At 38.6% G+C, this 72,089-nt stretch overlaps 1 protein-coding gene across 1 annotated transcript; it reads right to left on the bottom strand.

Moving 5' to 3' along the window:
* Positions 1-32,213: 32,213 nt before the first annotated feature.
* LOC137594934 (contactin-4) lies at positions 32,214-64,164 on the bottom strand. The gene is made up of 21 exons (XM_068314635.1): positions 64,115-64,164; positions 60,542-60,711; positions 58,265-58,360; positions 55,447-55,650; positions 54,746-54,848; positions 54,421-54,605; positions 50,993-51,135; positions 50,659-50,788; positions 50,176-50,326; positions 47,628-47,755; positions 46,873-47,045; positions 45,795-45,912; positions 44,183-44,341; positions 43,182-43,331; positions 42,524-42,594; positions 41,955-42,189; positions 41,744-41,859; positions 37,460-37,640; positions 36,359-36,471; positions 35,371-35,539; positions 32,214-34,711 (listed from the first exon to the last, which is right to left on the bottom strand). Exons 1-21 carry the CDS (start codon positions 64,156-64,158, stop codon positions 34,623-34,625), a joined length of 2,928 nt encoding a protein of 975 aa, XP_068170736.1. The 5' UTR covers positions 64,159-64,164; the 3' UTR covers positions 32,214-34,622.
* Between the last annotated feature and the right edge of the window lie 7,925 nt (positions 64,165-72,089).

Genomic DNA, 72,089 nt, shown 5'->3' with positions numbered 1-72,089 from the left:
TTCCACTTGGGTCCCTCTCATTCACACACATGTACTCTGTCTTACTGCGGCTAACCTTCATTCCTCTCCTTTCCAGGACAAACCTCCACCTCTCTAGCTTCTCCTCCACCTGTTCCCTGCTCTCACTGCAGATCACAATGTCATCTGCAAACATCATAGTCCATGGAGATTCCTGTCTAACCTCGTCTGTCAGCCTGTCCATCACCATAGCAACAAGAAGGGGCTCAGAGCTGATCCTGATGCAGTCCCACCTCCACCTTGAACTCCTCAGTCACACCTACAGCACACCTCACCACTGTCTTACAGTCTTCATACATGTCCTGCACCGTTCTAACATACTTCTCTGCCACTCCAGACTTCCTCATACAATACCACAGTTCCTCTCTGGGCACCCTGTCATAAGCTTTCTCCAGATCTACAAAAACACAATGCAGCTCCCTCTGGCCTTCTCTCTACTTCTCTATCAACATCCTCAAAGCAAATACTGCATCTGTAGTACTCTATTTTGGCATGAAACCATACTGCTACTCACAGATGCTCACTTCTGCTCTTAGTCTAGCTTCCACTACTCTTTCCCATAACTTCATTGTATGGCTCATCAGCTTTATTCCTCTGTAGTTGCCACAACTGTGCACATCTCCCTTGTTCTTAAAAATGGGCACCAGCACACTTCTCCTCCATCCCTCAGGCATCTTCTCACTGTCTAAGATCCTGTTGAACAACCCAGTCAGAAACTCTACTGCCACCTCTCCTAGACACTTCCATACCTCTACAGGTATATCATCAGGACCGACTGCCTTTCCACTCTTCATCCTCTTTAATGCCCTCCTCACTTCATCCTGACTGATCTTTGCTACTTCCTGGTCCACAACAGTCCTTCCTGGTCCACAATTCTCCAAATAGTTAAATAGGTCAAACTTTCATCACAGTATTCCTTTTTCAGAATCATGAAATATTGAGCAAAGCGTGGCGTTGGATGTTTGTGCTTTGTTGCCAGGTTGCAACTCATTTGTGTAATTTACAATAGAGCAGCGTCACCAATATTAACAAGAGAAAACGATGATACTCATTTATTGTAATATTTATATTGTATATTGAACAAGAATTTCTGTAACTTTGTTGACAATGCTAACTTCTAATAAATGTATAAAAATTCAGATGGAATTTTAATCAGTATCACAGCTGCACAATGCAATACATAATATTCACAATGGGGAGCACAGACCAGAGGAAACGTCTGCTTTTATTGCACCATATTTTCTCCCCTGCTGGATTCTTTGTTATTTTTTATTTATTTATTTTTATATATAGTGAAGTAGTGGTTAATATTACACATTTTTATTTACTCAACATGTATCATGGCTGCACATAAATCATTAAAAAAAATGTTTAAAACTATTTTTTCAGGAGGCGTACCAGCAAAGTACCACCACTGAGTCCATAAGAGATTCACTAATTGTTTTATACTCACTCTTTCAGTGATCTTCATTAGTTCAGTTGAAGCATGAGGAGTTATATTTTGGTTGATCACACATGGATAGCACAGAGGGATTGCTGAGGTCACACACCCATTATATTGGAATAAGGGTGAAAATTAATGTGAAACTTCTTCATGAGTGATGCTGGGGGTAGCGCCGCTGTTACGAATGTCATATTATGCCATCATCCCACACCATTTACAAGAAGAACTATCTCTTGTGATGCAGAGTAGACGGTCCCTTTAAATGTTCCTTATAACCAACCACCTTCCTTAACCATAATCTTAACTGGTGTCCATAAAAGATGGCAGTTGATTCAAGAATGTTGAATTATTGGTGCATTCCTGGTCTATGGTGCTATTTATGTCTTGTGTTTCCTGTCACAGACACAGCAGTAGCTTCCTACAATTTCTGCGACCACATCTATGATTTTTAATCGACATCAGAGAACTCTTGTTTTGCTCATTACTTGTTATATTTGGTTTTTGCCGTCCTCTGAAGTCTAGGCTCATGTACAACACACAACACTGAATGGATCTGCATGGCTTTGCCAGATCAAGTGACTTTGTTCTCCCAACAATGTACGTTTGTATGCTATACAATATGAACACCATCAATATCGGTTGTAATTAGGCAGCTTGCATTACATCCAAGGGAAATGTAAAAGCAATTGTTTCAAAAATGTCTGTCTCGCTCTAACATTTTATTATTTATATATTCCCAATGCTCTCTCTGGTCTCTGTAGAACAAAGTCGGTCTAGATCTGCTTTTCTTGGAAGCAGCCCTGAGAAAACTTCAATAATTTGGCACCATAAAATAAAACTGACTTGACAACACTGAATATATGCAATTATCTGGGATATTTTCAAAAACAATACATTTACCTTAATCTTCACGTTTTAAATCTTGACTTAACCACATGGAGGACATGGGATATAAAACCTGATCTCTTAGCAAGCAGAATAATGCCACTGGAGAGCTAAACCATTGCTGCAATTACTTTTTCTTCACACTACATTTGCCTGAAATATTTAATAGTAGATTAGAGTAAGAGGGTTGCTATGTCAAAAGGTTCTGAATGCATTCAGCGTAAGAAATTCTGGGTAATTTCATGCATATTGGGAAGCGGTCACAGGTTTTAAAGCAGTAGGCAATTGTGCCACACAATTCACAAACTGGACTCATTCCTCCGTACCTTTCACTTCTGTCAAAGTCTGCAGGAACCTCTTGGACACGTCGCTGCCTGCAAGGGCAAATGCTCAGTTGGTGGCGCACAATTTTATTGACCACTGGAACAATATGGTTCTGAATTTGTTTTTTTTCCAATGACTTTCTATGCTAGTGGTTCATTTGTATCACAAGTCTTGATTGTGACTTGTGTAGGAACAAGCTTAGATGATGATGGATTTTATTTAAGAGACCCTTTCGTCTTGTAATAAGTATGAAAAACTTTATACTTGTGATCAATCTAAATAGGCAACGTTCACACATACACACAACTTGGCAAGAGGTTCAGTCATTTATTTGTGCCTACAATACTCACAGTGTGAGACAAATTTGTACTTGGCACTGCCTTGTCCTTTATTGTCCTGCTGTTTCCATTGTTTTCCTGGAGAGACATTGTATAATCTCATTGTGTACCAGTGTATTGTCGACTATAGACTATGACTCATGTGCAGGGACAAGATCGCAAGCAGCACTCTGATATGAAGCAGTGTCAAAATCCATGAAGACATCAGAAAAAATTTCCACTGTTCAAAAGCTACATTTTAAAATGTCTATTTTAGTTTAAATTCTTATTGCAATTGGATGAAGTTCCATGGGCCGCACACGTTTACAACCAACAGGGTTGTAAAGATCAGAAGTAAAAGTAAGCAAATTTATGCAAAGATTAAAAAAAAAAAAACTGAGGAAAAGGTGGAGGAATTTACATTTGATTGGTCAACTGTATCCTAAAACTAGACTTTCTTCACACCTTTCATGGTTTTGTGCTTCCTTAGCTCCGCGGCAGAGATAAGAGGCGAAAAGCCCTTTTTGAACCTCAGCACAAAACAGCCCTAATGGTCTTAGATCATGTTCCCTCTCTGACACACCATTAAGTGCTAAATGTTAGGAATTGCATTACTGCAGCTCCTAAGATTAAGAGTGATAAGGAAAAGCTGTTATTCCTATCCTCTGTGTTCACCAGTACAGGCCATAGCTTTCTGCTGATGAATAATTCACACAACCAAATCATCCACTGAAAAAGATAAAGGCTCTCCAACCACTCCTCGAGTGTATTGATTTTCATTCTCTTTGTATATTGGACTGAAGAGTGTCAAATGGATGGTGGAAGCACAAACTAAAACAAAGTCCAGCGTTTAGCTGCTTCAAAAATTGCACGTGTTTTTCCCCAATACCATATATGTCAAGATTTGATAATAAAGTCATAAATTTTCCTTTACATTAAATATTTACTTTAAACAGTAGAAAATTAAAATTTTCTAAGAATCTTAAACAAGTCAGGGTTTTCATTTTTATTTTTTTGAGTGTTTTCCTTTTTTAAAAATTGGACATTTTAGCATATTTGAAAATTCAGGCTCATATTTTGACACCCAAGTATGCAGTGAATATATCTCTGTTGGTCTCTACTGCTAATTCATCACACTGGACATGAAACTTCAAAAGATAAGCACAAAAGTTACATTTTTATTACTATTAAAAAGGTTAAAGATAATAAATTGACATAATTACAATGTAGATCTACTTCTTGACCGCTAAGGGTGAACCACAGAGTGAAATGGTACTCAAGGTGACCAAATCACACGTAAACATGACTGAACAAACTCCTGGTACCTGTTAAAATGTTCATGGCTTGTTAATGTTATTTTATTTGAATAATGTCATCATTTTATTTCCATTTTAATTTATTTGTTGCTCTGTATTAGTCGCCATTTGTGTTAAATTGGATTTTACAGCAATGCACTCATGGTCTAAAAATACAGATCCAACTACCTGCAAAAAAGTAATTAATGAGACACAAACACAGTCACAAACTGCAGTGTAGAATAAACAGAGGGAATAATGATTATATGCCCCATTTCTAATAAAAGGCTGTTTGCAGTTGAGGTAAATAAAGAATTGTAAATTTTGTGAATCTGCTCTGACATCTGGTTCTTTCAATTTCAATAAATTACTTATTACATGTAATTATTGTCTACGCCTGACACTTCATTCAAACTGCTGTAGACATACCCCTGCAGGCCTGAGCGAGGAAATCCCTTTAGGACCAGTGTTAATGAGAAACGTCATGCCACATATTTCTCTGTCTTATGGGAACTAAGCAGGAAGGAAAACTTTTAGAACTTCATCCTTTCAACTTCACCATGAGTTTGCACAAGTCTGTAGAGGAATACATTTAGAAATGCTTCGATATTACAATAAAAAGAGGAATCCAATTTGCCGGCCTTTGAAAGAGACAGACATTATCGTTGAAGTGCAGGTCTCTTTGATTCATATCCTGACGCGCAAAAGAAGAGACTTCTAGCAGGCATTTATAATAAGAGGTACTTTCACATTGTAGCTTTGCTAATTCAGATGGTATTGCATAATACCACCTTTGTGACAAGATAAGCACTTTGCACTTGTATTTTATTTGTTTTGTGTTTACATATATTCTATAATTTGCTCAACTAGAAACAGGACTCAAAGCTATAATTTTCTCTGCAAGTGCTTACTTTCAACTCCGCTGAACACACACATTTAAGTCTGCTTACATGTTGAGGTGAAGGGTGTATAAAAGGTTGGAAAGAGATGGGTTTCCATTTGATTAATGGGAACCTGCAGGCGTATGTGAACTAAGCAGAAGCTCTTGAGCAAATAATGCCAAAATAGGCTGAATTCGGTTATATCCCCACCCCCCACCCCCGTTCGTCAGTCAAACTAAGCTCTTTAAAGCTCAAAATTTCCCTCAACCAAAAAGAAAAAAAGAGCAAAGAAATCTCAACAGGGCAGAGTTTACCTCTCTCCAGGGTCTGTGTTGGCCACTAAGACAATGCATCAAACTACTTTGAATAATTAGTTAAGAGCCAGTTTTGCATACTGAGAACATGTAATCTGGATATCAATGGAGAAAGATTTTGACATCAAGCTGAACTGATTAAAGAGGAAAAACAAAATCAAATAATGGAACCGCTGAAATAAGGTGCAAACATTCAATATTCAATTCTTGGATCTGTTGAACTGTTGTGGATAAGCAATAGCCTTCACGAAATGTGTGGGTGTTAAAGTGCATGAGGGGATAGCCTAGTGTGGTCACCAGGCCCACTTAGGAGACAGGAAATGTAGACCATTTAATTTCACTGGTGCAGCCTGTGATGCTTTTTCCTCCAGAGCAACGTTATCCAAATCTTTGACTGCACCGTCAGCAGTCGAGTTCCATTGTCAAAATGCAGATACCATATATTTACAATGAAGATAATTCATGTAATACATGTAATAGAAGATATCAAAATCATTTGAAGTATCCTTCTGTTTTTTTCTTCAAAGCTAGAGGTCTTCAAATGCTACCGTTTTGGTGCATTCTTCGCTGTTTGTAAGTTCTGCATCTGAATGAGGTTTTAAATTTAATTTCAATGGAAACATCTGCTTTGAAATAAGCCAATAAACCGAACTGTGGTGCACAAGATATTTCAAGAGTGAAGAAGTACAAAAAAGGTGGATGTTGGAGTTGAGTAATGGGTCACACACAAGTCTCTGACACAGCAGACTGGAGTATGGACCCCATGGGACGTCGAACACATATCACAGGATTTATCCTAAACCAAGCCCTTCTGTGCTTGCGCTTAAACACAACCAAAGTGCTGTTTCATGTTATGCACTTATTGGTTAGAGACTTATTGGGCACAAATAGTAAAAGGTACCTGCGGTGTGCTTCGGCTGCTGCCGTTAAAGGGAAGGCTTTGAGTCTCGGCCACAGACACCAAAGGGTACTTTCTTTGTGTGTCAGCCATAGAAGCCACAGGGAAGGCTTTGTGTGTCGGCCACAGACTCCAGATGGAGACTTTGTCACATACTGATGCTTTGTCTCACATACTGTTAGTTCAACAATGTTTAGGGTTCCCAACCAAGATAACTAAATATTTAAAAAAGTACATTTGTCGGTGACTCTGAAACCAAGTGAAGTCGCAGCAATTTCACACATTTAATGAGTCACTACAACAGGCACAGATGACTGAAAAAGCTTGTAACCACCTCACCACTAAAGGTGACCATGATTTTTCAAAGCATATTATATTACCACAATTTGCTGTCCTAGAACTGCACAGTCTATAGGAACGGTGTTTTGTAATCTCAATGAAATGCCGACTCAGAGGAGACACAAACTCCTGATCACTGGATTCCTATTTTAAGTATATCACAAGTGTCTGCTGAGGATGATAAGTGGCTATCATCTCAGTCCATTAAGCACACACCAGTGAATGTTCCACAGAGACAATTTAGAGTACAAATCATCCATACACACTCACGGTCGACCATATCGGAGGCATTACTGTTGTTGAAGAGCAAATGGAATAGACTTTTGCCCCGGCCACATCCTAATCAATCCTTTTCCAAATGAAGTGCATAATTTGGAAATGCATACACAGGAAGAGGAAAGAGGAAGTGGAGACGATAAAAGAGGCGCACGTAAATGACTGAATTGGAAAGGCCAGACAAATAGTGCTGCCTCATTAGGCATTGTTTGCAGAGGTCTTCATTTTCTAAACTGATATGAAGCTTGCCCTCCTCTTCATATCAGAGATTTTTCTTCTGCTGCAAAGTAACATTAATTGTAGTGAAGCAGAGGCCTGGAAACACAGCCATGTTTGATCGGTGAAGGATGCCTTTAACTATAAAGTAGAAGAGGAGCAAGACTATTAGTCTTGTATGAATCAGACCCCTTCATGCTGTTTTTCCATTCTTGCTGTGTCCGGTTGTTGATACACTCAGTGTGAACAGTGAGTTCAAACAAGAGAGACTAGACACATTAGTCATACATTTATTATGAACAGAAGCTGGTCTCTAATGCTTAGACCTCGGCAAGATGGGAAGTCATCAGATCAGTAGTAGTACTCCTTTTGGGAGAATTTGGTTAGAGGTGGTTAAGTTTGGGGGTAGATGTGTGTTGCAACTGAAAACTGAATGATGGCAGAGATCGAGCACATTTAAAGTTGAATTGCTTGCAAAGATTGGCTAACAGGAGAACGTGACATGAGATATTATAGCTTAGAATATCGGGAACGTGCTGAGGGTGGTGAGGACATTCTTGTCTGAACATTTTCCAAGTTCCATTTGAAGACAAGATTGTCAATAATACAGTTTCTACTCAAAGGGGAACTTTCTGTTACAAAGTAAACCTGCACTGCCTGTTGGAAAAACACTAAAATTTGTTTCCTGCAGAAGAAAAAAAAACAACGTTTGTCTGCAAAATACAGAAAGTCTATCTTCAAATATACAGTGAATGTGTCTCTGACCTAGAGCCACACCACAGGATATTGGTTTCTGACAGGCTGTCTTTGTGTAGAGAATGTCATGTCAAAGTCTAAATCCTTTTAAGTTTAACTGTCCTGCTTTAACTTTGGTCAAACTGTGGAATTTAATGCATGATCCTAGTTCACACGCTGTGTTTTAAAAAATTGTGTCTGGCAATTATAGCTCCATATTTTCACTATATGGAGACTATCAAATCCCCACACGGACCTTAACGCTTTCACTAGTCAGCAGTGAACGTTTATGGCCGCATATAATGTATCATGACTTGCCAAATAGCATTTAGAAGAAGCTATTTGGCCACACGTACCCCTAGGTGGTGTACTTAACAACGCACTGACCACAAAACCAAACACACACTTAGCGTCCATGTGTTTCTTTCTCTGCTACATAACAGATTTATGGGAAGCAATTAAAGGCAGAACAGTCATGGTTAATTCCAAGAAAGTATGCAAAACAGCCATAAGTATTGTACAAATCTATGATAAATAGCAGTTTACAATGTGTTCATTCACTTTCTAAGATAAAAACCTCATGTGCACTTAGTGAATAAGTTCTGCAGGATCTGTCAGAGTCAGACTTTCATTTTTACAAAGAGCACAACTGATCGCCAAACGGTTTCAGGACAACACCTATATTTGAATTTCATGCTGTAAACCAAGAAGCATGCAGATCCAGTATGTTGCCAAGTGTGGGCAAATGTGCAATAAATCTCACCAGAACTTCCAAAGCATTTGAATTTGATATGTGTCAATGAGGAATTCAGGAAAAGACGCTTCGCCAAGGTTAACAGCCCGTTTTAGTGTGGATCGTAAAACCAAATCTTTCATTTGGGCATCCTTCATAACAAGTCCGTCATTACCACAATGCCAGCATGAGCCATTTGGCCACTTCCTGTAGAGATTTTGTCTCTCACCTATTTTATTGTTGCATGTGATCCTCAACAGAAATAGACACTGAAATGATGTCGATGGCCGTGTGCTCATCATGCCAGCATTTCACTTTGGTTTCGATCTTTGTAGGACACAGTAAATCACTGCCATGAGAAATGTAAAGGATCAGGTGAAGGGTCATATACTGTATCTCCAATGCTTTATTTTTATCTTTCTCTCCCTCTACCCTTGATCGGAGAATGAGAGAAACCGAAAATACACCATCTAACCAAAGTAAGTCCATTTGTTTCAGAGGTGCAGCAAGAAGAGGTTTTGTGTGTGACAACATCACACTAGTTTATTTCTGTTTCCCTGAATATATTTTTATAGATGTTATAGATGCACAAAACAACAAGTGCGTTGGACGTTGGTTGTGTGTCCACAAGAGCTCAAAGAATCGAGGTGATCAAGACATTAATAACATTATACGCAAATGTCTAACTGAGTTAAAGCTGAGTGCATTCCTTCATTCAATTGTTCCTGGTGTCTTGACAGTCCCCTGGAGTTTGCATCACTTTAAAGTTTCATATCATAATGAACTGCTGTCTTGCTGTCTAACCTATTTGGCTCTGGGTGGCGTCATCTCTCTCCCAAGCATCCCTGGGGAAATAATACATTACTTGATTTTGGTCAGTGTTGTTTTTCTAGTCTAATCCAGTTAGTCTGATGTCATCTAACAATAAGCAGATGATTTATTCCCTTTTTTTCTGCCACATAATGTCCGGATGTCCGCAAAATCACAACCAAACATTGGTATGAAAGCTCATCGGCCATCAGGCGGCACCACATATGATTACTTTAAGGGTGAAAAATGTAAAAATTTCTGACCTGAAAGAGTGTGTCACTGATTAAAACAATGACATATTCCAGTCTTCAAGGCCAACCTTTAAAAAAAGTCTTCCAAAGGAGTTTAAATACCCCAGGAACTGCCACAGTCCTGTGTTTGTGTCAGGTTGCTCTGCAGTGCTAGGCTGTGGCAGGAGGCGTGGCCCAACTTGTGGGCAGGGCCTCGTCTCCACACCTGTGCCTCATCTCCACAACTGTGCTTCATCAAGCTGATGCCACAATATATCAATATAGTAAATTATAGGGAAATAATAACTATCTCTTCACATAGCTGAAGTTTTGCTGAACATTAACATACCAATAATGGCTATGTTAAATCATTTTTAATGTGGTATATAGAGACAAATATCAAAGGTACCAAAAAACGGCCAAAATAGGTCAGGAGTGTAAGAGTTAAGTTGGATTCTTCTATTGTTCTGTGACAAATAATTTTCTCACGCTTCTAGTTTGTTGTACTTTTCTCTTGTATTTCATAGATTTTGATTGTTCTCTTGAATTTTGCTTGTTGATTTGTTCCTTTTTTTTAAAAAAACCCCAAAAAAACCTGTTATATGTTTTTTTTCCGTTAAATTAAATCATGAATGAGAACTGCTCATCTTGTGTTCTGCATAGGGTTCCTAACCCCACACACACACACGACAAAAACAACTTTAATATTCATAGGAAAGCGAGATTGTCTTCTCAATGAAAAGTAACAGCATGGCAAAAAGAAAGGAGGTAAAAAGTAAGAAATGTTCCAGGCCACAATTTATGCATAGTAGATAAGTGACATGTTTACAGCGATACCTGTGGATTTCTAAATTGTTTTTTACAATCAGGCTTCTCCCAGTCTAGTCACACACGGACCCATTTGGGAAATAATCACAATGATTGGCACGCAATCAACGCAGGCTTAAAAAATCATAACGTGCCAACTAAAACAATTAACAGAGAACATTCATCAGGACAAAAGCTAATCTCAACATGAACAGCTAATATGGGTAGATGTTGTGTGCAATAAAATCCGTGAAAGCTTCCATCAGCTACACCTGCTTATCCTTTCAGAAAGAGGTGTCGGGGAGAGGAGACAATCCCAGTTGATTTTGGCCAACAGCTTCGGCTACACCTTGGACAGGTGCTATAAAATAATGCATCATAGATTAATCTTAGATGGTCTCGAGTCAGTCATTCAAGACATCAAACAATCAAGATCAGACTTAAAAAACATAGAAACTTGCTCACCTGGTTCTGTCCATGAAACATGCTTTTATTGTGAGCATTGATTGTTTTTGCATAGGTTAAACATTGCCTAATGCAGCAAACCAAATTGATTTGGCAGATAGGGAAACCCTAAAATCATCTTCATCATCATCATCATCTTCAGAGATGTACGAAGTCACCTTAAGACAACCTTGTAGTAGGTACAAACTAGATGTGAAAGCCTCATGAGTGTTGCACTAGATAGATAGCAACTAGATAGAGACAAATTGGCTTTCTGAGTCTTTTGACCCGACACAATAGTTCCACGAATCCTCAGAGAGACGTATAGAGGTGGATCGAGTCCTCTTTCATTCATTTCAAATGTATTTGTGCATTTTCTGATGGATACCTGTGAGACAGAGCAAAATGGAAATGTTTGGGGGCAGTGTACATACAATTCCAGTAAAGCATGATAAATGCGTGACATAACAGAAAAGAAAAAAAATGAAGACAAAAAAACGACAACTCTTCCTCCTCATGCCTCAAGGTGCCTAATGACTCACAGCCCACCCAGGTGCATTTTAACCTACGGCTACCATCACAACAGTTGTAGTTGTCAAGATTGATCTCAAACGGTTGTCTGTGACTTTAGCAATCCCCCAAAATTACAAAAAATATATTAATGCACATTTCTTCACAAATTTGCTGTAGTATAATAACAACTGTTCCACTCATGTGTGGAAAGACAGGAGAAGTTTTGCACTTCAAAGATGGTCCCTGCATATTTGTCACATTAAAGCTCCAAGGGTTAAATGCTGATCTTATTTACACAAAGAGATGTTAGAAAGATTAAAATATAGCTCAGCTTAAAGGGGGAACGTAACAATGAAAAATATATCCAAATCAATAAAACAGCAGCGCTGCTGTCTGGTTTGAAGACTGGGTACTAAACACTATGAATGAAAACAGATGTCTCACTTTGCGCAAAATCAAGACAACATAAATTCACAAAAATCTCAAAAGGAAAAGGATTTTTTTCCCACTAGGTAAAAAACAGAGCTGCATTTGTAGCCTGCTCACAGCAAAAGCATGACCACTGATTTCCGAACCAAATCTATTTATTTATTGAAGGTGGAGCAGCAGCATCTGAGACCATTCCGGCCCATTTTAACCTCCGCCTCCGCTAAACCTTCTGATAACCTTGAGATAGCGACATTGCTAAGTAAAAGCCCGCAAGAGCTGACACCACCTGGTGCCCAGCTTGTGTTTGCTCATGGTCACTCCTGGAAAGTCGAGACACAATCCCTCCACATGTCTCCCTCCTTCCTGTACAATTGTGACTAAATTAATTCCCAACACAAAATATCAAACACACATGAGGTAATGTCGTAAGAACATTATAAAGCTTTCCTTTATATTATGTTCTCTATTAATATTTATTGCCATTTAAGGTGCTCTCACACTATCTCAATAAAAATATTACTAAATCTTCACAACTTTGCTCGCAACCAGATCAGCTCCAATAAGTTGTGTTGTTTTGGATATCACAAGTGTTTTTAATGAGTGAAGTAGCACCATAGAATAGCTGTAAAATTAAAACTTATGCAGGACTAAAAATAAGAAGAATTGCCTAATTCAGCAGCTCCCTTACTCATGTGTTAAGAACAATCTGACGCCTCCATTGTTGTGGAGCTGATGATTCCAGTACTCACAGAATGACTCCTTTTCCTGTCATCTCTCCTGCGGGTTGGACATGAGGTAGCACTGACCGGGCACTTGGTAAAAAATTGGTCACTTAGATTAGGTACACAGATTTTTTTAAAATTATAATGGAAATGGGTTTATTTGGGTGGCAAAGAGGATGTGGGCGGAAATTCTCACTTTAAATGCCGTAGCAAAAATTCATTCCTCAATTTTTTTTTGAGTCCAGTATATTTTATATCTTTCAGTTTAGTTGAATCATTTATATTAGCTTCTTTTCTCTCTTACCTCAGCATCCTTGTGCTCTCTCCTGCTCTCTCTCTAAACAGACCATAGTGAACATAAAAGAAAATCTTTATTCAGTGGTTTCAGCTTTGTCAGACAGCACGTACCTTCACTAAGGATAATAGCCAATTTTTCTATGATATGTTAATCTGCAAGTGCAACCACCATATATACGAATGAAAATTTCAAATTATGGTTTGTCAGCATCACCTTTCAGTCATTGTTTATGACCCACTTGCGTTGGTATCTGGAAAGAACTTGTATGCGCTGGGATTTTTTCTTTTACCACATCGTTATTAATATTTTGCTGTGATGGGGGTGCTTCTGAGCCTCTGTCTTTGTACTGGTTTATAGCCCCCAGTGCAGGGTTTGAGATTTTACGACGAAATACAATGTGGAGGTTTGGGTATATGTAATCACCGTTACACAATTAAAATGGAGCTTTTAAGTTCTCTCAGTCACAATTCACTTGTTGCTAATGCCATCCAATCTCTTCATTCATTATCTGCTTTGTTTGCCCACCGCTGCCCTCTGGAGTCAGGGAGGAGGGACAAAACAAACAAAGTTCTTCTCGCTGAAATTGAAAAATTATTTGTTTATTTGCTCTGCGATTCAGATCCCCCACCGAGATGTAATGAGTTCTCCTGTCGTCCGGGCAACACCCATTGTGTATTGTGGAAAATTTTTTATTAGATTTTGTGTAATGCTCTTCATAAACTGGCAAACAAACCACACTTGGGAGGAAACATTTCCTCTTTGGTCCAGGTAAAAGCATGTAAACAAATGGAAACTAGCAGCAACAACAAATAACCCCCCCCCCCCAAGTGTCCAGATGTTGATACAGGTCTTAGTTGTTAATATTCAGGTCTTAGTCATCAATATTTGCTTATTTTCTCACTTACATCTGTCATATAAGTAAGTGGTAGAGCTACACTGCATATATACACAGGTAGTCCTCAACTTACGAACATTCGATTTATGCACGTTCGGAGATACAAACCATATCTGACTATTGTCCTGCAGTTCCCCTTTCCTTCTTTTTCTTCAAAATAAAAGTGTACGCTTCCTCTACCCAAAACTTCAAAATGCACACTGTGCCATTGATACATAGATGTGCATGTGAAAGAAAGCATCTAGAAAGAAGCATAGGAGGAGCAAAAAGAGGAGGCTCAGGTTCTCCTGTTATATGAAAATACATTTGAACACAAGTAAAATAGTATAAGCTACATTGTCAGACAAGAACCAGCAGGTAGCATTATGTTTACATTTTTCTATTACTATAAGATGAGGTTTAGAGCATATTTAAAAATGAGAGGGGGATGCAGGTCACCCGCTACATTGTTCCTCTAATGCCACATTGAGTTCATACCTTCACATGTACAAAAGGGTACATACAATACATTGTTGAAAATGCAGGAGAGATGATGGTGATGTGAAACTCTGAGAGCCACTGAATAGCCTTTCATGGTTTTACCGGATTCATTGTTTCCCGTATGTTCTTATTCTTGCAATTCTAAATGCAATGAGCAGTCATTGAGTGAATGCAGATCCCAAGGTCACGCAGGGGCTACACAGCACAAACCTGGCTAATGGATGCTTTAGATCTAACTCTGTTGACCTATTTTAAGATATGTACAACATGTCCACCTTGAAAACCTGTGATTCTCGACAAACAAACACAGAATCCACAATTTTCAGACCTCAATGATGAAATAAACAAGAAATCTCTTTCACTTCTTTGCTGACTAAATCGTCTATGTGACTGCTATATGGAGGCTCTTTTCTGAGACAGTTGATGGAGAGCAGCATGGTCTACGAGGTGGATCTAGTTGGCATATGGTGCAGGGGGATCTGATGGTTTCTCATGCTACCCAGTGACACCAGTCCAGCTATTAGACAGTACTTGTTTTACTGTGAAAACAGTATTGTTTTCATCACTGCTGAACATCAGTTATTGGCTTTGCCTTTGTTAGGCGTCAATGTACCACTTACTGTAATTCAATGTAGAACTTCAAGACCTGTATTTGTAGAATTTTATTACAATTTACTTTTAGCAGGGGTAATCTCGGTAAGAAGCTTATTCAAGGTTATAAAAATGAAATGATTCTTTGAATCAGCAGATTATCCACTTATGAAATAAAAAAAATAAAAATTGATCGGTATATTCCATTTCTGCTTTGAATCCCACAAATCCTACCTTTTTAACCTTCAAAAGCTAGTTTGAAATTTCCATGAGAGTAGGTGCTGTTCTGTTTTGAGAGAGGCCAATAAAATAAATGAGTCTTAAAGTACTGTTATAGTTGGAATCTGTTCAAACCAGTTGCAGATCAACCAAAGAAAATCAAAACGCTTTCACTTAATTTGATAAAGTTGTGGCATTTTACGGAGACAGACTCGCATTTTATTTAGATAATGTCCAGCCTTCAATCCCAAGCAGTTTAGATGTTAAAGTATCTTTGAACAGGACATCCTGATGGCTTAAAAAGCGCTGAAATGAAACAAAAGTGTGCATATAAATACTGTAAATTCTGTACGGGAGAGACCGACAGATAATTACTATATATCTCGCGTTAATTCAAGCATTCATTTGTCATCAGTCAAGTATTAGTTAATCTATTATTTATTTTACATGATTTACACACCTTTAACTACTCACACATTCCTTTGATTTGAAAACCACATATTTAATCAGAGGCAGAATGAACAAAAAAGGTAGAAAAAGATAACTGTCTAAATGAAAGTTAGGTTATTTTAGATTTTCGTTTTGCAGTTAATTTGCGATTTGAGTCACAGGTACATTGAAGGACCTCCTCTGCACTGTGAGTGCCAGGTAGTGTTGCTTTACAAGCTGTCCCACATTTAACTGCATTTGCTGTTGTGCAAATGTGTGAAGACGCTGGTGTTAAAATGGAGGTGATATGATACAAATTCATGCCAACACTACATTTTTACAGCAGTGGTTGATGACACTAAGAGATGCAGCGATGAACATGTAAAAGCAGAGAGGAGGATGTATTGACAGACTGTCAGGAAGAGATGGCGATGGTGGTTGTGAGGTACCTTGGTCAGCTCGCTGTCAAGTGATGGGTGATTGTGTTGAAAACCATAAATGAAACTGGTTAGCACCTACTGCAAAGAAAAAGTTTTTTTCAACAAATACAAAGTTTTAAAATAGAAAAAACATTTGCAATAAATCAGTAGAAATATAAAGACTTGAGTCTAAGAGGCATCATGAAAACTCCACATTTAGGGTACAAGTGGAGGAAGCCGTCGGGTAAATTTACAGATCGCAAAAAAGATGTTAAATTATTGGCCTATCACTTAATATTTGGTATGATGTGAAAACATCTTATCACTAGAGGATTCAGACAACTTGTTGCTTGCGGCTGCTGTTAGGGCATGGTGACACATGTCACCGAAGCTGTATTTTGACAGCCAAGTGTGAATTAAACCGCATCAGTTTGAACATGTTCTACGTGTGAGAGTGGAAGATAGATGAACCAATGGAGGCTGATCCAAGAGCCATAGCAATGGGCTGTCAAGAAAGGAAAAGAGTGTAAATAGGTGCAAAAGGGTCTAAAAAAACCCAACTTAAAACAAAAAAAAGACCCCATTTAAAAATTGCATTTAAAAAGTGAATTCCACTTTCTCCTAATGTGTGTTTATAAAGCAGCCGAAATCACCAAATCAGACAACACTTGAAGAAAAAAAGAAATGGGAAACACTTTTTAAAAAAATAGATGCTAGTTTGTCATTACTTTTTAAGAAATAGCCACATCAGATACAACATTCATTATTTTCAAAGCATGTTTTTTGGTCCTTGCAAGGTTTTCCTGGAGACACTCAGGTCATACATCACACTGCCTCCACCAGAATTGGCAAAAAAAAAGAAGAAGAAAAAAGTACAATAACAGACTAGGGCAGACATGATGGACTTTTTTCCAGACAGTGAAAAAATGAAATAACTTCACACTCGTACAGCTTCATCTATATCACTTCCTGAGTCGACTGCTGGGCCTGCTCAAGCTTCTTTTAATGCATCTATTCCCCACGAACATGTCTTTATAACTTGACTCAATATAATCCTCAGGTATGGATTGAGAAGCAGCTGCATATATGCATGTATTATTGCACCTACCTGGGAAAAGAAAAAATTCTAGCCATCAAGTTGTCATATTGTTAACGGTCCTTCCTACACTCTATAGGAGTAGAAAGGCCATTAACAGGTCAATTCTGCAAGGTGACATGGACTAAAAAGTCAACTGGCTGAGAGATTGGCCTCAGGTGACAGGGCTATATTCTTCCTGGAGGCGGGGGGCTGAACTCTATAATGGAGGACTTGTCAGGGCTAAAAAGATTATTCTTAATGATATCTTTGACAATAAACTGCCTGCCTGCCAATAAGCTGCTACTTGGCAGGGGAGGAAAAAATCCATTAAAATATTGTGGCAAACATCTGTAAAGTAACATAAATGTGAAATTTTAGGTTTAAATCATGATTATGAGCTCATTTAAAGTTCTCCACAGGAGACAACGTTAAATACAAAGTGGTGTGTGTTGACTGTTTCCAGAAATTGCAGCACTTAACACGACTTCCTTGGCAGTAAAATAGTCTTCGGTTTCCTTGCTCATTCTTTTTGTTTTACCCCCGAGATGCAAAAAAAGAAGGAAAAAAAAAAAGCCCTCCTCTGCCTTCCTTATGATAACACACCCCAAGTTCATAACTCTCCGCTGATATTATTATTACACGGTGCCAAATTGGAAGGGTCTCAGGAGGTGGAGATGACATTCAAATGTCCCGTCCGGCTCTATTTATTATGGCCGGGCTGGCGGTGAATCAGGTGCACGCCGTTCTCTCAACTCTCACCTTATCATCTCTCCCAAGACTTCAGGTTTCCCTGAGACGATGCTGTTGCACGGATGACTTTTTTAAATTTTTTTTATTGAGGTCACTGATGTCAACTCCTCTCAGTAAACCGACTGCTAGTAATGGGCTGTACAGTCTCCTGATTAATAAGAAACAGTCAGCTCTAAACGGATATGCGTTATTAGATGTTTTAAGTATTTTCAATGATACTCATATTGTACTTTCAATAGAAATAGGAGCATTTGACAGCTTTTCGATAAGAACGCACTTATGTTTTTTCAGCTGGTGTGATATTACGTTAAGGTGCCGTAGCAGTTGTGAAAGCTATTGACTTAACATAAGTGCTTTCTACCACCACTTATGTTCCCTAAAAATATAGTTTCTAATTTCATTTTCAATGAAAGAGCACACTTTGCAGTACACTTTGTCATTCGATTGCGTCAATCAAAAAAATGACCTGAGATTGCAGATCTATTTTCAAACTTTCAGTCGTCTTGGACCAGAAAATCCCCAAGTGGATGCACTCAGCAACATATTCTCAAGTTATTGTGTGTTTTTGTAAACCCAAAGAGGCAAACTAAACAGAAAAGCTGAGGTGGTTGGAGTTCATCCATTTTCTCATGAGAAATTACTGGAGCATATCCCTCGGGCTTGTATTATAATAAGTAGCCTGAGATATGCACTAATCAGTGGGAACAATGGGAAATAAAAAGAATTTACGTTTCAAAAAGAAGACGTTTGACCTCTGCTATCTGCGGAGAGGGGTTGCGCGAAGGTTCTTTTATGAGTAGTACTACTTTGGCACGGAATAAATAGCTCTATTATTTTTCTGCAACCTTCACTTAAAGGCATCTCAAACAATGTCAAGAGGAAAAGGTAAATACTGTACTACACGCTGCACAAGTGTTTATCGCTTTGTGACTCCCGTGTTTCATATAGCTGATTATATTATCTGTTATTAAAATAAATCCCTTGTGATTCAAAATTAAATTAAAACAGAGATTCAGCTCAATGACTTCTGGTGCACACATGATCATCACAAATTCCTCCAGGAGGATTAATGACTATACCCAATGGTTCAGGTGGATCCTTGACTTTCCTCTAGTCCCATCATACCATGTTTGACTGGTAAAAAAAACCAAAATTGCTGAATGGCTTTTCATCCAATAATATCATCATTTTCAACAGATGTCGTCTGAAGCTGAAGATACATAAAAATGAAATGTGACTATGAGGAAATTGTCTAAATTAGTTTTTTTTAAAAATGAGATTTTAATAAAAGTATTGCTGCAACAAAGGGTCCAATACAAAGAAAGCCAGCTCACCACAATTGACAAAGATAAAACAGATCAAAATTGTAGTAACGCAAATCAACACATTTGATATTTGTTCTAACTTGTGGTAGGAATCAGTTTCCTTGTTTTTTACATAATCAGATATAAAATTGAAAAATGTTAACTCGCATCTATTTGGTTCCACACCAAAATTTAAATGGCTCTTGACTGGTTGTATTCCTCTTCCTTCCACCAAAGTTTCATGGAAATCTGCCCTGCACTGTTTGTATAAACCTGCCAACAACCCAACCATCCAGCTAACAAATGGACAGACTGAAAACACAATATTTCGGTACTGTTTCGCTGTCAGCAATTTTTAAAAAAAAAAACTTTTCTGGGTTACTCTCACCCTTCTTGTAGCATAATTTTTGGCTGCAGGATAGAGAACACATTTTCAGATATCTAAACTCTCCGCTTCAAACCAAACGCTGCCTGTCACAGCAGACAGACAGAGTTAGAGACTAGTCGCTGAACATAGTGGAGTACTCAGTTGCTCAAGAGCTGAATATTTCCAGCAGGAGTTGGAGGAGACTAAAAAAAGCTGACATAGTGTGAATATCAAATCTACCTTCACAAAGACACCAGTAACAGATTGTGACAGGTATTAAAGTGTTGTTCTGCTGGATGTGTAAATAAGCAGCTATTTGCTATTTTAAAAAGTGAATTTTGTGACCTTTTTTTATATACAGTACACTCAATTTCTGACAAATCTGTGGAGATTTATGTAATGTGTCTGAATACATCAACACATATTCTATACCTTTAATTGATTTTAAAAAAAGAAAAAAAAAAAAGAAGCCAATTTATCCCAGACTAATTTCAATCAATCTCAGGGGGGAGTACAGCCCCGAAGGGAGGGGATTTCATCGCTTAGCAGATGTCAACGCAATGCAGGAAATAGTGTGTTCAAATTACAAAAATAGGGTGTAAAAATTCTCAGGGTAATCTTAGAAACCTTCAGCGGGATTTTTGCTCTGACGCGACGGTTTGCTTTCGCTATCCGGGTGACCTCAGGCATTGTTGCTGATGAAAAGAAGCAAAGCTGATCTGTCTTCCAAATATAATTCCTGCGTGGAAAGGTGCCTGAGCAGCAGATTCACTCTGCATTTAATGAAACACACACATAAATACACACACACACACACACACACACACACACATACACACACAAACATTTCATAGTGGGGTCTCAAGGTGATAACAGAATTTTATAAGTATTGATTGAAACCAGTAATACGAGACCCACCTACATACGCTGCGTTAAAGGTCTTTGACATCACCGTTATTTGTCTGAGATAAGGCTGTATTTCCAGAGAAAAATGAAAGCTGAAGACAGTTGAGGAAAAAAAACAAAAGAAAAGATTCATTATGCTTTCATTCCTATGCAAACCCCCCCCCCCCGCTCCCCTTACAGTCTCAGTCTTCGTTAAAGTTTCCTTTCCCATCCCTCTTCTCCTGCAGTCGAGTTACAGTTTGAGCTGAGGTAATTGATCCTCAAAAAAAAAAAAAAAAAATCAGCACATCCTCAACAATAACGCCCGCCTATGCACACATTCCCTCCTTTCCTCGACAGCCGCCAAACCTCTGACACAAACTATAACAACATGCTGTAATTCCATAGAGTGCCTCTCCAAGGGGAACGGCCTATTTCATATTTATGCCTATAGTGGGGGTGGGGGGGGGATAGTGTACTTTGTTGCGCTTTTGAGTGAGAGATTTCCCTAGCCTCTCACACAAAAAAAAAAAAAACCTGCTTCCCTTTAAACATTCAAGTCATGGTTCAGTAAGGTGCCTGCTGTCAATTTTTATTTATAAACCTCCACCGGTCTGTTCTTTCATTTAGACAGGCGCTCCCACCACTCCTTCTTCCACCCCATCGTTTATTGCCCTGAGAGATGCAGACACCACCTAGAAGGCATCCTCAAAGGCAAAGGGTAAACATGGCTCACAACAGCACTTAATGCAATCACTGGGCTAAAGAAACACATGCCTCAGCAACATCGGACTACAACCCTCTGCGAGGCGTTAAGGTGAATAAAAAATGCTTGACTACATCACATGGTGTTGGAGATTTCTTCTGAGAGTCACATCCTGGGAAATACACCTTGCATCCGCTGCCCGGCGTTCACCCCCTCATACAGCGAGTTGTAAGGCTGTGAAGGCATGATGACTCCCCAGTTGTGAGTCTGACAATATGCTGTGATGCTCACAAACCAAAGTGATGGTTCCCCTGTATGGGAACTACTAAGAGTGAAGCCACGATAAAACAAGATAGATGCTCTGGAGAGTGACAGAGGAGCACTCAGACTGTGTGACTATAATAGCATAATGAGGCCATTTGCATGCATTTTCGATCAATTTGTAGTTTCATTTTTATGTAATAAGGATAATATTATTCCTGTGAGTGTGCGACACTGAAGTGAAGACATGCTGCACGGAGGCGGGGAATCATAGCGGATCTTGTTTCACTAATTTGCTCTTCTACAAGTTTTCATCTCTACTGTTCCCTGTTGCACCTTTTCACCTGTGCAGCCGCTCGCACTCCTATTTAAAAAAAAAAAAAAAAGAGATGAAATATTCTTATCGTGCCTTTTCTGAAAACTAGCTGGGAGGAGGATGCTTTATTTCTCGTCGTTTGAAATCTAATGGACGGATCTGTCTTGCAGCATAATATGCACATATTTAACCAATTCACCATCTGCCTGCGTTGTAATAACTGTTTGCAAGCTTTACAGTTTGTTCCAGTCCCTTCTTGTATGTTTAGAAAATAAATTCATAAAGTTCCAGCATAGGAGTAGTTTTGTTGTTCAGACTGAAGCTCAGCATTGGCAGACAGATATGACTTCAACTGGGAGCGAGGCTCTAAAAATAAGTAAACTTTAAAAGTTTAAAACTTTCTCAGACAGGAAAAGGTAGTAATTGACATTTATATATTTGATTCAATACCCCCCCCCCTTTTTTTTATTACACATTTAAATTAAAATCATTATAATAAAACTCCAGTGGAACCCATTCACAGAGTTGACTCAGCAACTCCTTAAAACAACTATAATAAATTTAAAATATCACAAAGTACATGGAGTCTAAAAAGGTTTTAGTGATACAGACATTTTTCCTGACCTGAACATCCAAAAAATTAGAGTAGCCTATCTACCCTTCCAATCCCCACATAGGAATATAGGAAGGAAATGCTACCTATATTAACTGGAGGGAACATAGAAGCCTTTGCTTTCAGTACCGGGTCACTGGGGTTTACAGACTTAGTGCAAAAGGAAGAATAGTGCATAAATATTGCTCATCCAGCCTCAGCCTTCAGCGAGAAAATGGATGGGAAGTTATCGAAGGGACCTCGAGATCTTTTTTCAGGTTTATGAAAGTTCAAGAGCAGAGGAAGACACCCGGATGATGACACAGGTAGCCTTTACATCACTTGAGCTATCTACACTGTTATACAGGAAATTCTGTATGTAATTCCATTTGGGCACCAGACTTACTTTTAGGCTGTGAGTGCATACAAACGACGCTACCATCAAATAACAACACAACCTTTGCTGTGTTCCTAGCAAAACGGCAAAACACAAATTTTCGTATGTTAGATGTGTGATGATATAGATCAAGGACAGAACAATTTGATTTTTGTCAGAGCTCTGTATATTAGTTTCGGCTCTCCCATCATCTTCGGATCTCAACTTCCTCCTCTTAGAGATGATGATAGTGATCTCTCGGTACCCATTTACTCGAATGAAATTCAGGGGTTAGCTGAAGAAATGTGTTTCAGTGACTGTTTTCAGAAATGTCTGCCTGGCTATACTTGGTGGTGTCTTCATACCAGAGGTGTTTCAAGCCAATTTTTTCCAGTCATGTGTCTCCCATGCATCTGACAAAACACACGGATGTGACAAGGAGGCTGTCGGGTTTTTTTTTAACAAACACAGCTCACTTTTCAATCATTATGATGTTCATAACTTACACAGCATTTCTTCAGGATTCAACTCTATTTTTGTCCACCTTGTGGTAATTACGTCTTGGGTTGTGGGATGCTGCCAAAACACGAATGACATACATTCAAAACTGTGCCTGAATGCATCTTTGTGGGGACACAGGAAAAGCTCTGTTCATGCTGCTCGGCTTATGATATATACAATTTCTAATGGGTTCCCTCAGTGTAGGAGTCAATTTCAGTGGAGATACAGAAGGCATGCATGTTTAACTATCTTCATGGTAATAATCACCACCAATACCAATCCAGTAATGTGATTATTTGCATCTTTTCAGTTATAGTTTGGGGTAAAAAAAAAAAAAGACAAAAAGAAATGTCACAGATCAGGTGACTGCAAAGCTATAATTGGCTTCCTTTTCTGTGCAAACAGCAATAACAGCATGGATGCAGAACACAGAACACTTTGTTGCTATTCGTTTATGATTTTTCACAGATCCACCATGTATATTGTTGGATTGTCAGCGAGGCATAGACTTTATTTCCTTAAATAAAATAGCCCCGACTTGGATGCCTCTGCTCGGTGATGCCTCACTAGCATTTACTACCCTCACAGATGGCTGCTCTCCTATAGCCTAGAGGAACATAGTAGAGGCTGAGCTCCTTTTAACTGCAACCAAGTGAGTTTGGCTCCAGTTATGTTAGTATTACAAATGTCTCAGGGAGAGGAGTATATTTACTTCCAGAACACGGACAGATATAAACAGGAGGGGATATGAACTCATGGAAGTTTATGCATAAAAGTAACCGCATGTAAATTTCAAAATAACAGCCTGCAAATGTTGAAATGTAATGAGATGTGATCAGTTATATTCAGCATTTTGCCTCCCCGCATCTCTGCTTTTAAACTGCTACTTCTAGAAGTCATGAAGCCCAGTCATGCGGATGCTCTCCAGCTTCCCCACCCCACCCCCCACCCCCATGAGAGAGATGATGAGACTAATCCAGGAGCGTTTGATCAAATGAAACTTTTCAGTCAAGCTATTTTTCAACGTCACATTTCTTTATGTCTGATCCAATGAAGTAGGCCTGTCCCATCGGCATCATCTATCATCATCAACCAGAGCTACCGGGCTCTCCTGACCAATGAGCAGTAGATCTCTGGAGACGGATGCCTCGGAGGAACATCTGTCAATCAAAGACCCGTGGAGGCCATGCTTGCATTTTCATCTCCAATCAAGCACAAAGAAACTCATGAATCTTGTATGCGGGGGATCCAGCAGCTGATGGGATGTGTGGATATGCAACTGCACTGATAGCTAAATGCAGACTCACATGTGTACGCAAACTTTTGCACATATTGCTGCACCCTGATTGAGTCTTTCATTTGATATTCCAGCTATGCTTACAGGAATTTTCACTTCCTGTCACAGATGTGAGTTCTATTTCCGCTTTGTTAAAAAAGCTTAAGATGAAAAACGTGCCTGTTGGATGAGAATGCCTTTAAGCCTGGAATGTAAACATTAATTCTAGTTAGTACTGGCATCTGTGTGTGTGTGTGTGTCCTTGATGAGGTGACTGGAGCGCTATAAAATTTACAAACAACCACCATCAATCTGCATTCAAAACATTTGCAAGAAGCAATAATTGCTCAAATGCAAAGTAAGACTTTCTCAAGCCTTCAGGGTTTGGAGGAAAAGCAGTCTGTTCCTGTCATTCAACAATAAATTTTCAGATTTCTTAGAAAGGTAATCAATGATACCTGACATCTAACTTCAATGACCCCTGATTTAAGCAGTCTAGTTAGGAGAAATGGTATAAATATGTCAGCGCCCCCTCACCCGAAGGGATTGTGTCCTTTAAATGTCGGACAGCTACTGACGAAGGACTTCGACGGGGTAAATCAGGGAGTACAACGGTTTTCCTGAATAAAGGAAATGACTGGACAGGAGACAGATTTTAGGATGTTTGAAGTCACCAAAGGTTGAGCACTTGTCCCACAAAGAAGATGACAATGTTAATTGGGATCAGCATCCATGTAATTTTTCTTTGGCGGTTGATTTGCCCACAGCGGAGGTGAAAATTATACAAATGAGCCCCAATTTTTCTTTAGAACGTTTTGCAGCGAAGCAGAAAAAACCTTGGGTCACATCACCAGATCATACCAGTGTTTAAACACAATATGTTGTCTTCTTCCTTTGCCAGTAATAAGTACAAGTTACCAAAAAAAAACAACAACCCCCAACCCAAAACAACATGCCATTAATCTGCTTGTGTGCTGTACTTGAATACTTCCTTTCTCAAAGGAGTGGGATGCAGTCGGTGGTGTTAACTGTTCTCTGCAAGTATAATTAGAAAAGCAATTATTCAATTACAAGATAGTCATGGCTGCAATACTGTAACACACAAATCACATCCTGTAAACAGCTGCAGTGTCTTACTCTCACCTTCAAAGTTCATTCAGGGCTAATGAACACGGCTCATAAGCGCTTCACGCTCCCAAATGAGTTGGGAAGATATTTCACTTGTTTATGTTCACCATATGGTTGGTGCAACTTTTCAGTGGCAGCCTGGGAATAGGGTTACCTTCAAGAGAGGTCTCTACACACACACACACACACACACACACACACACACACACACACACACACACACACACACACACGTCCTGTTTCATATTAATTGTGTGCAAGATGTCTAGAACAGGGTGTTATATATATATATATATATATATATATATATATATATATATATATATATATATATATATATATATATATATATATATATATGATGGCATTCGACCAAAAAAGAAAGTTCCAAAAAGGAAAAAGTGAAGAAAAGAATGAAATAGACATTCAAAGAAAGTGAGAAAGCACCCAACCAAACCAAAGTCCGTTCATCTTGCTTTTCACCTTATCATGCATAACAGAAGTGTCTGCTGTCGGATCATCGGACTATGAAGCTTCTTAAGTCATTCTGTAGGCGGGGGCTTGAATTAATTGTCCATGCTCACAATTAAAAGCGACAGTGAACAACTTTTGCGGAACAAAAAAATAGAAAACTACCTTATTTTTATGTAACCTTGTATTGCAAAGTGATAGAAATGGACATCAGATCTTTTACTTTTTCCTCTTAAATAATTATGTGCAGATTAGGTGATACACTGATGATGCAAACATTTACCCTGCTCAGGAGACTATTGGTGAATTGCACTTAACAGATCTTGGCTCCAATTTAAGGAACACACTAATCTCAAATTAAGCAAATGACTTCCTAAGACCTTTCACCAAATCATGTTTATGACAGCAGGTTACTGTCAAATTGCAGATGCACTGTTCAAGACAGATTGAGGTCTGAGCAGCTAAAACAAGAAATGGAAAACAGGAATTTATCTGCCTTCGTTAAATTTATCTGAATTTTAACATATGCCTTGAAGGCTTTGGGTTGCACGCCGAGAGAAACCAAAACAGAAATCATAGATGATGATTATGTAGCTAAATTAAATAAATACCACTTAAACAAATAAGAAAACCATTCACTGGAAGAACCAAAGAAAGAAAGGTAAATTCAATTTGAGATTTAGGTATGCTGGCAATTATTATGCCAATGCTATGGATACATTATGTTACCTGTCACAGACATTTATTTCCATTGTAGAATGACAGTAAATTTTGTTGCATCTCAATGGTCTATTTCCTCTCCCACTCATGGTGTCGGTTGATGGGGCAGAGATTGTACAGAATTAGTTTGAACTTCAGTGCCATTATGCTGTAATTTCCGCTTGTGCTTAAAGGTGGCTATTGTTCAGTCAAAATTGCGTGATCCTCTGCAGAGGCATGCATTCAGCCATCATAAGTTTTGTCGCCACGGCTATTAGGGGAAATTGGTTTCTGTGTTTACTTTCAAACCAAATCAGACACGAGCTTTTGAAATGATTGATGTAAAAAAACAACAACTAAAAAAAACAACGTGTTTATTCGAAGAACTGGGAATAGATGCCCATAAAAATGCTTGTTTCTTATTTTCAGAGGGCAACATAAAATACAGAAGAATGCTAAAAGCCGTTGCATAATCGTTCAAGGTAAAACAGATAAAGCTGCATGTGCAATTTTATTCTTCTGTCAGTCTGTTTTGTTCTACTGTGTTGTTCTGTGCTGTGCAGTGTTGGAAGCTCCTACACATATATGATGACATACAGGCAACAAATGATGACAAATAATTCATGTTTCATTGATCAATAATTTACAAAAGGGTGACTGACAGCTTCCAGATCCTGGGGGGATTCCCAAGGTTAATGGCGTACATGCATTAATGGGATGACATGATGGAGGTCGCCCGGCAGGTTACGACAGATAAGAAGGCATCGTTGTTCGACACCGTATGCAACACACTAAAGGCATCAAAAGGGACATGGGTCAACTGAAAAAGCCAAATCCAAAACATGTAAAATAAAAAAATAAAAATATAGATAAAATGTCTAATTCTGGATTCTGGGGATGATGCTTGCTATTAGCGCTACAGCTACTAATCAATAATGGAACACTGACACACTAGGTACAGGCTACTTACCAGGAATGTAGACAATGCTGCGATGTGCTGTACTCAACAGACGATCAGACGTACAGCACATTTAAAGCTAAAGGCTAAAGTGCCGTTAAAAGCTATGTTCACTGATGGGTAAAGGCCACAGTGCTCAGGCCAAACTTTTTGTTCAGTTCGGAATTGTCCAACTTTTCTTCTTTTAATCTTTGTAACTATTCAAAAATAAAACCAGTATCTCATGGTGAAAAGACTTGTGGGAAGCCTTCACATTTATCCAGCTTATTTTGAACATGTTGTGGTTTTGATGCTTGTCCCCTAGTTTTGACTTTATGAATTTGGGGAGAATCCTTAATTAAAGTTATAACTTCCACTCGCTTTCCGGTGTTGTCTTCAGTAAATCAAAATTCCACAGTATGAATATTGATGAATTATGTAAGACGTGTAATTGTGACCTCTTATTTTTACTGCATAAAAAAAACAACAACAAATAAATAAAAATCAGCAGTCACGGTTTTGACCACTTTACCAGCTGAATGTCAGTCTGTCTCTCCACTTCATAGCCTGGACTAAAATATTGCATTGCATGTATTGCAGAAGACTTTGTCACCCAAGGATAACAGCCGCCTTTCCTGATCCTGATATTTCAACTGTCTTGAAAACCATTGGATGGATTACCATTAAACTGACCTGCTTTGCTCCTTCCTCATTCCTTCTTTTCCTGCTGTTTACTCCGTTGTTGCTTCAGCTCCGTATCCTCCTGTGATCTCTGTCAGCCTCGCCCATTTGTGCCGGTCTGTCTTTTGCCCAACAGCCGGTCTTTCTCCATTCACCCTTCTTCACCATCTGGACTCAAAATCCTTATCTCAGCCTCTTTTCATTATAACTACACTGAAGTCTTGCAACCCTGTCTGAGATCTGCTCAGACACTCCATGAAAGCCATACATTCACACGCCCTTAAGGCCGAAGCAACTGGTGAAGCGCTCTCTTTTCATCCAGCAACATCAGCAGTTAAAACGTTTAATTTCGTCCAATACTTTGGTTTACGAGATGCTACCTGTAAAAAGACAAGGACAGTCCCATTGGTTTCAGCTGTCTTTGGTGACACATGGAAAATGGTTGGCCTGGGTCTGAAGGTTTTTGAACAGAATGTTCCCAAAGTTTTATTTATGGAAGCCCTTTCTGTCAGAGAGTACACAGCTGATGAATCACACCGTCAGCCCGATGCAGTGGGTTTAGTGGGTGGTACACAGGACATTCAGTCAAGTGACCAAGGTTGGCATCTCATGATTAGCAGAAATATTATTGTTTAATTATTAAGATGAATTAAAAATCATTTTCTGTCAGAAGTTGCAGAGCCTACATCCAGAGCGACCATAGGATTCCATAAAAATGCTGGCATCCACAGAGGGTAGTAAAGAATGAGTTATTAGTGCAGTGTTTGTCAGTCTCAGGCTTTACTGGTTGTCTTCCATGCAGAGCCTTTCCCCCCCCATGAAACTGGGAGGGGTTGCTATACAGGCTGCTTGTCAGCTGTCCCATGGTGCTTGGAGAGGGCTCATGGTCTTTTTAATTCCCAGCCAATCTTCTGTCCATCACAACACTTTATCCCTGCTTTAGAGCTCAGCTCAGGTCCACACACTGTCACTTTCTGACATATCTCGCAGCCTCCACCTCGGCAACACTAGAAAATATTGTCAGATTCTCCCCACCCCCAACTCACTTTCAATATGAAAACAAATCATATTCTCCAACTGGATGTAGGAACAGAGTCTCCTGCCTACCTCTCCACAGCAAACCATTCCTTATTTGACTTTTTTTTTTTTCAGTGCAAGTTTATAGAGGATGAAACCAAGTGCAGCGTAAATAAAAAGGGTTGCACCAAGTTTAGGTCATGATAGAACACCCCATCCTCATCGGATTGTCCTATATGAGGCATTGAATGTTGATAAGAAAGCGGTACAACGTGCACAAAGCGGCGAAGGTAAAGGAGCCATTCTCTGAATGCTGCCATTCTCAGGAGATTTCCATGAATAAAGGATTAGCTACAAACCGTGAGTCAGGCTGTGTTTTTTTTCTCCACTTGCTTTACATATTTAAGGCCGAATTTCGTGCCAGCAGTACAGCAGCTCAAAGTCAAACGCCTTGAAAGAACGTTTCAGTGTCAGACTCTGACAATTTTTTAACATTAATTCCTTGTTGGGTCTCCAATTGAAATTATTCTAGAGGTTAGCTACATATAAAGTACATATTACTCTAATAAAATTGTTCATACATTGTCATTTGCATTTCAAAACCAAAGACTATCCATTGTGTGGGATATATTTGCCTTAAATCAATTTCTCTATGACACAGAGATTACAAGCTGACACCTAAAAGCTTCCACTGAGCTCAGAGAAAAGTCATTTCCTTGCCGATTTTTATCTTTCAGGGCTAATTCGAGGGGATAAACTGCCTAATCCATCATAATTTTAATTGCCTCAACCAGGATCTTTGCTACTGATATTCACTTTTTGAATGTATCTACACTCCTGGGCAATAAACGGAGAAAACATTTATACCTTATTTCTCCTCAAAATCAGTGTCAATCACTGTAAGGGCTTTAAAAAGTTCCCCATCGATGGTGATCCAGTCATCTTTGACGGCTTCCCAATAAGTGGTTGGTGTCACCAAATTGTCTGCCAACCAATCTTAATCACCTATTTTAGAACTGAAGTCTATTCAGGTGGAGGTTTGTTTGATTTCTATTTTTTATATAAGCAGGTAGATCTATTAAGAAATGGATTTATAAGGGAAATAAAAGTCGAATTGAATAAAACAAAAAGTATTTCAAGTAATATGAGAAAAGGTGATCTTCTGTTTCTTTGTTTTTTAATCTCATTCTGTGTGTGAATGTACATGACCTTGATAGAATATGCTGCCACTCCAAATACCATTCGATATATGAGTGAGAAAAAACCAACAAAGCCCTGTATGATGAAACACTGGCCGTCTTGTGATGAATACTTTCTTTCAGTATGAGTATAGCAGGAGCTTCATTATTTGCAGACACAAGTGTGCTTTGGCTTCTGTCTCATAGTTACCTTTTTCTGTCTAAGACTGAATGGACTAACCTTGTTTTAACCTTCAAGTGGCGATCTTCAACTGTGGTGAATTACAACCAGACTGGCTGGTGTTGGAGATTCATGTCTATGGATGGAGTATTAAAATGATGAGTGGCAAGCATTATGAATATTATGCTATTGAATAACTGAATAGGTTTCTGCAATGTGTAGCCTATAGTAACATTTGACACACTGAGGCTCACTGTAGTCTGAACTGAAACGTTCCTGAGAACAACATCGACTTCCAGACGCGTGCTTTGCTTTCTGGTTAATGAAAGTTATTATTATTAACATAGCAACATGAAAATTGGATTTTAAAAAGATCATTCTATACAACCAGGAAGTGATGGCAATTGGAAGCAAGAGAAAACACATCCATGACATGGCAGTATATGACATGACATGAGATGACATGACAAACCATTTTGTTTTATGGTTGCAGCACAAGGCTGTCATCTTTTTCAGTAAGGACCAATCACAAAACAAGAAAGAATGTTACGCCTCCACAGAATAAGTGTCAGTCAGTGGTCAGACCCCGCCCACCCAGGAAGTAGAGAAACACCATCAGATGTGTATTAAGTGCCAATAAATTGTTTGCATTTGTTCCAAGTATTTGCCCCAGGTATAAATTTTTGTACTCGTATTATTTTTAACCAGTGTGTCTGTGTATAGCCAGATAGAAATTAAGGAAGTTGTAACCATTTTTAAAAATATAAATCATGCCTCATATTTTATTAAACTGTGTCAAAAAATAAATTAATGTCAAAGAAGTTGGTGTCACTCATGTATTAATAAAACAAACATAAACTAAACATATACTTACCATCTTAAATTACCTAATGTCTGTAATATCTTTACATATTTTTGATGGATGTATGCATCAGTTTACTGTGAATTATGTGGATCTGGATTTCAATATAACAAAATGACTGTAATTCAGCCATGCCTTCATCAGCAGTATAAAAACACAAGCCTGTAGGTTTTTAATGTATTCCTCATTGTTATATCAAATCAAAAATATAAGTTAAACTATTCTGGGCAATGAAAAATTGATAAAAAATCTTGCATTTGCCAGGAGTCCATTCTCGAATTGTTAAGTTCAAAAATTCTTCTGACGATAATCTCTGCCTTTAGCTATAGCAGATTCTGGAAAATAATCCTTTGCCATTTTTCTGTAGTCCTGAGGGAAAACTCTGCCTCACCACCTTTCTTTTATTAGTGCAACCTGTTGCATTCCCACCGGATAGGGATTCCTCAGTGTACGCACAAACAGTTAGTGTGATTCTTTACTGCTTGCTCTGTGAAAGAGCTGAAATCTCCTGAGGCTGAGATGTGCTCTACCTCCCACTGTGGTGTAAGAAACCTGCAAGCTAAAACAAATCCACTGATCAAATGCTTCTGAATTTTCAATGTGAAAATTTTATTGAGTCTTCTTGTCATCTCACGGAGATGTTATGATATTAATACAATAGTATTACATTAGAGAAGTAACAGGTGACAGATTTAGAAGCAGATTATCCAAAAAACAAAACAAAAAACTGGTATAAAATAAAATGAACATCTAATATGCTAGTGCATACATTGACACAAATAAATACGAGACAAAGTATTTTACAGGCTTAAGTATTGATGACAGATGTGGGTTCACATTTTCCATAATCAACGGACTCAATTTAAATTTCTTTCATTCTACACAGTTTCATTACGAAGAATTATTAATGTTCAGATCATATTGTGACACAAGAAGACGGTGTCACTGAAAGCTTAAGCCTTCAATACGTAATTTACACCTAGAAAGGACTTTCCAGTGAAGCAGGAAAACCTGGAAAAGGGAGAATATTTGCATATTCATATCTTATAGTATTTTAAATGGGGGAGGACAAATAAGTGCCATCTTGACAATATTAAAGATGTAATTATGCTTTTGTCCTCAAAAAAACAAAAAAACCCCATATCAGACACATACATCTTTGCCTTTCAGTGGATGGGGAGCTTTAGATATTATAGGAAAAGAAGACATCCAAAATTACGGACCGAATAATGATAGAAACTGCATTGTATGACCAACATTATTAAAAGTGTTTCATTAGACTGAAATAATTCTTAGTATAGAAAACAAATCTGAACAGCGAGTCATGTCTATATATTTTACATTCCATCCCACTGTGCTATAATGTAATATCCTGCCGTGTGCTTAAGTCAATTTGAGGAATATGACACATTAAGATAAAAAGGATGTGGTACGGGCTATGGTAGGTTTTTTTTTTTAATAGCTTAGGTTTATGCAACACTTTGCATCGACTTGTTGCCCTTTTCACTAATGTAAAACTAATGAAATAGAAAATGAGGAAATTAACAAGTTTACATTCTGTAATTGATAAGTTTGCCCTTTTGTAAAAAAATAAAATACATACAATCTTAGTGTTTTAAAGAAGGATTGACGACAGAACAGACTCGATAAGGCAAAGCAGCTTTGCTATATACCCTTGGAGAATTAATTTTCACATCTTTTCCAATAAACAACCCACACCAACAGCACATCCACCTTGACACGTGATTAAAAAGTAAATAGAACAGCATTAACATATAAAAACACATAAAATATTTACACTTCTTCTAACTGGATGAAATGAGGCTGTTGTTGAACTGTTTATCCTGAAAGGTGTCTAAATCCGTACAGCAACACCTGGAGAAACTGGCAGACACACCAGGATTGCTTCATGTAACAAGAAATGTGCGAGTTGTACAGCTACGGTGCCAAGTATTGAAATAAACAAAACCTTATTGTTATTTCAGCTACTTGCGGTTACCTTCATTTCACATCAAAATCAGATAAAAAAAAAAAAAGCCAAGTTTCACTTTAGCAAAAGCCTTTTTCACCATAAATAATTTGTCCTTTTACATAAAGACCAGGACAGATATTATAAATACTGCTGACAATGGCTCCGTTCAATAAATAAAATAATTTATTAAAAAAAAAAAATCACTGTCAGCTGTCATTACGGTTGGACATTATATGCAAAAAACAAAAAAAAAACAAAAAAAAGCTTTTCAAGGGGCATTGTATGAAATATATACATGAGAAAAGACTACATGGTTTTTTTTTCAGCTACTTGAGCTGCTAGAAGCCAAACGCGTCTGAATCCCTGACCGATCTGTTTTGCTGCTTTATTCGGATCCTTTTGAACTAAGAACTAATTAATGAACTGGTTGACATAGAAACCAACTGAAAAAAAACAGGGTTACATTGTGAGTTGTGCGCAGTTAGGCACTACACAGCGAATGCAAATAACTAATTATGATGGAAGTGCATGAGGCGTGTATCTCGCATGGTATGTTAGTTTGCTAACATATGCAGAACATGTGGTTCATTGTTTCCTCTGAATATCACACCGTGTGATAGAGCTGTGATAAAAGTTGATAGCATTAAGACTCGAAGCGAGACGAATTATACCAAGGATTAACACTTATACCAAGTGATGAGAGTTGCTTAAATAGATTCTGAATTAATCATTTGAAATGGTATACTGTATGTGTAATAGGTGAAACTTATCCCTAAAGGTCTGCAACATTCATGTCACTCCAAGCTATGAAATTATCTTGGAAGTTGAGGTATTGAGATGGATACTGGAATGAAAACTGTACTAGCGTTCATTTCAAAATGACTTCTTAGAGGACGGTGGTGATGGTGGTCCTGGAAACAGGGTGATGAAAATGTTGCTTCTATGCTTCTCCGCTTGTAACAATCCAGCCACAGATTTGTAGGAATTTTTTTCTAATTCCGGTTTGCTCACCCAAACCAGTGGCAGAGAGACAGTTTACTGCTTATTCATATTTGAAATACAGATGAATATCATGAAAGTTCTTTAAACTAATATCCAGAGTTAAATAAGAAGATATTAGAAGCTACAAAATGAACACCCACAACAGAAAAATCATCATGATAGAACAAATCCTCGCTGGAACTGGATGCACACATCCCTCTGAGTTAAGACCTGGGAAGTAAGAAAAACAGATTAAGCACATAGATCACATTGTCATTTTTTAAAAGAACTTTAATGAAGTAGCAGCTGTGTGTAAATGTGTGTGAGTAAACAAATGTAGAGATTACAGTGACTAACTGCTGCTTCTTACTGTTCATGTACGTCTATTAGGCGAAGACTGAATTCGCTGTGCATGAAGATGTTTCAGTCTGTAAAGGAACTCCCATAATTACAAGGAAGTACAGAAACTATCGTCCAAATAGTAACCTCTGAAAATTTGGAGTGTTGCCTAGATTTGACATTAAATATGTACATTTTATAAGCATATGTACTTTTCATTTAAGCGTGGATTTAATCTCGATTGATGTCAAGACATTTGGAGTACTTTTATTTCATCTTATAATTTATAAGTCTGCCAAACACAGAGTTATAACAAGAACTTGCAAGGATGGAATTCACTATATATTTGGGGGAGTACCTCTTCTCCATAATTGACCGGGGCGGTCTTATTTAATTTTCGGTGTGTGTTCTGGAGGCCTTGTTCAAGCTACAGTAAAGCTGATAAACAATACCAGTCACACAGGGGATTAGTTACACACTGAATGCATTCCACTGACTCTGCTGAATTCCAACTCCGGTCATTTGCATGCTGCAGAGCATCCAAAACTTACTGGACATCTTTGGTATGCGGATGGGCCCGCTGCTGGTGCCGTCACCCCCTTCGGTCAGAGCTTTAATCTCAATGAGGTAGTCCTCTCCTGATGGGATTCTCAGCTCCACGCTGGTCTTATTGGTTTCCAGTACAGCAGTCCTGCTGTGCCAGTTCTGGCGATACACAACCTAGAGGACATTGTGGATATTGGAGTGAACATTTCATGCTTTGGCCGCAGTAATCAGAAAATAAACGTTTACGGACTGGTGTGTAATTTCTGTGAATATATTGAACTAGTTTGTTAAGAACAAATAAAGCCCCAAAGGCAGGTGGAGTCTGTGCTGCCAGACTTTTTTTTTATTTTATTTTTTTAAACCATCCCTCCCGAGAGGAGGTAATGAATTCAAAATGCCTTATGGGGCAAAGCTTTGGCCTGACGACTCACAATCCAGGAGCAAAGGTTTCCCAGAGCAGGACCTCATACATTGGTTTTACACATTTAGTCATCTTCATCAAAATGAGGTGTAACGTTTCATTTTCGTAGTTCACATGAAACCTGCGGCACAGAGAGCCAAACTGACAATTTAATTAGAAAAACAGCCGTGTTCCCTTTTAATTCGTACTATTGCATTTTCAAAAAATTAGTAAATCAGTCTCCCCTACATTCACCGCATGTTCCCTTACAACAGAGTGGCGAAAAAAGACATCATTAAATGAGCGGGCTGCAATTCCCCAGAGAATAAATATGTATATATTTGCAAAGTGGATCAAATGTAATTGTTTTACTGATTGGAAGAAGAAGGATTTCTTCTGTGGCATGACATCTTTCATTTTATCTACCTGGAGCAGATCTTTTAATTTGAAAGGCCAGACAGGGCCAATCTATAATTTAAACACTGGAGTGCTGAGGTCTATCTTTCTCCAGCAATAAGAGAACAATTCATTGGGATGACAGCTGCTGAGGGTCTATTTGTATCTGCGGTTCTGAAATTTATGCAATCACTCACCTTGTATCCGGTCACCTCAGACTCATTTTGTGTTGCCTTGACATGCTCCCAATTTAAAAAGATCTTCGAGTTGGTCAGGTTCCATTCAATATTACCTGGAGGCTGACTTGGGGCTGCAACATATGTAATAACACAGACACAAAGTTCCCAAATGTATGCATGATCCAAGTTTTAAAGTTAATCAGAAGTTTGCATTAGAAAAACAAAATGACAACAGCTATGAATGTTATCTCGTGATAACTTGTACGCTGATCTGAAGCCCGTGTCTTGCTGTTCAAATAGATGTCAGACTAGCGAAGCGTTTCTCTAATCTGTTAGAATAAGTGTCAACAGTCTCCTGATCACAACACGTTCAATCACCTGCCAACCGAACAAGCATCCATTGTTAATCACTCATCCCTTTTGCCAAAAGGTTTGATTGTATAGGCAGTCGTATGAAACCATGTGTTACAAAAAAAATGCAGTGAAAACAGGAAACTGAGCTGTGAAGAAGGGATGTGAGAATCTCAGGTGGGAGAAGTCAGTGAATCTGGGAACTAACAGTGTTGCGACATTTTACTGAGTATTACCAAAAAATAAAATAAAATTGCGAATGGTACCAAATTAGTATTATCGATTATAAAGAAATAAAGTATGCTTATTCAAAGGCTACAGGTGTGAACTATTATTCTGAAGAATCTTTTCATATTTTGGATCAGCTAGTCTCGCGAGTTCTTTTATCTAACAATGTACCAAATCAATTGAGGAAACAAAATTACAAAATATCAATTGAATTTTCTGACCTTTCAGTTGTAAAAGTAAAAAAAACTAAAAAAAAACTAATCAGACTTTTTCTGGGTCACAAGCTGAAAACAGTTAGAAAATTATTATATTCAAGTTATGATACTAATCACATGCCAGCCAGACTAGGAGAAAAAAATGGGTAAAGTCACAAGTTGCTTAAGATTTTAATCGTCTACATGCAGTCATTGAAGCAATTTCTTCCTAGAGTTGTAACCTCAAAACGCCAACCAGGAACTGAAACAAAAACATTTAAGTAATAGCCTAAGTATGCAAATAGCAAAGCAAAGCATGTTTATGGTCTTGCATGTGTGAACTCACGTGGTTTCTTGGTGGTGATGTTAAAAGCAGGACTGCAAGGTCCGAGTCCGGCGCTGTTTTGGGCTCTGACTGAGATCAAGTAGACGGTGCTGCCCTTAAAGCCCGAGAGCAGAGCTGAGGTGTTGACGACCTTCACTTTCTGGGCTTCGCTCTGTTGAGATCCTTCCTCCCAAAAGAGAACCTGGACCGGATACAAACAGGTTAACGCAACTCCCCAGGAAAATATATGAAACAGTGAGTCCGAGATGAGTCAAAGCTAAGTTATTACAGTGTCTTAACAGTTCCCATGCGTTGAAATTGCCTATATTTAGGACATAGAGCACATGGCAGCACAACATGAAATACAAGGTCAGATGAAGATGGAGATATCACAAAGACTTATATTGGGTCGTTCGCTTTGACTTCATTAAGCTGTAAGAAATGTGGATTCATCTGTTTCGGCCTTGAATATGCTGAAGCAGTGGATCTTTACAACCTTATTTAAAATGGAGAAGAAAAAAAAAAAAGAAAAACAGTTCCACACTATCAGCTACTGTATGTCCTGAGGCAGTCCAACCCTGATTTTTAAATTACCAAATGATACTGTATCTGGCAATCAGCAATACCCAAAGCAGCAATGAGAGCAGGGAGTCGAAGGAAAGGGAGCTTGACATAATCTGTATTCACAGGGAGATCATTTATGACCCAAGACGAGGCAGGGAAAACAGGCAGGAAAATGTCAAACAGATGGTTTGAGAGTAGGTACTTATTCAATTGGCTGCACTTTTTTTTTAGGGATTTTGGTTGTGAAAGGCAGATTAAAGACATGCCCTGGAGTTGCAGATAACACATGAATCTAGGATGTTTTTCCCCACCAATAGTTAATTTTATTTTAGTGTCACTTGGGAATAGAACTAAAAACCTAAAGCAGTAGGAAGTTTATAGTTTAGCCAAGACAGGGTTTGTGGGAAGTACAAATATTGAAATATTATTTATCTCCAGTTTCCATATCTGTCAAGGAAACTAGGAAGCTAAAACGGATTGAAGGTTTGTGAGTTTATCTGAACACTCTGGCTTTATGCTGCATATATGACACATGGAAAACTGAAAAAAAAAAAAAAAATTCAAGCTCGAGCTCAGACAAAATGATTTGACATAGTTGAATAACTTTTTTTCCTGGAAACTTGTGGAAATTCTTTTTGTCCTTTGGTGTGACCAGGGATGAATTATTCACATGTTTTATTGATTTTATACAAGTCATTTAGCATCACATAATATTTTGCAAAGATGCCTGTGTTCATCAATGTTAGCCTAGTATAAGCTTCATTGACATAAAATTGATGGAGACTAATATGGTCACTGGAGCATCTATATTATTTTCTGAGTTGATGCAGACAACTCATTTTATTTGGCAGTCAGACCTTCATAAATTGGGAATGCCAAGTTTAAAATGATCTTAAACATAAAACTAGCCATAGTTTTATTGAAGACTGACGGAAACGCCTAGAGAAGGAATCTATCTCCAAAAATATCTCTATGGAATAATCTTTCAAAAACCAAGAACACAGATTACAGAACAGACTAATGACTGCATTGGTTTAATTGCTGACTGACAATATTTCCCAAATTTTTTTTTTTTTAATCACACAACTTCATATATCTTGAGGTGAAGCCAAGTTAAAATGTTCATCATGACAAATTGCATGGTGTTGTACCTGAATTGCAGTCTCCATTCGTTGTCACTTTCATTGCGACCAAGAAGATGTTAAATGATATTTGTTTGAGATAATAACAGCGACTGTGATTGGGAATAATATATATATATATATATATATATATATATATATATATATATATATATAATTTTTTATTATTTTTTTTAATAAACATTTACAAGAATCCCCCTGTTCCCAACTTTGCAGTGATGGGCTGTAAAGTCTGAGCTATAGAATAACAAAGACATAAAGTTCATGGCAATCAGAGAGTAAACCAAATAATAGACTCAATAATCAGAAAATAAAGCATTATAATTAGGAATTAAACCATTTTTGCATCAATAAAAATGATCTTCTCTCTGCTGGCTACGTATTTAAAGACAATGCTGCTGCACCTGTCCTTACTGTTCTTTTTATTTAATGTTGAAGTGTGTATCCCCCACCCAATTTCTCCTTTCCTGAATTTCTTGCTCTTCCCTCTTTCCCTTTCTAGGGACGTTCTTGACCCAGTAGTGTGTGGTTCTTATAACCCCCCAGCTTGTGTCACAATAAATTGTGAGTGTCAGATAGGATATGTTGGTCTATTTGTAGGTGTTCACCTTCAATATCGAGGCTTCTGTCCATCTTTGTGCTCTGCAAACCCCAAATTTATTTGGAATCTGAGAAACTTCAAAGAGATTTTCCCTCAACCCAACACCCTCAGAAATAAACTGGCTTAGCCAAAGGATAGAATAACCAAATACAAGCTGAGCAATGCTGTATATGTACATACGTAGTTCTACATGTAAGGGAATACCAAATGTCTATTCCACAACAGAGAGATGTGGAATAGACAGGCTCCTAAATCTGATTAGTGGATTAGATTCAGAGATTCATTCCCATTCCTTATGTCACTGTGTCACCAGTGATTTCTATGGGAAATAATTGGACGTGGTTAAATTTAAGTCAAGACATTTAGCACGCTGGGAAGCTCAAAACACTTTCTACCGCTGGCCCAGGAGCAACAGGCAAGAATAAAAATAAAATTTAAAGACGTGGCTTAGGACAGGTGTTGGATATCATTGGGGAAGAACTGCCAACCAACCAAATTCAGATCAAAGACAGGTTTTGAATTTATTCCCAAGAACAAGAACAGGGTGAAAATGAAGACTTTGGACCTGGAGCTATACACGACTGTCTCTCGTCAATTACTGCCGTAATATAGAGATGTGTGTGCATTCTCCTACGCTCAGTTTTCCCACTGATAATAAGTCAAATTTATCCACCTCACTTTGTGTATGTGTGTGTGTGTCAGCTGCCAAAAGGATGCAGAATGTACATTTTTAAATAAGAGGTGACACAAGATTTTGAATTTTTTTTTTTTACAGGGTTCCATGAATGAAAATAGCGGGATTACAGATCCCATCTGTCTTGAGAGCTCTCAATGATCTCCCAGAAGAGGCTAGAAAATGTTGCTGGTGACAAATTCCTTGCCCCCACTGCAATCCACCCCCAGGAAAAAAAACAGTGGATACTGAATGCCTGTTTAAATAGTCTAATATCTTAATGTAAAAGCTGGTTTTCTAACAATTGAGTTGCGGAATTCTCAAACTAAATTTCATTTCTGTATGAAACTCAGCATCTGCTTGTTCGGAAAAGAAAGCTGCACAATTACTGCATGTTTTGTAGTTGCTATGTTACTCAAATTGGATACCAAAGTGAAACATAACTGTCTGCTGTAGCAGCTTTTTTGCAGTACAATTGCTGGTTTTCTGCCCAGCCTGTTTAATTCAAATCATGCAATAGATGTGCTTTTCAAGGAAAGTTAAGCTTATAATAATAAAAACCAGAAAAACTTGTCATAGACAGAAAATATTGTATATTCATGGAAAGGTTGGTGACAATTTTAGTAAAACATCTATCCTTATCTTGGGTTCATAGCGAGCATACTGTATAATTAATCATTAACTGAATACTCCTAAACAATTTAAGTTGGTGAACCTATTTTGCTGATGAGGTGTATACCTCAAAAGAAAAAAAAAACCGTCTGACAAAAGTATTTTTCCCAATGTTTAGTAGGAAATTACACGAACTGCTCTGTTTGGTTCCCACATGACTCCCATCTTGAAGTAAGGTGTGTATCAAACACTGGCAATGACCTCAAAGCTTCTTCATGAGCCCCCTGAGAATAAACTAGAATGTGAAATATCTGTGTTTTGGGGGAGAGAATGCTATTTTTGTCTCGATTTTCCACAGCCAAGTCCTCCGAGAGTGTTTGTTGTAGAGGATAGTGCATACGATGTTCACACTTCCTTTTATTTATTCATTTCTTTTTTTTCGGCAGCTCTCAGACAGCCTTGGTTTTTGAGTCTGGTTATGGTATGTCTGCCAAATGCCCTCTCGATCCACTAAATTAGCTTGTAAAAAAAATTGTTTTTTAAAAATCTGCCAATCTAACACGCGCACTATTTTAATATAAGGACATTTCTACACTGTGCCCACCGGTGGTTATATACCAGCTTATTATACTGCCAGTCATTCATAGATTAATGTCTTCTCCTTGTTTGAATATTTCTTACGGCAATATTATTCCAGATATTCTTCTACATACCTCATATGCTATGATCTTCCCGCTGCTGGATCCTGCAGGAACTGGTTCCCAGTACACCTCGATCTCAGAGGATGACAAAGCACGGGCCGACACTCTTGATGGTGCCTCAGAGGGCTCTAAATGTGATAGATCATGAATTATGCATGTCTAAAATCACACCGTGAAAGCACAAGTTGTTCTGGATTAGCACAATGAACTTTTTTTGACTCGCCTTCTTCTGCAGAGAACACACTGACGACACGGCTGAATTTTCCCTCTCCCATGCCGTTGTAGACTCCCACTTTGACTTCAAATTGGGACAGAGGCGCGATGCTGTCGTTTCTGTAAATATACCTCGATGCTTCGGGTGATGCCAGAACTGTCTGGATCCAGGTGTTGCTGCCAAGTAGGCGGAAAGCCACGACGTAGCCAAAGTCCTCTCCGCTCTGTTGTTCCTCTGGGACCGGCTGAAAGTAAGGGCAGAAAAGGTAAACCTTTCACCCAACCGTCAGCACCAATTTTAATTATGGTGTCACAAAAAAAGTAAAAGTAGATATAGCATCAAAAAAAAAAAAAAATCCCAATTCTTGATTTAAGCACACGAAATTAACACCCTCGCATCTCCCTTTTTGATTTACACAACCGGTTTGAGTCAGCAGGCAGCAAATCAGAAAAGCCTTTAATTAAAAAAGGGAAGTCCGACCACTGCAGAGTAACTCCACCAGAAGTCCTTTCAGTAGATTCAAGGAATTCTTGTGTCACCAAGAATGCCCACTCACAGGCACAATACGCACTTCTTACCTCCCACGTGATGACAAGTTCTCCTCGAGCTCCTCCACCGCCATTCACACCCACCGGTGCAACCTTGGGTACTAAACAGACACAAAGGGGAACGTTAAGAATCTTCTGTTTTGGACTCAGCCTAGCAGGTGCAGAGAGGATTCCAATAAAACCATCTGACCTTAATTTAGTTGATCGCAGCTGGTCAGGAGAGCCTCTTTTTTTTTTTTTTTTTTACAAAATTGGCTCATGACACAACAAACAAATGAGGTTTTTGTTGACAGTGGTATTACCATTGGAGTACAGTGCCTTTATTAGCCGAGCACCGTATGTCCTCACCATGTCAGGCACAGCAGGAAGCCGGTTCCCTCGCGATTTAAACAGAGGGATGGAATTACTCAGCCGCCCCAAACAGACGACTCATGGCATGTGTGCGTAAGTCATGTTTTCTCTATTTATAATTTAATCATGGCACCGGTTCAACAGTACATGGGTGGTGCTTCAATGTTTAAAAGTGTATTTTCTTCACGTGCGAGTACTGAAAGTATTGACAAAAGAGTGACTAATAGTTTTGAACTGAACTCCATCACAGGGAGCATGGAAGGAAAACAGTAACCTGACATTTTCCATGTGAGACTGATTAATTTGTTAGGAGGAAAACAAACGTTCGAGTGGATACCTGCAGCTTTGGTTCGAATCTGTTTTGATGGCGTGCTGGGTTCTCCAACGCCAACGCTGTTGATTGCAACCACCCTGAATTCATAATCCACCCAGGGGTTCAAATCTTTCACAGTTGCACGCATCATCTGTCCAGGCACAGAATCAGGAACTAGAATTAAAGAGTTTAGAATTTAGAGTTTTTTCCTTTTTTTCTCCCCCCTCTGCTTATTTGTAGCACATTGTTTGAAGCAAATACAAGAAAAAAGAAATCTAATTCCAACAGTCATAATAAATCTATTGACTTGACTTTCACTGACAGTTCAAATTTACACATAAATGCAACTGGCTAGCATAATATTACTATCAGTATCTTTCTAAAAAAAAAATGGAATACTAAATTAACCTCTGTTGAGGAATGGAGTAACTTGGAACAGAGAAACATCTCTAATGGAGTGAGCTAGAGTGTGCTACTAATTTCCCTTTGGGGATTCCTAAAGTATATAAAATATAAATAAATACATAAATAAAGCATTGCTTGTGCTTATAAAAGTACCTAGCTCCCCGACTTTGATTGAAAAGACCCTCAAATATTCTCAAATACTGTATATTGTCATATATATACTGCATGGATGCCTGTCTGTGGGCGATCAAAACATTTTTTGAATAGATAAATTCAATCCAGCGTAGATGCGTAGATAATTTAAACTCTCAGATCTGTGGATTTATTTGCCTAAAAAGTTCCTGCATAACTTTGTTTGAACTTGCTGTATGTTTACTGTTTCTGCTATATGCCATAAGCTTCAGCAGCGAGGAAAAAACAAAAGAGAACAACTTATTGTGCACTGACATGCTCACTAAACAAACTTGGGTTCTATGAAAATTTTTCTGCTTTTTTTTTTTTTTTTTTTCATCAGCAATATATCTGAAAAATTGAACAAAAATATCTGACATGACCATAAATTCATATTTGGTTCAATCAATACTGAGTTACATTAAATGAGAATATGGTGCAGCTGTTACCTGTTCTCACAGTTTGCCAGCCTATAGAGAACGGTGTCCTGGCTTGCACTATGTACATGGTGATGGGGCTGTGGTTAACAGGTCCGGAACCCCAGGATAGCTGCACAGTGGTGTCAGTGATGTCGGTCACTACCAGGCCTTCCGGGGCACCGGGTGGTCCTGCGGCGCACAAAAACAAAGGCTGACATCAGCATCCAAAAACAAATCAAATCACTCCAGGTTGGTGTGGCTGATTCCGATCCAGTAACAGGTGTTAAGTGACTCATAACCCAACTGAAAGCCTCCATTCAGGACTAGTGGAGCGCTATTGGATTCTACTGGGAGTGCCAGTCTAATCAATGGACTGATTAGTGCAGAGAAGGCCAGATTAAAGCATCTACTGTCTAGCTTTATGGGGCCAGGGAGTTGCAAAGACACAGCACATTATCAGATTATCATATCCCTGGTTGTCATTGAAGTTCAATGATTTTTTAACAATGAATAAAAAAACATGGTCGGCTGAAGAAAAATTTAGGTAATTGGTCCATTTTGTTCCAGGAACAAAAGATCCATGAGGAGAAAATACAAAGCCTGCACTGGAGAGAAATCATTATTTAACAATAAACGAACTAATAATGGGCAGAAATGAAACTGTGATTGCAATTCCATCATTGTGTTATTGCTAACCACAGCAAGCCTGTGAGATCCAACAGAAAAAAGGCTGGGATGACTGACACGAGATTTCCTCTTAAACCCTCAAATCTGCCCTGAGCCCCCAGTGGGACTACCTGCAGCTGGAAGAAGATCACTGGACATCAGTAATGTTTGACTTCAGATTACACATACAGAAATATATAGTATATATCTAAACTCTGCACCATCTGGCATAATTGTGATCCTTCCAGATGATATGGTTGTCATGGACCGGCGGCTCACGTTGGCCAATTCATCACCACAGCAATCCGACTGTTAAAGTTAAAAGCACTTAATTCACAGGTGGATGGAATCACATTTTGGAAAATGCAGTTCTATGTAAATCATGTGAGTTTAAGTCTGGACAGCATAATATTCATTAGCAAATATCAAAATAGAAAGAATGCTGCAAGTTCAAAATGATGTAACATCACGAAAGAGCATTAGAATAAGAATACGTGTTAAAATTTAGTATATCTGCCTCCAGTTTATTTATAAAATTGAGATACTTAAGTTTCAGCATTTTAGAAATCCTCGTCAGAATATACGCTGTTGAACCCATTTTTATATTCCTCTGTGAAGTGTTTTTCAGAAGGCTCTGAATCTTTCATGGTAACTTACCTGCCTATCATTTTAAGGAAAGTGTTGTGATCCCAGAGCCCGTGGGTTAAAAATAAAATAATTCTTTAATTTGAAAACATTCGTGGCTGTCAATCTTAAACCCTATTATTGTTCTGTGAATCTCTGAAAAACTGACATCCTGGTGATACAGTTATTATCTGACAGCAGAGACATAGTTTTGTTATAGTCTAATGCACACACGCACACACACACACACACACACACACACACACACACACACACACACAAAATGAAGACACAAAAACTGCCAACCTCCATAGAGAGTTACAAAATGACAAGGAAGGAAGAAGATGCATACCTCTGACAATTAAATCTGCTGCTGCTGAGACAGTGTCGACTTCAGTCTGCACCATGCACACGTATTTCCCAGAATGCTTCAGCTGAACGTTCCTCACCATCAGGTCACCTGCAAATCCCTAACGATGAAGACATTCATTTATATATATATATATATATATATATATATATATATATATATATATATATATATATATATATATATATATATATATATATATATATATATATATATATATATATATATAAAAAAACAAACATGCAGGGGCAAAGTGAAAATCTTTTTAGAGTACATTAAATTTCCTTTTCATTTCCTGTGATGTAAATCCTCCATAAAATCATCTCTGAAGGGATTTAATGCAGCAAAACTGGAAAATAAATGATATGGCAGTCAAAACAAATCAATTCAGTTTCCAATTGTTAAAAAAAGGCTAAACATAAATGACTTACTTTTGCAACAGTTGCTTTTCTTTGAATCCGTCCGTGTCTGCTGTGTTTAGTCTATACTTAAGCCGTTTGGCTCAAATGAATGGCTCCGGTTTGATTTTTTCAAAGCTTTTGTGCATTTTGCTGTCATGTATTTGTATGTATGCAACAATAGAAAACACAGGGATTCAGACACGAGTCCTTCTCGTTGAAAAGCGAGGTTGAGTTAAACAGCTGTCATGATTACATTCACTGCGAAAATGTCAGTGCTGTAGAGCAACTCCAGAGGGCCAGGAGTGAAGCCGTAAATCATGTGATTATAAAATTTTAGGCTCCTGTGTTCATTGATTTTTTTTCATACAGTGAAATCACCTCTGGGCTGGATAAATGTCATTCCTGTTTACAGGCTTTTTCCCAGAGATGAGAACACAGTGTAGCATCTGCCAGCATCACAGGATTCTGTACAAAGTTCACCAAACATGGGATTAAAGGCAAAAAGGTACCACCACCCCCCCCCCCCAGCCCCCCCAGTAACTTATTAGAATCGCTGCAGGTAGCCGGACGGGCGCTTGCAGCCAGGTTGTAAAAAACAAACAACAACGAAATAAATAAAAGTTTTTGTGTAAAAAAAGTAGAATCCTTTGGACACATACCCCTCCAATCATCTCAAAATGCTCCTTCCTGTTGAAATCAATGGCTTTCCCATTGAAAAACCACTTGAAGACGGGACTGAGGGACGAATCGCCGGAAACCTCGCAGGGCAACACAAGGCTCTGCCCCACGGTGGCGTCCAAACTTAAAGGAGGAACTATAATCTTGGTTGGCTCTGAAACATTGTGATAGAAAAAGAAAAAAAAAATCACTTGTTATAAGACGGCATCTGCCGAATGAAGAAGGTAATAAAGCTTAATTTGCCCAGAATAGTGAGACTGATTGTGCTTTATCAGTGTAATTAGGTGACCTTAAATAACTTCACTTAGAAAGCAAATGCCTTCCATAACTCAGTAATGAATATTTAAACACACTGCAATCACACTGTCAGCTAGAAAGAGAGAGAGAGAAAACCTCCCTCTATAATCATCATTATTTAAAAACCCCCAAAAATCTGAAAAACGCTACAGCAGCTCTTTTTAAAATGAAATGTTGGTGACAAAATATTACTCAGTCACAGCTATAGACGGCGGTGGTTTGCCCCACTCGGCTACATGAACAATAACTCAGAGCTGACAAAACCTCAGATGACTTATACGTCTGTCAAACCGGCGGGAACATAAAACGGCTATATATTTCATTATCAATTTCATGCTTGAGCTGGTATTTTTTCCCATTAACAAAAGTTTAAACCCCTGGTTTTTTGTCAAAAAAAGGCAGACCACTGAAAAAACCTGTAGAAAAAGAAAAGAAATACCTTTCACCATCAGCGTTCCGCTGCTGCTTGATGTACCAAAGTGGTTTCTGGCCACACAGGTGTACCTGCCTCCGTCGGATTTGGAGATGTTGGTGATGCGGAGAGTCCCGTCGTGCGTGATGGTCTGTCTGAGGAGACAACGCCGGAAGTGACTTGAATGAAACGTGATGATACCGGTCAAATAATTTACTTCCTGTTTTGAGATTTAAATCATTGGAACCATTTCACAGGAGGTTCCACAATCTATCACCAAATTCTATTCATGCTCCTCAGAAGATAACAATTATCTGAGCTGAAGCACACCAGCTTTGCTGCATATTATCGATAGAATAGCTTAAACGCACATATTAATTGGGTGCGCAGCAGGCCACCAGGGCCAGGCAGGACGGCGATAGGAAGAAGAGAGCGACGCTGGAGAGAAGGGATCTTTACCTACAGCCTTATCTCTATTCAACATGTGCAGATAGTATCAACATGCCGTGAGTTATTTCCGACAGAACAACACCGACATATAGAGGAATCTTACTTGAAAAAAAAAAAAAAATGTCAGGCTTGTCCCTCGGGAGATGTAAAGTGGGGGAGTCTGAGGAGAACTCTTGAAAGAAACAAATGTAAAACTAAAAAATAAATAAATAAAAAAATCAGCCGCACAGAGGATTGTTGAATCACCATTGGTGTGTCTGACTGTAACAGCATTTGACTTACTTTTATGGAATATATTTCCCTGGTGGAAATGTGGACAATTAGATTTTCACAAAGCGTGAGAATATTATTTTTATTGGTCTGGCTTAACAGGAATGAGGGGGGGCGGGGGCGGTACTGAACACTGAAAATCATTTTGTTTCCTTTATTCTCTAACATAAGAGACATTTGTTCCGTCATTTTGACTGCAGTTGAATTGTTTTTAAGTGCATTCAATTCCATGATTGGTTGCTTGTCTTTGCAGGTAATCCTGAAATAAACCGACAGATTTTACAAGAGTAAATCCCGCCTCCCACCCAAAGTCAGCTGGGATGGGCTCCATTATTAATGTTACCTCACATTTACCTGTTTGGTGCACTTCCTCTATTCATACAAGTTGCAGGCCAGGCAAATGCACGCATAAACAAAGAAGATTAGGCTCTCCTGTGACCTTTTGGATTCAGTAAATCAAACAGAAATGCATCGAGCAGCCAGCTCAAAAATCAAACAATCTCACAGTGGCTTCCAAGAATAAATATGTATTCACTTGAGCCGAACTGAGACCGAGAGAGCATGTCTGACACAGGGGGTGTTTTGTGCTGATTTATTGACAATAATATCAAACGCTGAATGATAGAGGCGCGCTGAGAACATGACCTGAGGGGCAACGACTGCAAAACAAATAGAAACATAAAGAACTGTATGGATTGAAGATAAACTCCCCATTCCAGGATGTGAATTTCTATTCTTTCCCAAATGTTCTGTCTGAGTAATGCCTGGGTAATTTTTCACCTCTTCCTCATGATCTATCCATGGAAAACATGATGACTAATCAATCAGACGGTCTCATGCTGAGCCAGGTCCAATGACTTACGGAAATTCTGTGGAAATACGGCTGTATGTATTGATCCAAGCCAGAGCCCAATAGTGAAAGTGCAACTGTACACTTCACTAATGCCAGTATGAAAATTAAAATATTGTTTTTCACTTAAATAGAGAGTCAAATCAGTCACGAGTGCTGTAATTTAGAAAATAAAATACAACAAAGGGCTCTTCATTCCCCTTCTTCTAATAAAGAATTTACTCCTAAATAGCAAAAACACTGACAAACAATATTATATTAATACAAGCATGGATCTGCAATATATTTTTTATAATAAGAAATCAGAAATGACCTATTTCATGAGTTAGTGGTTAATTCTGGTGAGAAAATTCCGTTTTTATTAATGCTTATTCTCTGATCATCCACTCTGGGAATAAAAATGAATGAGCTTGACGTGTTTTTACCCACAAATATTAAGCTCAATTCAAATCAAATATTATGCTCAGATAAGCAAACAGCGTATTTCATTTTTATTGGTAGCATGCTTTTAATAAAAAAAGCATCTTTTCATCATCTCCCATCATTTTATGTGTTCACAGCTGTCTGAAGGGACGGGAGCATCTGGTTCACCCGGAGTTCACTATTCCCTAACTGTGAGCACCTGGAAATCCTTATTGTTTTATTCATTTCCTCACAGATTGATCCTCACATCCAGCATTTTTGACTCGAAGATCTTTGAAAGACTAGGACCGGATGCTTTCAAGTTTCTAAATCATTCGTTGTCTTTGTTTTTGCTCCTCACAGATTACATTTCTTTTCTACGATAAAAAGGAACCAGATAAAACTAATATGTGCTACCAGTGAGGATTAAGGCGTATATCTGAAGAAGAAGAGACCAAACAACACTGTGCTACGCAACAGCGACTTCCAAAGTCCCCTTGAGCCGAACCATAAATAACAATGACTCCTGGAAATGAAAATGACCACATGAGAAAACCCCTAACAGATGCTATCGTAGCAATGACCAGTGGTGCATACCCCTACCTATTGTCGTCCTTCAGGGGCTCGCTCCCTCTCCACCACGAGATTGCGGCCCTGGGGGAGGCGTGGGGACGACACTCTAAGACCACCTCGCCTCCCCTCTGGATTATCGTGGTCTTCTTCACGGGTCGCCGGCTGAAGTCGGGTGGGGAGGCTGAGGAAACACACCCATGTTAAGGGCATTTGTCTCGCTTTGTGGAGGGGGGGGGGGCAACAGCTGTGCATCAGCAGAAAAAATGTCAAGTGCATCACCAGCAATTACTGAAATTGCATTTCACCGTGAGGCCGGCTTATTGTATGAAGGAAATTATGTAAATGAAAGAGTGAGGCCATGCCTGAGTGAAGCACCGTACCAGCCACTTCTTATTTATTCATTCACTTTCAGTGACGAGGCATTCCTATTACACTGATGGCACAAGGCATGTACAGTACATCATAGCCTTCAGTTCAAATCACTGTGAATGACAGAATAAACAAACCACTCACCTACAACCTTGAGCTCAGCGCTGGCATAAGCGGCGCCGTGTTCATTGTCTGCCACACACTGATACATCCCAGAGTCCGAAAGACTTATCTTGGATATGGTCAGTCTGCCGGCCTCCACGTGGATCCTCCCCTGCAGGTCAGGCCATCTCATTAATGCTCATGAGTATCTTCTACTTTTTTTGAGGGGATAAATGGAGGATTTTGACTGAACTTTGCTTTTTTAAGGCAAACATTTCTTCCCTGTTATAACCGGAATTACCTCTAAAAGAGATCTCTGCAGGGTAGAGTCTCAGATTGCTTTCCGTAAACTTTCAGTGTTACCTCAGGGTCTCACCTGTGCTGTTAACTGCTCACCATTCTTCAGCCATTTGTACGTGGGCCTCGGTTTACCGATGGCTTTACATTCCCACTGCAGTTTGGCATCAATCGCCATATGAGCGTCTTTCAGAGTTTGGACCCAGTGCGGATGTTCCACATCTGTGAAAAAATGACAAGGAATCTGTTTGAGATGTATTGGGTTTTAATGATTTATTATCACTAGATGGTCAGTGGTAGATAAATGATTTTTTTTCTTGCAAAAATCTGCATGAACAAGGGGTGTTTGCTCTTAATGTGAAATGAATTGGAACCTTGTTTTGACCACTGGAGTGGATTCGCAGCATGTGCGTAATTTACATGAATGAAGGCCACGGCAAATTTGCACTACTTGTTCCATTCAATTTGCTCTTGGAATCTGCGTATAATTAGCTCCCAATTTTATTCAGGCGGCCGCTCATCATGCAGTCGTTCAGACCGGACCTGCAGGTGTATGGTGATCATAGTTTGAACAGGGATGAAAACATGTTATTCTGCAAATATTAAAAATAAAATAGAATGATGCAGTTTACCTCGTTAAAAATTACATAGAACTTTATGTCGGTCGAAATGTGAAAAAAATTGTAACAAAATTTAGTTTAGAAAAGAGCAGCAGAGGAAAAAAAAACAAGAGTAGGTTAAACACTGAGGAAAAAGTTAATAAAATTTAGCCTCTTTAAAATCTTGGTAATAATAATTATGATAGCAGTCTGCTCATTTTGCACTTCACACTCGTCCAGGTTTAATGAATAAAACCATAAATTCCTTCCCTTCACTATTTAATGTTTTAAACTTAGCTAAGATATTGTGTATTTCTCATTACTTCCCCATTTGTCAAACTGAAAATGTGTTTTAGTAGCTGTAATTTTTATTTTATTTTTTTTTTTACAAATAATTCAATACTAATTTCTAGTCTTTTTGCGGAATGCTCACTTGTCATCTGCTCCACTCAGGCTTTCTTTTCTCCCTTCCGACATTCTCAGTAAACGTATTTTATTTCAATTTTTCACCTTTCAGACACGCGTTTTTTCTTGGTTTTTTTTACCGATGAAAAATGAAAGCACAATCAACCACAATTCTTTCTAGTCTTTTCACAACCTGACCTTGAATACATGCAGAGTCACGTGAATTGTGCTGGCAGAGCATGCTAGAGATGACATGGAAACTACCCTAACAGGATAATGTGCATCAGCCACAAAGTGCCAAATGATGCCTCTGCTGACAGTAGCGATTTTGTTTAAATTATTTATTTGCTATAATAGATTTAAGTAGCAATCTTGGTAGAATTTCTCTCTTTGTTGTGTAGCTAAATGCTTGTTTTAGGGTAAATTATGGAAAATGGTGAATTTTACAATTCGAATAAAAAAATAGGAAAGACACCATGTGCTTCAACTATCCTGCTCTGTCTCTGCTGACGTTAAGGCGAGAGGAAATATACGTCTTTGACAGGTCGCAATTGAAGAACAGCTAGACTCAAAAAAATGCCCATCAACACAGTGAAAGTAGAAATGCAGGAACTTTCATCTTGACATGTTGTTGGTGAAAAATAACAAAATGAGACTTAATAAGAACATTTCTTAGTGCTGTGATAGAAACAGTCGATATGCAAAAATCAGCAGAGATGTCATCAAAGGGTACTCCTTTGTTTCAGGTGCATGTCTGATGAAAAAAACAAAACTCCAGGATTGAAGGTGGAGGAAAGACTAATCTTTTTCATTTTCAAGATAACAGATGTTCTTAAATAGTCACATTTTTATTTTCCAAGAAGAATTTCTGCCATTTAACACATTTGTTAAACTCAGCAAATGTCAAAGCGGCGACTTTAAACACAATCAAATCAAAGTGTTAGGAACAAAGCCGGAATTCGTTTTCGCTCCATACCAAACATTTGGAAGATGAACTTTAAAAACTTGTTCAGAAGTTTTTGCTGATGAATCACAGAGTCAAGGGTATTGTGACTGGTAGTTTTAGAAGAGAATATAATGCGAATGAATTTCTTTTCATGAATACGGTCACACAAAATTCTTGCAGTAACTTTTAGCCGCACCAAAGTGAGAACACGATGGCAAAAAAAAAAAAATCCCTCTTGTGCCACTTCATGGCCAAAATGTTGCAAATAAATTCACCGTAAAGACTGCAGTAGACAGCCAGACAGCACATATGTCCTACACCTGCCAAAGAGGAAGTAACTCTTCATAGCAGCTGGTGGTGATGGTCTATATTCATTATTCAGAAGGTAAACCCGAGCACCTAGGACGACTGATAGGCCATTTTATGACGGAACCGGTTCATTACAGATGGCCAAGTGTTTGTCAGAAGATTTGCACACGAGAGTGTGAATTAGAATTGAAAAACAATAAGAGCCTTCTGTGTTTTCCCTCTTGATTTAAGTCATTCCAGGTGTCTCGTCCACGGATTCGCTTTGGTGAACAACCAATCAGAGCAATTCCTGTCATCCACAGACCGTACCCTAGATTCAACCTGCTCAATCGACCAAAAAAACACCACGGACAAGGACCACTGACTCTCACAGATGGCCAGTGACGTCCAGGTAAGGGTAGACCTTGCACTGGTACAACCTAATGAAATCCAAATAAATAAAGAAACAAAGAAAATCAATGTAGGTGTAAACGTTGAGTTGTAGTAGAATTTTGCAAGCCACATTAAAATAAAATCCACATAAAAACCATTTCTAAATTATGTCCGTATTAAGGATCAGAAGGTCCACGTTCATAAAGGATTTAACTTGTATATTTTGATGCTTGTGTGTGAATCCCTCACCCCCTTTCAGGTAAACTGTTAACAAACTCAACATTTAGATGCTTTTCACCGCTGAAGCGTAACACACACAACCTCCTATGATTGCGGGTTCTTTCCAAGTTCCCTCCTGCACTTTTGTTTTTTTAAATATTTTTAGTATTTCCCTTGAGAGCTTATTTCTTTTGAATTTGTATTTCAATGTTTTTACGGCTTATCGTCTTTAGAGCCCATAATTTAATCAAAAGGCGCTAAGCGTAAAGCACCCTGAATCACAGTTTACATGAAAAGCCTCAGACAAAAAGAACTCACTAAACATCACACTGAAAAAAAAAATAAATCTGAAATTTTTTTTTTTTTTTAAAGGGTTGCAGGCTGATATCCATCTTTTTAAATTACTCATCCACAAGTGCAGCCGGGAAGAGGGGTAAAAATGCCAGGGTAGATTTCCAAAAAACGTGCATAATGACCACAAATTAGGTCCAGATTATCCTCAGATTTCAAATAAAATATGTCACTTTACTACAAATAATAAACCAGTTGTTCTCATCGAACAATAAATTAAACCACCAGTCTTCTATACAAGGAGAAACAGAATATCAGCCATATCCATGTACAGTAATGGGAAGAAAAAGTAAACTTGGTTCCTACTGTAGAATAGAAGTTGTCCTCTGGCAACATTTCGTCCTCTGCTGTTTTCGGCGACACACTCGTACACGCCGGCATCCTCCGGGCGAAAATATGGGATTTCCAGAACACCACTGGAGTGGTTGATTTTAATCTTGCCAGGGAGTGGATTTCCATCTGCTCTTCTCCAAGAGATAGAAGGCACTGGGCTGCAGAGGTCACACACAAAAGGTCACGCCGACCACATGCTCATCGCTGCCATGTTTTGTCAGGCTGCTGTAACGGAGGATGTCTGGCCAAACTCACAGATTTGACAGTATAATGAGTTGCTCGTGTTTCTGACACTTACTTTCCTAAGGCGAAGCATTCCAGTTTAACTGATGATCCTTTCGAGACTTGGAGGGTGTCGGGGAACTGAACCTCAATCTTTGGCTCGTATTCGCCCATCACCGCTGCATGTGTGGGATGAAACCAAATCACATCAGTCGATGCACAAAAACACGGACAAGCATTTCCCTGTAGCTCATAATGAATGAAAGAGCTGTGGCGTGGATGACACTGGCAGAGAAGCGAGCGAATGTGTCGTAAGTCGGTGTTTGGCTTAGTGGACGGATGAGTTTGGATTACATACAGTATCTGCCTCAGCTCAAATCTGAAGTGGTACACATAAATGGTCCTGATGGGGTTTAGTAAGTGTGACATGCTCCTTGCTGTGTGTGTAAGTGTGTGTGTGTGTGTGTGTGTGTGTGTGTGTGTGTGTGTGTGTGTGTGTGTGCCTGCTTGCAGGTTGTGTCAGTATAGACTACATTTCTGGTTATGCAAATATGTGTCATCATGCAGACAAAGACAGTTTCTTGCATACATAACCCTGTATGGTTCAGAGGCTTCAGGATGGTGCGAAAACCTTGCTACTAAGCAAAAGGAAAAAAAACAGCATCACGCTGAAGACAAGCGATTTATCTCCCAGGCTCGCCCTCCCTCTGACAGTGTGTGTCACTTCAGTGCGCAAGATAACCAAGAAGCAGTAGAGGCAAACCGGGAGACGCTTACCGTCTCTGCGCACCACCACAGGGGTTGGAGAGCTGAACACCGTGGTATTGGTCATCATGTTTCTCACAGCACACGTGTAGTTCCCGGCATCGGAGGCTTCAACTTTGGCTATGTACAAGTTACCCGTCCTTTGAGAGATGAAACGACGGGCGTCCTGCTGCAGGAAGCTCCTTTGTTCATTAAAAACCCATGAATATTTAATCTCTGGAAGGAAAAACAAGACATTCTTTTCAATGCCATACCCAAAATGACAATATTTCATATATAACTAGACCTATGTGTATATATTTAAAGGTATATATGATGGAAAGCTTTCCGACTTCATACAGACATTGTACGCAAAATTGTTGTCACAGTCAAGGATTTATGTCAATCTAAACATATGCTGCTGTCTAATTTAAATGTTTCAAGAGGTAAATTTGTTCCAAGTTTTATTTTATTTTTATTTTTTGCTTCAGCTCCATGTCTGAGGAGATACATCTACTTTTGGGATGTTGCCAGGCTGCTCCTATCTGTATCATATCTTTGCGCCTCCGAACCTTTGCCAGTTTCTCCGACCCTGGGTCTAAGCTGTCTTGTAACCAGAAAAAATGTGCTGCAAGCTGGAGTTCAGGGCATCACAGCAGTGGTCATTCTGAGCCGTGGCATAAATAGTACATTTTTGGTCTCTGGGACTTTGGTCTACCATTTGCCACCTTACAGTGAGCTGCTCATTATAGAGGAAGTAGACTCTCAAGAGTGGTAGGTGCTGTCCCCATCATTCACCACAATTTATAACCCTTTTGTGATTGGTTAAATCGAACAAGTTATCAAGCCTTTGCCTCATCACTGCCATCACATTCTGTAGTTTGTATATAAGATACAGAATTTGTGAAGTTGCTAGATACAAAGCCCTGGATAAAGTCGGAGTGTGGAAAACATGGACTGAGGTCAAGTTCAGACTAACGCTGTCTGATTTAGTGCTATCCCATCATTCTTTTTAAAATGGACTTATGCTATTCTCAGCAAAGAGATCAGCACATAGAGTCCAGGCAAAAGAGGGCAGGGGTGTCCTTTCCTGTCCCCTTTTGCAATGATGTAATGTCCTCCAGCAATAAAGCAGGGACACCTGCAGTAGATTGTTAAAGAGAACAAGGTAAGTCTGCTGCTTCCCTCATTATTATAAACTTCATTTTGTTGTTTTATAGACCTCTGAGCAGTGTAGGGTGTTTTATTAGTCCTTGAAGTTACACTTCATTGCACTGGTGTTACGTGACACAACACGCGCACCGTACATCAACCGTCGAACTTCATCTAAATCTGAATTCTATGTCTGACATGAATGATTTTGGTCTTTTCATATTTCTTAACTGTAGTAGAAATGGAGACAAATTCTGACTCTTTTTTTCTTTTTATGTGAATTCATTGTTAGAACAAACAAGATTTCACAAGGTTGACAACAGGTTTTTCTTTCTTTTTTTTAAAGATTGCATTTATTGTTATTCATTCTTTGAAGAACTTTGGATTGCATATTCTCGCATAAAAATTGCCTTATAAATTGATTTGATTGGTTCATTTTCCATGTTAATTCACACGGGGATTTAGCAAGAAAATGAAAAAAAAACAAACTGCGTAAGACCTAGAAAGTAAGAAGGGAGCGTGGAAAAGACTGCAGGGACCATGGAGTGAACTTGGCTATTAGTGCAGCCCCCCTGCATCAGACACACAACTCTGCAGTCAGTCCTTTGACTGGGCAAATGGTTAAAAAGTCTCACTTGAGGGAAAATAGTGAATTAAAATCATTAAACCTAAAGTCAGGGCAGAAACTGACAGACCTTTCATGATTATAGACTATCAGAGACTGGCTCTGTTTGAGAGCTGCAGTCTCAGAGCAACAGAGGACTTGCAGGCATATAATCCCATGTCCTCTGACACAGTTTGACTCTCAGCACACCGCCTGTTAGACAACTTACCTATTGATTCCTCAATACGCTTCAGATTATTATTTTCTAATAAGCCTCTCTATTTCCCCCCTCAAATGTTACATCAACAAGGAATGAGTAAGTTTTGACACAATGTGATTCCAGTGACAATAAAAAAGAACATTTTGCACCACTTTTCAATTTCAGAACTCCTCCAGCGAGTATTATCACGCAGCGCAAATCCTATCGAACGTGTGACTATATTCTGTTCAAGAGGAGATGCAAAAAAAATTGAGGATTTTTAAAGGGGAGAGAGAGGGGGGAAGGCTGGAGGGCAAATTGTTTAAGTGTGGAATCCCACGTGGCCGCAGGATTCAGCTGGCAACAGAGAGCGGAGAAAGGCTGGTACACTGGCGTGAAATTGCGCTGGTGGGCACCGAACGGCTGCAGGAGTGCAGACCACTTTGAGGCTCTGCTAATCAGTAGCGCGCAGACACATGAGCCTACCCACAGCTGTGCCACGGGATAAATGCTCCCCTCGGCCACAGAGGCTACCGGCAACCTTTATTACCCGCAGATAAGTTACGCAAACCAAGAGTTAAACGGCAGTCGGAGATGAGCAGTGTTGACGGCTTTATAGATGACGCCGTGGCCGCAGATTATAAGGAGTGAGAAAAGTAGGCTCAAGATTGAGGAAACTGAACAAATACTAGGTGTTAATGACTGCATATGTGTACATGTAATGCAATAACATAAAAAAGTCATATAGATGTAGTTAAAAAAAGAAACAGGAGGAGATGACAGGATGGGGTAAACCTAAAACAGAAATTGCATGGGCAAAATCAGCAGAGTGGGGGGAACAATAAAAAGTAATACGGTGTGAGGCAGTCCAGAACAGATAAGAATGACCGTTGTACCTCCATAACGGGGTGGAGGGCCGCAGAGCAGAACCACAGCTTGACCCTCTCTCACCGACACCGTGTTCCTTGACTTCCTGGTAAAGTTCTGCAGAACTGTTGAATGTAAAAATAAGAACTTTGGAAGTCAAAGGGGTTTAAGGGATGCAATAGCTTTATCTAGAGGTCACTGCTTAAATGTCAAACCTATAGAGCCCCCTAACGCCCCCCCCTCCATTAATATCATAGCAGGGGTTCGGGGTAGAGGGTGCACCTCACCAGTTGAACTTGAGAGATTATTTTCACCTTCAATTATATGCTGGACTTCTGTGCAAGAGAACAAACAGTGGGAAGATATATCAATCACAAATGCTTGGAAGTTCCAATCATTTCCCAAGAGGGATAAGACAAACACGAGTGAGGATCATATCAGAACTTGGTCCTAATAAAAAATCTACCAAATGAAGACCTCCTTCCTTCATGCATTCCACTGTCACTACAAGCGGTGTGAAAAGAAATGCAACGATGAAAATGCAAAACCGTAGAAATCTGGAATCTAATTGTTTGTTATGTTAATAAAAAATGCAAAATTTATCAAAACATTAAGAAGTGTTTTGGAATTAGCACTCCAACATGTGAATATGTATGACTTTATTGAACCTCAATCAATCAAGCATGTCCAAGGCGGTGCAAGCGTCAGTATTTTTGTGAACAGGCACTCTCATTTGTGTACACCATGGGATCAAACATAATAGAGAACATTAAAGTGATTGTAAGAGGGTGTGATAGCCATGACCAATCACGTTCGGTCCTTTCATCTGCAGTAAATGCAGGGTTCATTCGGTCATGGCACGCTGGGAATCCTGCCGAAAGTTGTTATCGACTGGGCCAACAATAATGAGCTTCAGCATGAGTGTGAATTCACAGCGGTCAAGAGCAAAGCAGGTCCTTTTTGAAATTGCATAGAAATATTTCTACAAGTTGAAGAACCAATGGTCACCGTGTACAAGGTGTAGACAAATGCAGTTTATTCATTAATATGAGGATCCGTACAGTAACAATATGTGTTCATTTACCTCCTGGGTACCGCAGAGAGGAACCACCAAAAACTGTTCCCGCCACATGGCTCACCATCACTTCAATATTCCACCATTCTCTCCAATGTATGTGTATGGGCCGTTTGTGTGTGTGTATTCAGGCCTATATGTGTGTGAAGTAAAAGTGTGTGTTAAGTGTATTGAATAAAGGAAATAAATAAATAAATAAATAAATGTAGATTCATAAAGAATTCCTCTTCTTAGATGTTACATTTGACTATTCTAAAGTTTATTGTGCACGTGGAAGGGCAATTCCTAATATACACTGTGAATAGAAGTGATGTATTTTATATTATTATTATTATTATTATTAACATTAATAATAATAATAATAATAATAATAATAATAATAATAATAAATCCTTTAATGAGCCCCTTTTTACTTTAAATATTCACACATATATATGCGCGTGTGTGTGTATATATATATATATATATATATATATATATATATATATATATATATATATATATATATATATATATATATATATATATATATATATATATATATATATATACTCCCAGGCCTCTGGTAGAGGACCCCAGCTTGAGGATGACACACAGATACCACCCCACAAGGGTGAGAGGGACATTTTATATATATACAGTATATATATATATTATATATATATATATATATATATATATATATATATATATATATATATATATATATATATATATATATATATATATACACATACACACTATATATATATATATATATATATATATATATATATATATATATATACACTGTATATATATATATATACACACTGTGTGTGTGTCTGGGAAGGAATCGCCTTCATGTTAACATGCAGGAATACAAATGTTAGCATGCAATGCTGCATTGTATTTTGTGCTCATTACATCAGTTAGAGGTGTAAAATTTACCAGCAATGAATATGATAATCTGGTAATTGTGTGGAGGCACTGATGGTCAGAATCAGCTGAGTCTCCTGCTTCTGTAATTACTCTGAATAAATGGATTTTACATGGTCCGGAGAAATAAAATATAATATGTGGGCTAATGGAAGTTTTAAATCACTGCTAATAATAATTCATATTAGATGATTAATCAATTAATGGATGGTGAAAATTATCATTATCACAAAAAAGCAAAGTGCAAAGTTACAATTCCATTTCTCTTAAGATTTTACAGTATATATGGGGGAAAAAAATAGCATTTACTCACAGGCAAACTGTACTCTTGCCTCCCTGCTGACGATGGTCCCAAACGTGTTGGTAGCGATGCACTGATACACGCCTCCATGATTGATTACGTGTGGATCATTGATCAAGAGGTTCCCCTCTCCAAAGCTGTAGTTTGGGTCTGTGTTTATTTCTCTCCCATTCACTTTCCACCTGGAGATAAATTGAAATATAACAATTGCTTTGTTGGATGAGGGGTTTCTCCATTTCCCAGGTCTGCTAATACTGTGATTTCTATTTAATTTTTATTGTTCTATTGAATATTTTGAATCATTCCATAGGGACAGATCATAAGAAACACAATTAATTCTACTTCTAATGAGTGGCTACACTATGTGGCACAGCAGTAACACAGCCGGGTGTAGTTTACATATCTATATTTTGTACCCTACCTTCTCTATTGCTACAGAGTGTAATTACTTTATAGTCAAACAAAGGCCAGGAAAAACACTCACCTGTAATAAGGAGGTGGATTTCCTTTTGCTTTACAATTGATAAACACCTGCCTATCATCTGTGCTCAGTGGGAAAATACTGTCACTGGGCTCCTGGGTGAAGACAGGACCATGGCGTGTGTTCTCTATGTTGAATAAAAAAAACACACAAAAAAAACACACACACACACACACAGGAAAAAGACAAACCCTAAACACGTTAGCTGCAAAATGTTGCTGAGACAGTGACAGCAAATTAATGAAAAAAAAAAAAAAAAAAAAAAGCAACAATCATTCAGGGCTCAGAAAGCTTTACATAAACCCCACACCCATATAATTAGCTGTCAATGTAGCTCTTTGACTCAATTCCGCATTAAATCAACCCTCTTATGCATATGTCACAAGGCAGATAATGCGCTATGATGAGAGAGCAATTAACTAAAGACAACCCTGTAGCATTCTCATTAAAAGGCTTTTTCTATCCAGTCACCACATGAAGTTGTGGTTTATTTGTTTTGCCCTCAATTCAAGGGATGCTTACGTGCAAGAAATCTAATTAACGTGGCTAACCAGTTTAAGGTAATAGTTTGATATAGTGATTTGAAGTAACCTGGCATTTCCAATTACATCTAAACACATTCTGCTTCATTTAAGAGTCATTATTAAGATGGAAGTGCAGATTAAGGAAATTTGCAATACAAAAGGACATAATGGTCGTGCAGATGAAGCAACGGTCCACAAAATCCCACCCTCCCTAATTATCATGGCTGCACTTGTCAAGCTTAGCATTTTTTTTTTTTTCACAGCATATTGTTAGTTTTTATGAAGTCTAATAATCAAGTAAAAATGTTTCATTAATGGGAATATGTGATTAAGACAGTTAGAGTACTGTTTTTTTTTCCTAAATAAGAATATTAAGTTTCCTCTCTCGATAATGATATACACACAAAAACTGGTACGCTTCTGTTTTCCAGATTCATAGCTGACTGTCTAGATTCTCTCTGTGCTCATTGAACACGGGCCATTGAGCTTGATTGGTGGCTTCCCCACCAAATGAAATGAAAGTATGATGTGGAAATCTGAAGCCTCTGGTGCACATAAACTGAGAATGGACTTATCAAGTTTTTACACTTGTGTCCAGAAGTGTAACTCCTGGAAAGAGAAGAAAACAATAGATTCATTCACAGGGGAAATTTAAGAAAGAATAAAGAACATGTCGACCTACCACATAGATACTGGAGGTAAGGAATGCCCCCTTCTTGCCCTTGCTAGTAAATGTTTGTTGTGTTGCAGCTGGTAATGAGTTTATTAGTCTTGTATGCTAATGACTGAGCTCATGTGCAAGAACATGAATAGAGCTCTAACATATTTCTTACATTTTTTTTGTCTGTTTTTTGGTGTTAGAGGGATTAACCGATTGTCTTGACACATGAATAACTAGTTAAAGTTTACAAGTGCTACGGATGAGCGGTAGAAAATGAATGGATGGATGAAGTTTACATGTGCTAGTTCCAATATTCACCCTTTAAAATGCCGGTGTCTATTTGTGTCTTGTTTGCATGTGTGTGTGCTCAGTCAGGCTTGTTGTTTTGGTGAGCTCCAGCCAAACGATCAATGCACAGGAGTAATTAACCAATGTTGCACTAATTACTCCGGTGAAATCTAACATTTCTCCAATAGAAACTGGAACACTGGTGTCCACCCTCTTTTTCCTCTGACTCTGCGTCAGGCGCCTGACCTGCACACAGTTCTAATATTTTCTTTTTGTGTATATGAAGGAGGACATTTTTTTACCTATCCCTAACCTTGAGCAGGACAAAAAGCGTTTCCTCCCACCGCTTCACCATCATCATTCTAATGAGAGTGGGAGTCTTTGCCTCAGGTAAGGGCCTTGTTTCCCTAGCCTCTGAGGGAGGTGCTTCATTTTTACCCTCATTGCAATGTCCTTTAAATTAAGCAAATTAATGAACCTTTAATTGCCGGACTATTTCACCTGGGAGATGATCTAATGGTTTGTGTGCATGCCAGTGAACAAGATTGCCTTGTAAACACTGTAAACAGCTGCACTGACCAGTGGAACACATGAACACACAGGAATGTAAATCAGAAAGTTTTCATGGGACTGTTATATATATATAACAATACACTTTAATATGCATACTACAGAACAATCTGCCATATTGCATTGCTCCGCATTGTCTTGCATTTGCAGGATGTATAGATATATCAGAGGGAAACTGCTGACGAGGTGAGGTGCTAAATCAATGGAAATGGAAGCACAACACTACAAAAGGCCGCACTCCATACGATGTATACATTTACATGTATTTGTTGGATCAGTTGTAAAGCATTAGAGGGAGCAAATGCATCAAATGTGACTGTTAAATCTCACTACTTTTTTTTTACAGGTGATCACATCCAGGTATAAAGCAGCAGTCCTTACAGATATTTGAACTTTTTAACGCCGCTGTAGCTCATGTAGATGTTGAAGGAACCCTTCTACACAGTCATACAAATCAAATGGAATGTTGAGAAGTTAGTCAGTGTGTTGTTGTTTTTTTACAGGGCTCGCCACACTTCGCGCGTGTCGGCAGTTGAACATAAAGCAGGAAAATTGCATAATAAAACAGGAAAGTATAAAATGAATCAGAGAGAGGAAAATCTCTCCTTCTCTAAGTTCCAAGTGTCTCTTGAAATGTAAATCTTCCATTTATCAGGAGAGATCGGAAACGAAAATATAAATTCTGGTGCAGTTAGTTTCAACATCATAGTTAATCTTGGGTGAGGAGGCACTTTAACTTTATCCTATCACAACCGCATCTTATTAAAAAACAGGAATTGCACATCTAAATTGAAAAGTCAGGTTCTTATTTGCCTTGAAATGCTCTGATAAGCTCTTTTCCACAGAAGGGAAATGTGCAGATATGGCCGTGTTTTTGCTCCGTCGTTTCGATCCTGGTGGTTAATTTTACCCAGAGGCATCTAAAAATATGGTTCCTTCTGAGAAAGTGATAATTTTCTGCCAAATAAACCTAACAAGCATGAGAACGAAGCAAACCCCCCATGCGAGAGTTGTATGCATATCAGGTATGTCACAAAAGGCAACTTGACTTGGTGTCTTACCAGCCAGGCACTCTTTGAGTGACAGAAGGATTAACAGTTTCCATGGCAACCACATCTTCATTTTCCAAGGTCAAAGACTCTCCTGCTTCCCATCCAGTTGCCAGAGAGTGGGAAAATGTCTTGGGCGAAGCTCTTCCGTATTGCTCTGAAAAAAAAGGAGGGCAGATGAGCGCATTGGAGATGAGGAGATGCCTTCTACATTAAGCCATCTGGGAGAAAAGAAACAAGAACAGGCAAGAACTTTGGGTAAATCGGTTAACCATTAATAATTCATTCGCCGAAATAGGAGGTGCCGAGATAGGAGCTGATATCTAATGTGCTGTTACACTGCTTGGAAAAATTACAGAAAAAAACAAAACAAAACAGAGATGCTTACAGCAGTAGCAGCAACAGATGAGCAGCGCACCCTGCCAAAGGTGATGTTAGCTTCTTAGAATTGTGGGTTCAACAGATTTATTCTGGAAAAATGTATTATGTATTACACATTCAATATATAGAGAATACTAATGAGTAAATGCAAAGAGAAATCCACCGGGACAAATGATTTCGATCGAAAAAATGTAGACAGGCAGCAAATCTGTGATCGATCATAATGCTAGGAACTATTGCCATTGATTTAAAAAAAACCCCAAAAACCTATACTTTGTCATTTAGCCCTTCTGCAAGAAAAATAGATTATGCTGCTTTGAGTCCATATTCAACTACTCAAATGTAATTGTAAGACCATTGTTGAATGCTTCAGTTATCAATGCACTGTCAATCGTTCTGATTAATGCAATTTCCTCCAGGATTAATAAAGTATCTGTCTATCTATGTATCTATCTATCTATGTATCCATCCATCCATCCATCCATCTAATGTGATGAGACCTAAACAAAAAGTCTCTCATTCTAAGCTTTTAATGAATAATCATCAGAGTTTCTCAACATAAGTAGTATATCTAAAAAATAACATATGAGGAAATCAATTTGTTCATTTAAAAAGCGAAAACACAATATAAAAATAAATGCTCTAATTATACAAAACCAAAACTTAAAGAATCATGGAGGGTTAATAAAGTACCTTAATCTTACACAACTGTACACTTGTTGAGGAATTTATTACAAAACACAATTGAATCAGATTGGAATCACTTTTGTTTCTTTGTTAATTGCCCATCCCCACACAAGATGTTGTCAACATCTATTAAAACTTTTTCGAGCTACCGGGCAGAGACACGGGTCGACACACACGAGTGATCACATATCTAATTATTACCTGAATCCACGGCTCCCCATAGCTCTGAGGAAATTAAGATGAAGTGAACTTAAACTATCTGGATGCCACTGAAATGACTTTAAATAAATGCCAATGGATCCATTTAGGCTGCTTGTGTTAATAAGCATCTATTAACAAAATAGCCTCATAAACAAAGGAAATTACATTTTGTGTTTACAGTTACTTTTGCCTCAAAGTAGCCCCCAAAAAAGCAGTTGCGTCAAGTTATCCCACATCACAGACTGACATGTTTGTGACATGCAGTCTTTAAATAAGTCGATCAAATAAAGTGTTTTCACTAAATACACCACACCTTTCCAGGAAAAACCCCAAAACCCCATCAAGCCATCAGCTTAGTTTAGTTTAGTGGTTGTCAGAAATGTTAGAACGAAAGCTAGCAGCTGTTGTTCTAGGATTTATTCATACTCATGGCAGGTTTTAATGAACACCACACTTCAATGAGATCTTATAAGAATTGCATTTATAAAAAAAAAGTTTCCTCCTGTTGTCATGGAGAGAGAAAGTGGACAAAGTTACACAGTAGCTGTGTAGGGAGAGAAGTAGATTAATTCTGCCCTCCCTTATTTATTCTAAGAGGCCACGATAGTGATCATCCAGGCTATATCTTGGCAGCCATTATTATTGATTTGGTTTCCAATTTTTTAACCTTATGCCTTTTTGTTTGTCTTCCTGTCCACAGTCTTGTCATGAGTCTCCATCAAACGTGAATGGATGGATCAATAAAGGGAGATTTGATTGATGTCTTTTTTTATGAGACCCGTTGGGATGATATATTCTACTAGTCAGAGGAAAAACCAATAGAACAACTTTATTCATGCAACAACGAAAGGCGCATTACTCGGACAAGCGTGGCTTTCTGAACCATCAAATGGTTTTTCACACAGGTGGGGCTCTGAGTGTAGCCAAGAGTCAAAGATGTTGTATTATGTTAATTAAAACACAGAATGAAAAGAGGCCACATGAATGACACAAAGCAGTGTGTGGCGAGTTTCTGTACAAATAAATACAAGGTCTTTAGTATGAAACCTTGGAAACTTTAAATAGATGTGAAATGTTTTCCAGACATTTTGTCAAAACGCCTATCTGCAATCAATACCGTTATAGGCCAGTGCCTGTAAGTAATTCCAAATCAATACGATTTAAAATTCAAATGTACTTGCCGAGCTCCGTGTGAGATGAACCAAGAACAAGTCAAATTACGCTCAGATGAAAATCCTACAAACCCTGCATCTTAAAAGCGGTCTGAGGATATTGACCGAGTTACAAATACCTTATAAACTGCTGAAAAATTTGTGAGTCCTCTTATTGATCAAACTTATTCAATCATTACATCTTGATGGCTTGGGGTCTGACTTTAAATTAGTTGGAAGCTTTTAATGAAGTGGATCTAATTGCACCGTTTGACCTATAACTGCTAGATAATACTATAATTTCTGTATTACTCATATAATTCATTCATGCATCTGAATGAAGACAGAGTGCTTGCCAATGTTAGGATGGTCGATAAGGAATTACAGCCATTGGTATTAAGTGGATTGTGAGGATATGGGAACCATTACAGTCCATTGCAGAGGCTGTCTAACAAGCCCCTGCAGCCTTGACTCATTAGCGTGTGTGCTCTGCCCGGTTATCAATGTTAATTTATTTTCGCTGCAGTCAGCTGTCCACTTTTACTTTCAAGCTGATCAACTTTATTTTGTCTACTTCCAAACACATGTCTCCCCCCCTTTTTCATTTGGAATTCAAAGTCCTACTCAAAGACCCTGATCGCATTTACCTCTAGACAGCAGCTATTACGTATTGTGTGGAAATGCAGAGGCCACAATTTCATAAGGGAAAATACGTGAGGGAGCTGATGATGTTCCTCTATCAGATAGCACAATTCTGTTTTAATGATGCATAGTTCTTTGGCATCCTTGGGGAGAATGTGTTTGTTGGTCACAGTCCAGAAATTTAAAGTAGTTGCTTGTGATCCCCATGATTAATTTATATACCCTAGAAAAATACAATGGTAATAATTCTTGTGCCTAGAGGATGGTGGTCGCAGGTGCTGGAAATACCAAATGGGATGAGGCCAAGTTAATGGTGCCTGGAAGGGAAACTATCTGTCAGGGATAATCCCTAATACTGTAACACCCAGGCATAGATAATGTGCTTTCCCCCCTGCCTATCGTGCTAGCCAGTGATATCGAGATAGCTGTGGAGAAGTGATTAAATGGGGAAGGGATATTGACATGGATATATGTACATATCTGGAATGAAGTACGGCTTGATTTGAAGTTTTTTTTAAATGATTTGCCAAATGATGCAAAAAACCCCCCAAAAAACGGAGCTGGAGCTTTCACTGTGAACTCCGGTGAGTCTTGTTGCACTTCATTGCACACTGAGTAATCGGCAAAACACGTGACGACAAAAATTAACTGCAGCCACCTTGTGAGAGGTAATTAACCCCTCTCCTAACACATCGAGAGCACAAGGTCCCATGAAGACATCAGCCTGACACCATATTATCATGGCTCGCAGCCCCAAAACAGCATGAAAATCTACATCCTTGTTCATTTCAGTAATTGTTCAAGGAAACCATTTCTCTGTGGTTTATGTCTTTGTTGCATCATACAAGTTTTCAGATTGTCCATATTTAGAAGAGATTCTCAAGTCTGGTTTACGCATGTTAAATCTAGCTTGCCACAAGGAAGCATAAGCAATGCTGCAGCTAGAGTAGGGAAGTGTCACTCACAGTGCAAATGCATATTACACATCGAGTAAAAGTAGTAGGACAATATTGAAAGCTAACATCCTGTCAATTCAATACAGACTCCGCAAACAGAGACGTTCATGTAGTTGCTGCAAAGTGCAGAGAATATGTGAGATGAATACTCAAACAAGCTTAAAGTAGGAAGGCATAAAGAACAGTTTCTTCTGAGTAATATGCTTTGCATACTGAAATGCGGAATTCTAAATTGCCCCCTTTCTTATTTCAGAGAAAAGGGGATACAGCATGTCAAGGTTCTTTGGACGGAACGCTCTATTCCACAGTGTCATTAGCTTTAACTTGCTGCATACCCCTGACAAAAACGCTTCCCTTTAGAAATAACCTATACATTTAGCACTGATAGCCATTGATTGAACATTTGGTTACAATGTAACCAGTGTTTTCTGAGTAAAGACACAAAACTGTTTCTGCACATGGGTTCATATTTCATGGTTACCCCTCAATTCAGATGCAACTTTTAAAGTTCAAAAGATTATTTTCTTGCTATCACAGATGCTTTTCTATCATCTTTTCTGGAAATAGGGCAAGGTAAAACTTTTCCCAATCTGTTCAAGTTTTACATGGGACTCAGTTAATCAAGGCAGAGATGAATAATATCTGTGTTAACTACTGAGTTTAACCCATTTAACATAGTTTTGACACGTTTTCTTTTGACTATCTTTGTACATAAGTGAGGATTTTTTTGTGTGTGTATGCGTGTGTGTGGAATAAGCATGAAATTTCAATTAAATAAGTGTAAATTGTTGTGTTAAACTTTTTTCATTGTGTTGTTTTCTCACATGTAAATATCAAGCCTGGCAAAGAGCTGCCTCAGGTCAACAATGTTCCAGGAAATATCACGCTGACAATTATGTTTTTCACAGGAATATGCAAGGCAGTAAAAAACATGGTGCCATTTAGGATCCTAGCGGTGCCTGGTGGACTTAAATTTCTCTTACGGGATTTTTCATGCAAGAAAACTGCAATTATGAGTCTCATCCAGATGTTTCAATCGTCATTAACTATGATTATTTGGGGTTTTTTTTATTATAATGATTTAATACTTGAAACACACAAATATGACAAAATGTTAAAGGCTATGCTGTGTAATGGAGTTTGTCCATGAACAAACATATACTCAAAATACATTGAAATATACTGAAAATAGTGCAGTTTTCAAGAAGTATTGTTTTATGAATGTTTATAAAATATTGGAGCTAACTAAAATTTAGACTTTTAATCATAACTAAAAGGAAACTTAAAAATACTTTTGGAGAAGTATTGGCACACATACTGGCATGGCGATGGCTATGACTATATACCCTTTAAGCCTCAGATGAAGCCTCTACGCAATGCAGCACCAACACCCTCTAAGAGGATCCCCTTCTAGCTACCACGTGACAGGTGGGGGGCGTGATGGGTTTCATTACCCAGGGCTCCCTGGAGTATAGCGTTGGCACCAACTAGGTACGAGCAGAGACGTCATTGTTTACTAGTGGGACGCAGCTCCGCTCATCATGTCTTCTTTGTTCTTCGTTACCATTCCCAGTCATTGTTCTTCGCTTTGTTCTATACAACAACCAGATGGAAAGAGATGTTGCAAAGTTTATTCTCCTGTTTCACAATGACTCTTTGTGACAGAACAAATTTGCTTTAAAAACCAAACAAAATGATTTGCAATGGAGAGAGCACACGCAGAAAATGAGACTGTCTGGTGAACACAACAGACACTAATATACCACCAAACACTGCACCTGTAGGGTAATTACTGTCACTGACTTCCGACACTCTTGGGACGCTGTGGCTAGGGTAAATCTAGTGCATGCCATGCTTCTGTTTCGGTGGTGGCATTCATCTGGGATGAGCACCTGCCTCGTTGGATGTCGCAGTCAATGGCTCAGCAAGTGAGCGGCCGGTCTTTCAAAGATGAAGCTGCGGGTCGCCATTGAAAAGTTAATGTAGGAATTCAGAGAGGCCAAGAGAGAAGCTCTGCTCAGGAGGGGAGCGAACAAAGCCGATGTTAACCCGCACGAGCTACCTCACCGCAGCTCAGAAGACCTGATACACACATGTATTTAATAATGTGGTGCATGACTACAGGTAGCGTGTCTGAAAGAGTGTCCATGTCAGCTGAGCCCGAGGGTCAGTCCCCATGCATATGGAATATCTTGCAGTGAGAACAACATTGATTTTTTTTTTTTTACATGATCCACGATGGTATGAATTTTTATGGGAAATTGAACATATACATCAATGTAGAGTTACAATCTTCCTTAATCACCATATTTCAAGATGCCTCCCCCTGGCTCTGTACAGACTGAATGAGCCCTTAGACTGGTTTAGACTTCTGTTTTCCAGTTGGGAGATATCAGCAGTTACATCAAAAAAAAAAAAGTGCTTGCACCTCACCTACCCAGTGACTGAGATGGAAAGAAAGGAAGAACTAAAAGGAGAAAATTAATAATGTGCTGGAAATAAGAATGCCTGTTTCACAGGAAGAGAGTAAGAGGCATGCATGTTCTATTTTTTTTTTTTTTTTTTTTCGGTTTGTTTCGTTACTTGATGGTTTCTGGTCACACTGACATGAAGAAGAGTCTCATAGAGGTAGGGACAAACAAAACTGAATGAATGTGACAATTTGGTTTGTGCCAGAGTCATGCAAAGTCTCAAGATTGGGGGGTGAATTACATTTCATAAGATCAATTAACATTAAAATTGTTTTGGATTCACCCAATTATTAGAGATGATACAAAACCTCATCAGTTTTTTTCTCCAATGATCTTAAAACAAAACAAAACATATAAGCTGCTGTGACCCATTTCGAGAGTTGCTTCCTCCAAAAAAACAATCATTACTAAGGTGTTGCCTTCTTATGACTGAAGGCCGCTGTCCCCAGCTGACACAGACCATACAAGCGATTAATCATATTCCCTTAATATGACAGTTTGCTTCCACTAGAGATTAAAAAACGTAGATATCGCAAACACTTGCTTCCAGACACCAAAACTAATCATAATGACCTGAATGTCTGCACTGGCAACATAGAGGCCATTTACTCAGTGTAATTTGATTTCCAGCTAAACAGACTCCAGCAGAGCTACAACAAAGGAAAAAAAAAGGATCGATTCTGCAACAGCCTTAATAAATAACAATCTATATTCACTAGATTGCGCTTCAGACAAAGGTGTCTCTACCTGGAGATACCTGACATAATCATCTGCATAACCACACACATCTCCGCGGGGCTTCTGTAGTTATATTTGAAAATTACGATGTAATGTAGTAATAAATCACCAATTTTCCATGGCAATGGAAGGTTACCACATTTTTTATATTAATCTTATAATGCTCTAAGTTATGTGAGGTGTGGAAAATAATATTTTGTAATCAGATGACATCGATGGTGAAACTCAGAGAACATATACCTTCATTTTTCCAACAGCTCGCAATAACCTGCGGTATAAGTGGTGAACTTCTTGTGTGCAGTGTTTTCTTCATTAGTTTTTGTATCATTGACTTAGTTGTTCTAAAACGACATGCCATTTTATTAATACAACATCATCGTTAAAGCTGTCAAGGCTACATTAAAATAAGTGACACAACGAGACATTTGTAGTTCTAAATACGCTTCCATAGAAGGTGAGTGAAATCATACCAGAAAAAGATTAATAACTTCGAGTTAATCTCTTTTCTTCTCCTGCATTTGGTGTTGCACCATGGGAAAGCTTCACAGCCACACAGTGGGAAACATAGATATGGAAGTAAAATACAAGGCTACACAAGAACGATGTAGGGAGTGCAATTTTGTGTTTTTAGTTTTAGTAGTGGGGAAACACATAAATAAATTTTTAAAAAACCCATAAAAAACTCATGAAGGCATTTTCGGTACCAAAAATGCAAACATTCCAATGTAAATGTTCAAAACAGCATCTGAATCAAAAATGA

Source organism: Antennarius striatus, chromosome 5, assembly GCF_040054535.1.
Source record: "Antennarius striatus isolate MH-2024 chromosome 5, ASM4005453v1, whole genome shotgun sequence".
Classification (NCBI taxonomy): domain Eukaryota; kingdom Metazoa; phylum Chordata; class Actinopteri; order Lophiiformes; family Antennariidae; genus Antennarius; species Antennarius striatus.
The sequence above is the reverse complement of the archived record's forward strand: the minus strand, read 5'-3'. Positions and strand labels throughout refer to the sequence as shown.

What these genes read in the sequence shown, in the direction of transcription:
- LOC137594934 (XM_068314635.1), bottom strand. Translation starts at nt 64,158, where the DNA reads ATGGAAACTGTTAATCCTTCTGTCACTCAAAGAGTGCCTGGCTG. An exon ending in AGGACAACTTCTATTCTACA is followed by an intron (nt 51,136 to 54,420) that starts GTAGGAACCAAG and finishes ATTTTTTCACAG; the next exon opens with ATGTGGAACATCCGCACTGG. An exon ending in AACTTGTCATCACGTGGGAG is followed by an intron (nt 42,190 to 42,523) that starts GTAAGAAGTGCG and finishes CCTTACTTTCAG; the next exon opens with CCGGTCCCAGAGGAACAACA.